This window comes from Perissodus microlepis, chromosome 13, assembly GCF_051167445.1.
Source record: "Perissodus microlepis isolate ML-2025 ecotype Zambia chromosome 13, ASM5116744v1, whole genome shotgun sequence".
NCBI classification, from domain to species: domain Eukaryota; kingdom Metazoa; phylum Chordata; class Actinopteri; order Cichliformes; family Cichlidae; genus Perissodus; species Perissodus microlepis.
The window spans coordinates 2,156,830-2,218,943 of record NC_140473.1 but is presented as its reverse complement, the minus strand read 5'-3'; the positions used below and the strand labels follow the sequence as shown (position 1 = coordinate 2,218,943).

At 40.5% G+C, this 62,114-nt stretch overlaps 1 protein-coding gene across 1 annotated transcript; it reads right to left on the bottom strand.

Moving 5' to 3' along the window:
- Positions 1–3,609: 3,609 nt before the first annotated feature.
- LOC146374479 (cadherin-1) lies at positions 3,610–27,395 on the bottom strand. The gene is made up of 15 exons (XM_084948107.1): positions 27,273–27,395; positions 23,660–23,774; positions 22,921–23,009; positions 22,470–22,571; positions 21,933–22,073; positions 20,515–20,670; positions 19,907–20,048; positions 13,590–13,762; positions 12,770–12,979; positions 8,565–8,720; positions 7,525–7,666; positions 7,135–7,307; positions 6,284–6,367; positions 5,674–5,726; positions 3,610–5,285 (listed from the first exon to the last, which is right to left on the bottom strand). Exons 1-14 carry the CDS (start codon positions 27,318–27,320, stop codon positions 5,709–5,711), a joined length of 1,749 nt encoding a protein of 582 aa, XP_084804233.1. The 5' UTR covers positions 27,321–27,395; the 3' UTR covers positions 3,610–5,285; positions 5,674–5,708.
- Positions 27,396–62,114: the final 34,719 nt, after the last annotated feature.

The window sequence follows — 62,114 nt, the reverse complement described above, 5'->3', positions numbered from 1 at the left end:
AGAAAATATTATTATCAAAGAACACTGTCTGCATCTCCGCCAACTGTATGAAACATTTAGATTAACTGGTTAACTATCTCCAAACAATCTGTACACGCCCTGCTTCATGGAGTCAAAATCCACACGAACTGCTAACAAATACAAAGTCCTGCTAGTGCAAGGGAAGTTATCTTATATAAAATCAAACACAAAGCGAAACAATGGTCTGTTTTGCAAACGTAAATATAATTTTTGGAAAGTGTTCTTGCCAAACAGTAACAATGAAAAATTCCCTTAATGATAAGGGATTCCAGGAAAGGTTAATATACCACCACGCCTGTGTGCTGGCCTTGTTGCTCTGTGCTTGTTGTCCAAAAACTGCTAAAACACAGCCAGTGTGGCTCACTGGAACATTCCTTTATTATCATGAACACGCACACTGGAGTTTAGTTTAACTCAGTCACACACAAACCACAAAGCTTCGAAGACCATGTTAATCTGCCACTAAAAATAGCCTCCAGTAATGACCTACTGTTTGATTAGTCACACTGAGCCCTTTTACAGTCTAACTGTAAATTTGAGCTGTTGTCAAAGATGGAATCTTAAGAAGGAATCGGTGGACACAGGTGCCACAGACAGCAGAAGTGATAGAAGGTCATCACTTTTGTATTAATGTGAGATTGAAAAAGGGGGGTGGCAGCAGCCATTTTGACATGAGGAGGTAAGGTCAGGTACACACAAAATGAGTTATGTTTCGTTCTGTTGAGTGTGTCAAAGCTCTCTCAGTGAGCCACTTCAACTTGTAGAGGCAGTAGGCACTAGTAGAGGCAAGGCCTAGCAAACAACTGTTAGCTGGATCTGGATCTGTCAATCATAGCACCCAGGCCTGATGGAGGGCTGGGTTACAAATAAATAAGTAAAAATCAGCCACTATACACTTGTTATGTAGGTGGAAATGTCTTTTGTAACAGGCTGTAAACATTAATGTTATCACTAATTTTTTTTAGATGGGCATAGACAGGTTAAGAGCCACTCTTCCATAATGTAGCAAGCACAACATCCCAGGTTCAATCTCAGGAACAGACACAAAAGTCCACAGAAAAGTCCACATTATTAAACACGTACATTCAACAAGCTTTAACCTGCATTGGTTCTGTTTATATTTCTCTCTCTGATCGTGTGTCACCAGAGTTCAAATGAGTTGAGCTCTCAGCTAACGGCACTGAACATGTTTGCAGTAAATATACCTCAGGCTGCTCACTTCCTGTGCTGACATGTTTTCTCCTGCTGGGAGTGTCTCTAAACATACTGCGCTGCGCTAACAATTTAGCCTAGTACTATGAAGCCAGGATGCTTTCAGAAAAACAACTCTTGTAACGACTTCACTTTAACAATAACCAAAGAGCAAAAAGAAAAAAAACACATCCATGGAAACTGACTGGCACAAACCAAAAGAATTCCTCTTCATCCCCCCATAACCACATCCTAATCCCTGGCAGACTGGAGCCTGAGGACAAGGCCTGTCTGCTGTTTATCTCTAAGAAATCTTGTGACCACACCTCTAATCTTTACCTCTGCATGTGCTTGTTGTGTGTGTTTAATGGCCTGTCTATTGTCATTCAGGTGAGAGCATAGGTGTGGCTCTTTTTCAGAATTACAGTCATTGACATTAGTAAACACAGGAAGCAAATCCAAGAGTAGGGCAGGAATGGCATTATTCTTTGGTTTTACCTGGCAACAGCCACTGTGAATATGGTGGTAAAACTATGTTAATGTTTGGTACAAAACCTTCCCCAAATGTTTTTTCAGTAACTGACACACCTCTGTGCCTTTCAGTTAAGCTGTTCCACTGCAAACAGAAGCAAAGGCACAGTGAAGCAAGAGCCTGGCTTATCAGCAGCTGTAAAACTGCCTCACTCTCTGCAGACAGCAGAGGCTTGCTGAACAGGAACAACTGGCTCGCAAGACAATAATATCACATGTGCTTTTATTTCAGGTCTCTTTATCATTCACTTTAAAGTGTCAGAAAGCACAAACAATACCAGCAGTCAAGTCATGCATATTAATGTTTTCTTATTCACAAAATCCTTCCAGCTCCTGTATGTTTCACTTCTCCATAACTGCAAACAGCATGCAGTTAGCATTTAGCTAAAGAGCCAAACATTTTCAAGAGCCAGTATATCTAAAGGAAGTCTGGCCCAGAAACTCAACTCAACTCCATTTGTAAATGTTTGCCAACAAGTTTATCCAGGTGACAATCCCAGTTTTGTGTTTCCAGCTGCCTTGAAAGAACAGATAATTATGTAGAACAGGTTTTACGTAGCTTGTTGTTTGTTTCTGTTTGTTATTGTTTCCATTTTCACTGTCTTTCTGCGGGGTTTGCAAATTGAAGTAAATCATTTGTAAACACTGGTGTATTTAAAGCTTTAACTAAGGCAGGAAGAGCGACTACAAAACAAACAGTTTAATCCACAGTTAGTTTATCGCGTATATCTGGCTAATAACCTGCTACCAAACACCCAACAGACAGACAGGAACATGTTTGAGTCTGAATTCCCGGAATACAGACTACAGACGGCCCACTTGTCTGATCTTGTTTGTTGGAGACTTTGCTTTCAGTTTGATTCCTTGTTTTTTATGGAAGCCCTAATCAAAATGGCTTCAGAAGAAAATTACAAAGTAAAATTTGTAAAAAGAGTTGACAGTGATTCTCTAAATCAGGGGTGTCCAAATCCAGGCCTCAAGGGCCGGTATCCTGCAGGTTTTAGATGTGTTCTTGATCCAACACAGCTGATTTAAATGGCTAAACGACCTCCTCAACATGTCTTGAAGTTCTCCAGAGGCCTGCTAATGAACTAATCATTTGATTCAGGTGTGGTGACCCAGGGTGAGATCTAAAACCTGCAGGGCACCGACCCTCGAGGCCTGGAGTTGGACACCCCTGCTCTAATGGTCAGCATTATTAGAGACCCTTTCACATTAGAGGCCTGTTTGATTCAATGTTCAAATCAAACTTTGTTGTTTAAAAGGGCGTGATGACATCACAGTTGGGGTGGCACACAACTTAAATCTTTTCAGCCTCTTTAAGAGGAGATTGTTGTTCCTCTTCTTGTTTAGGTTGATTTCGTTCAGTTTTTTTGTTTTGTTTTTGGTTTCACTATTGCTATTAAAAATATTGTTAAACAAAATATGTAGCTTGCTTAGTGCAGTTGATATTTGCACACAAGAAGTTAATTCTGAAATTAAACTTCTTTGGATATAATAAAACATTAATATGAAAAAGAATATAAAAAAGAAGAAAAAACAACCTAAATGACAATCCTTGTACCTTTGCCTTCTCTAAATCATGGACAAAGCAAAAAATTGCAAATATCTTTTCCAAAACAATAAATTAACGATATTTTTCTCGTATTATTTCACACATGCATGACAGACAGACCAAATTTTGTAAAGTGAGTGAGTCGCTGTGCTGGCCTGACACAGTGCACTGAGAGCTCAGACCTATAAGTGAAAGCAACATAGTCAGCAGGCTGGACTTCACCGTCTTTAAATAACATGGCGTTACTCCACCAACAAGCTGTGACTTGCAGTGACAGGCAGCCGGGAAGCCTGAACCAGTCGCTGCCCACTGTTGAAATAGGAAAGTTATTATAAAGGTCTATATGGTTTCACTTTTCTTTCCTGTCAGACATGTTAAATGAGGTCGTTTTCTGTTAGTGGTTATACTAATGCATGTGAATTTGTCGCCATCTAGTGGGCAGCAGTGTATATGAATAACATTCAATTGGGCAGACTTTCTTCTTCATGCATGATCAAAATGAACCCAAGTTTACAAAGCAAGAGCACCAAATTAGAGTGTTGTGTTCCTATGCTTTCATGATAGTGTATAAAAAACAGTCCCAGTTTCAACCTTGTGATTTTCAATGCTTAATTTTATTGGCTTTGACTGAAAGGATACAAGAGGCAGCATAGCAAGAGCAAGAGATAGACAGTTACTGTAAAAAAAAAAGAAAAAGAGCAACAATCCCATTTTCTTTTCTTATACATGTATAGTACATATACATTATTTAATTTGTGTTTTATGCAGCAGGCCATATTAAAAGAACTGTGACTATACGGTATTGGGCCACAGTGTTAAAAAACTTACTGGTGATTAACACTGGCTGTTTTGTCACAATGCCATTTTCTGGTGGGTAACCTGGGTTCCCAGCACTCATGTGGTTCTTATGTTGAGACATAAGGTAATATGTCTATAGGTAATAAAAACCGATATTTGACAAATGTAAAGGTTGGTGCAATGATAGAGATAGTTCTGTTTTCTGATCTTTAGGCTGAATAAGGATTTCTCTGAAGTCAAAGCGGACATGCGTTGATAGTTTTTGCAGGAATATATTTATCTGTGTTAGTCAGTCTATTTGCTGGGAAAAGCTCACTAAAAATGATATGAATAAAAACTATAATTGCAGTAAAACCCTGTTATTAAGTAAAAATAATATGCAGCACCAAGTATATTTTAAACCAGACAATATTGACTGGATTGTGTTTTCAATTCATGAAGTGGTAACTGGATCTGAAGTATCATTTGGCATGTCTCATAACAGCAAAATGATCCCTGTCATCATACACTTCCTCTACACAACATCCACTTACAAGTTTCTTCTACAAACTTGTAAGTGGATGTAATAGTACTTTATTTTGAGTGTGCATCAAGACAAAGTAACAGTACTTAATTTCTTTGGAATTTAAAGATACTTTTGGACATAACCAACTGTGAACTTTTATGTTTGGATACCAATACTCTTAATTAGTTATATATGTTTCAGTTACTATAAAGAAGTATATTCCTCAGTGACAGCATGATCATGTTCCAACACATCATCAAATCTATTGTTTATGCAGCTGCTGACTGTGGTTTACACCATTTGAATCTTTTCTTTTCTTTGACAAACAGAGTAAGAAAATCACTTGAAGGAGTGCTCGCTAGCATTCTAGTCCCACAATAATCATGGAAAAGAAAAGTAGCAGATACACAGCTCCCCGTGGAAGTTTTCTAAGACACATATGCAGAGCTTCCCACCACCTACAAAATGCTTACATGTGAATTAATAACTATGCTGGGAATTTATTGTCACATGATCACTGACAAACCAGCTTTGATCATTTTAACTGCTCATTCATGCATTCACATCCATTCACATAAGCACTTTTTTCTATGTAAGTGCTTTCTATCTAACATTCACACATGCATATGAAGAGAGCGTCATGTAGAATCAGCCAGTGATAGATGTCTCTGATGTCTTCGTGCTCTGTTTTGGGTAAAACACAACAAAAGTTTCTAGCATATCAATACGGAGCCACCAAACCAGGGTGAACAATGTTTTTCTTCAAGGGGTCAAACTGACTCAGGATCAGTGGAAATGCAGTAAGTGGAACAAATCAGAAATTACCGTTTGTTTATTATTTTAAAAAGCTCCATTTTTGTTTCAATTTTGTTCTATCCAGAAATGTAGATTCTGTAACAGTAAGGTAAGAGTGCCAGCTCCTTGTGGGTTAATTAAGAAGCACTACTTCTTGTCAGAAGTTAGGTGATGTTAATATTAATTCTAGAAATGTTACAATGGGGGAAGTGATGACAATTAGTGTAGTTCACTATTGGACAATTCAGTTTAAAAAATGAGATGTTGTTAAACTTACCAAACAGGAACAGGAGACCTGAAGCTTTTCCAGGACTACTGGCTCTCCACCACCTGTTATTCAAACACAGGCTTTTAAAGTGCCTCTAAAAACAACAACCGACTGCCAACTACCACATTTTGAAAACAAGGGGCAGCATTTTCACAGTGACAATGTTGCTACTGCTATCCTGTTTTTACTTTTGATGTTGGTTTTTAGCCCTCAGTTAATCAAGAAACTTTGCGTTTTTCCAAGGTCAATACTGGACATACAAATATATTTTTAATATGTAGCCTGGTTTTGTACAACATGAAAGCACAGCCCTCCTGATATGGCACAACATCTCATTAACACACCTTGTTTCTCTGCATTATTTTTGATAGCTTTAAGCTAATTTTGGATAATCCTGAACTACTATTAAACCACTATTCATGAAAAGTGTTCTCAGAAAACGTGTCAAGGAAAGAGCATTTCATTCCTTTGTAGTAATGCTGACATCACCACACTGAGAGCAACGGTGCCCAACACTGGGCCAGCCCAGAATCTATTTGACACCTCGGCTAAATTTGCAAACGTGGAGTGATTATTAAGACCCTCTAGTGAAAAAGAGAACATTGATGTTATCTCTGACCTTGATGATTACTTGTGCTTGTCCAGATAACCCTTCTCCCTCCATATCTGCTGCCTGTACTGTCAGAGTGTACTGTGGATATTTCTGTTGGAGGAGAAATATAATAAGTTCAGCTCATCAACAAGAAGGATAAAACATTCTATCATCAGTTTGTATCCAAAGGAGACTCTGATGAGATACTTCTCATTTTAAAGTTCAGTGGAATATGCTAACTAATTTCTGTTTACACAGAACTGACAGTGTCATGTGACAACATCCCAGCAGAACAAAGTTTTCAAGTTGATTATTAGCAACAGGAATATATGGAATCAAGCTTTTTTCTGAAACCAGAAAGAGCTGACAGACACTTTGATATTTGGTACATTTTAATGTTGCAGATTCATCTAATGCTATAATGCTGTCCACCCTATGAAGCTAACCACTAACTGTGTGGTAGCATAGGCAGAATGAGAGCCAGGGAGTTTATTTTCCAGTTGCACTCAGAAGAGACAGTTTTATATCATTTTTGAACATCTATCTTTGAGACAGCACCAGATCATATTTAACTTTGTCTACACTGACACACCTGTGTTAGCCTACTTGAATTAGTGGACATAAGTGGACAGATATCAGCTAAACAAGTAAAATGGAATGAAGTCGTGATATTTTCCTGCTTCTTTGATACAATTTGCTGTTTGTTAAAGCTGTTTTTAATTTGTAAAAAAGTGGTACAGGGGAAAAGAAAAGTTAAAACTGCCAACTTAATAGTTGTTCTTTTTTTTCTAAATCCCTTGTATGCCAGTCATAAGTGGGTCCCCTTATCCCGAGCTGGCCAGTGTGCTTACTGTCACTGAATGCGTTAGAAGGCTAACCTCTCTGTCTAGTCCAGTGCCAGCAACACTGATGGCTCCAGTAACTGAGTTGATTTCAAACATGTTGTCACTAGGCAGCTGCGGGTCCTGCCTCAGAATACGGTAACGGATATCTGAGTTGGCATTATCTGGTTCATCAGAATCTGTAGCCTCGACCTTAATCACTTCAGAACCTGGAGAGAAAGAATTCAGAAGTGGGAATTAAGAACAGTCATTCAGGCTTTGTTTATCTTTTATTTATAGTAGGTTTACAATGTACACATCCCACTTTACTGGAGCTAATTATAAATAAAGCACCTTGTAACTATTAGCAACTGATTCCTTTTTCTCCTGTAAAAGTGAAACAAGCACACATGACAAGCAAGCTTAAATTAAAAACACTATCAGTACCTTGTACTGAGTTTTCAGCAACTTGTCCCTCAAAGGTGTTTTGAGAGAAGACAGGTTTGTTGTCATTCTGGTCGATGACTTTAACTGTAATACTCATGACCTCCTGGTGATCTCCACTTTCTGCCACGACATGCACTTGTAGCTGCCAATATACAATCACATTAAAATTATGTTGTTCAAAAAAGAATAAACAATGTACATTAATGCTTTTATTCAAAATAATAGGAACATTTTGGGGCTTTATTGGATAGAGAAAGTGTAGATAGACAGAGAGAAGGAAAGACATGCAGCAAAGGGCTGCGGGTCATACTCAAACCCACACCTGTTGCTGCTGCTGTGGTAAATAAAAAAAAAAAAATCTGTCAGCACAAGTCTTTGGGCTTAAATTATTAGAAAGACTTCTGACAGCTCATTGCTCAGACTATGTTTTAATTATAAAACAAAAGGTTATAATCTATTTTCTTACAAAGAACTACCATAAATATCTTTGGTAGATAGTGAAAAATCCACACTTTCCTGTTGTCTTTCTGTGACTTAATACTTTGATGCAGTATAAATGGGAGAGAAGCTATAAAACTTGTAAAATGTGTTCATCTGGACGTAACATTTTAAGTGGAAGAAATATTGGCCATGAGTACCATCCAGAGAGAGTTGGGGAATGGCTGCAACCACAGCATTGTAAGATGTTGAAAGATGGTGGACAGGGAGGATGCTGGTTTGAGCAGGAGTCAAGGAGCCTGTTTATGTGAACCACCTCTGAACTGAAGAGGGGGCCTAAGGTTTACATCTCTCACTGCAAATTCATTTGTATTTTAATTTAGATTCAAATAGCATTTACATTCTGAAGAAGTAACATTATTTTATTCTTATGTTAATACATCAATAGATTCAGTTACTTTTGCATAAAAACACTGCTTTCAAGTGGTCCAAGAGTACATTTCAGAGCTTGCACTTTTTCACTTTCACTTAAGTAAAGAGGTTGATTCAGTACTTTTACCTTTACTGGAGTATTTTTTAACACAAGAAAAATGTCACTTTACCTTATAATGGGCTACTTCCTCTCTGTCGACTGGCTGTGTGACATACAGACTGCCAGTGTCTCTATTCATGGTGAAAAGGGCAACAGGAGGCTGATCAGCTCCTGGACCAGTGATGCTGTAATGTAAATTCTGCTTTTGATGTTCATCAGACCGTATCTAAACAAAACACGCCAGGATTAGGTTAAACCACTCTCACTGACTACAGTTATAATATTGCACAACAACTATTGTAAAGCAGTTGTGCAGAGGTCTTTAGCTGTACTTTTTTTTAAACATTTATTATTAGCCCATTATTAGTTTTAACAAATTTTACGTAATACACCATGGACATAAAAAAAAAAAAAAAAATACATAATGATAAAACAGAAAACAAAACAAAACAAACCATAACAGAAGGTAAGGGCAGATATACAAATCAAGTTAGCACTTCAAGCCGTTAAGTCCACAGTGTATACGTTACAGTTCACCAAAAAGCTGTAGAATTTTGACCATATAGACCAAAACTTGTCCAGTTTATTTCTTAATGCATAAGTTATTTTCTCCATAGATAGTATAGATGTCAGTCCATTAAACCACTGAGATAGTCCACATATTTTTTGATTTTTCCAACACATAGCAACACAGCGCTTGGCTTCCAAAAGTCGATCGTTAACAGAGCTCTATTGTTTGCAGCAAGTACAAAATTATTTGTGTATATATTTAAAATACATATGTTGGGATTGAGTGGAATCACATCACCAATGATTGGACTTAACAGATTTATTACCTTTTCCCAAAAAACTTTCACATGTGGACATTCCCATATACAGTGAAATAAAGAACTCCTATCCACTCCACACTTAATACAGGTGTCTGGGATGTTTGGGTTAAAATGATGCATTTTTGATGGAGTAATATATTGTCTTGTTAACCATTTATGTTGAAGTAGTTTAGATTAATTGTCTGACTCTGGGCCAAGAAGCATGATTTATACCAATCGTCATCTGATATATCCATTTGCAAATCATTCCTCCAAGCCTCTAAAATAGACTGTGTTGATTCTTTGGAATTTTCCATAAATAATTTGTACAATGCAGAAACTTGGCCTCTCTCATTTAGATGATTTATAACTGTATTCTCTAGAGAGGAGTAGGTGGGGATTTCAAAGCTGTTACCTTGTGTGGTTAAGATAACATTTCTTAATTGAAGAAATTTAAAAAGAAATGTTTGACAGGAATAGAAAATGTACTTCTAAGCTGTTCAAAAGCCATAAGAGTATTATTCCTAAACATATCAGACACTTTTCTTATACCTTGATCGAACCAAAGTTTAAAGCCTGCATCCGCCCTACCAGGAGGAAAGCTGTTATTTCCAAATATTGGAGTGAACCTAGAAAGTTGTGACGTTTCTCCCAAGTAGTTATGTGTTTCATACCAGATCATTACAGTGTTATTTAAAAAAGGGGTTCTTAGTTTGCTTAAGTAGTGCTTTCCTGTTGGCTGAGTAAAGATATAAGTTAGGGGGGATTTTGATTTCTGTAGACTACATAGAAACTCACGCTGGAGTCTGCTCATTAGCAAAATAAAACATTGCCACTCTGATTTGAGCAGAAGTACCACGTTAAATTAGAAAGTTGTAAACCCCCTCTTTCATAAGGAAGGTATAGTAAGGAGATTCTGAGCCTTGGTCTTTTGCTATTTCAGATAAAGTTTCGGAATCGTTTTTGCAAATCTTAAAAGAAAGATTTGGTCGAGAGAGAGATATTGATTGAAAAAGGTGAAGATATTTGGGCAAAATTTACATTTTTAGTATATTAATACGATCAATTAAAGATATAGGTAATTTCGTCCATCTATTTAGGAGTGTAGTAACTGACGTCGTTAAGGAATTATAATTGGATGCAAGAATATTTTCAATTGAGGGAATTAATTTCACACCTAGATAAGTAAACCCATGTTCAGATTGCAGAAAGGGAGGATTTTGCAGAAACTGGAGGATTTTGTCATTCATTTTTATTCAAAAATAATATTTCAGACTTTTTATTTTGTAACCAGAAAATGTACTAAATGTAATTAATAAGACTTAATATGGATGGTATTGATTTGTGCAGAACAGGATCATATCATCTGCATATAGGGCAATACGGTGGTCAACATTGCCTACTTTAATTCCTGATATGTTTTTATGATTCCAAATTGCCATTGCAAGAGACACAATTGCCAAGGTGAACAAGAGAGGTGACAAAGGGCACCTTGTGTAGTACCACGATAGAGTCTGAATGGTGTGGAAAAAAGACCGTTAGTTAAAATCTCTTCTTGAGGATTGGAGTATATCAATTGAATCCATTTTAAAAATCTGTTTCCAATACCAAACTTTCTCAAAACTTCAAATAAAAATGGCCATTCAATCCTGTCAAAGGCTTTTTCATCATCCATTGAGATTAATGCATTGTCTCTGGTCTATTTTTTCTCATAAATGATCTTCATGACCCTCCGTATATTGTGAAACCTCTGCCTCCCCTGGATAAAGCCATTCTGGTCTGAGTGAATCATATTAGGCAAGAGTGTCTCTAGTCTCGTAGCTAATAATTTGCAAAGTATCTTTTAATCAACAGTGAAATTGGTCTATAAGAACTACAATTAATTGCTGGCTTTCAATAAAAGGTTTCAGTAAAAGTGTAATTGTTGCAATATTACATGGAGGGGGGAGAGACCCAGATTCAAATGATTCCTGATACATATCCAATAAGGGCTGGATCAAACTGTCTTTAAATATTTTGTATATTTTTATTGGTATCAGTATTGGTATAATCAGGTCCAGTTTTACCCCGTTTCATGTTCCTTATAGCATTAGTAATTTCTTCTACTGTTATATTAAGCTCTAGTTCATCCATACCGTTCTAGGAAAATGCAGCTGATCTAAAAAATCATTTTTTTTATTAAAATGAATTTAAATGCTCAGTTTTGTATAGCTGTTTATAAAAAGTGCAAAAAGAGTCATTAATATGTTTAGGATCAGCTGTGATCTGTCCTTCATCTGTAGTTACAGAATTTATTGTTCTTTCCTGAGCCTGTTAAATACGCCAAGCCAGTATTTTACTTGCTTTTTCATCCTGTTCATAATATGACTGTTTCAGTCTTATTAAACTGTTAGTAGCTTTATTTAATGACAAAATATTGAATTTAGCTCTGAGTTTATTTAACTCTAGAATTAGAGCATTAGATTTGGATATAAATATCTCTTCCTCAATGTCTTTTATCTTTTTCTCCAGATGGACCAATTCCATCCTAGATTTTTTTTTTTGTTTAAAACTTGTATAAAGGATCATTTGCCCTCTCAGGAAAGCCTCCCATTTTAGCCGTGGTTTGAGTTGTATTATAAGCAAAGTAATAATCTATTTGCTTTCCAATATGTTCCAAGAATTCTGGATCTTTCAACCAGAAAGATTGCAGTCGCCATCTAGTGGTAAATAATGGTAAGCTGGGTAAATATAGTTGAAATGAAACTGTGGAGTGATCTGATATGACAATACTATCACACCAGGATTTAGTTACCATGGATACCAAGGATGCAGAAAGTAAGAAATAGTCAATTCTGGAAAAGGTCCCATGAGTGCTAGAGTAGCAAGAGAAAGTAATCTTATCTAGGTGCATGTTTCTCCAAACATCAACTAAATTGAATTCAGTCATAAATTGTAGTATTTCCTTTCTAGACTGCTTATGAGCTGAATTGACTCCACTTGATTTATCAACACTTGAATAAAGTGTGCAATTAAAATCTCCCCCAATAATGAGATATCCTGGAAATAACAAAACAGATTTCTAAAAAAAAGATGGGTTGTCATTATTGCATTCATATGTATTAACCAAGTTCAATTTGTGTGAGGCTATTTCACATTGGACAATAAAATATCTGCCATAACAATCACTAATAATGTTAACAAGGTTAAATGGTACTGAGTTATGAATTAGTGTAATTACGCCTCTGGATTGAGAATTATATGAAGCATGAATAATGTGACTCGACAAATTAAAGCTCAAGTAATATTTTTACAAGAGACCCACCTAACTGCTGATAACACTATTAGAGTAAGGAGACAATGGCCGGATTCGATTCATAACTTGTTTCAGTTTAACCAGTTTATTCAACCTTCGAGTAAACCAATACAGAGACATCCTGTGCAGAAACAAAAGTCTGAAGTTAATTTCAGAATCAGATTCTCTTACTTCAATTAACTTAATAGGATAGGGTCCTCTGTTGTTCTCAGTGAAGAAAATAGCTGGAAAAACACGTGCAGTGTTTGGTTCCACGTTGCTGCTGCTGTCAGGAGCATTACTGCTGCCATCTGTCACCGTGAGGATGACTTTTGTTTGTCCAGTTAACCCTTCTCCCGCCATATCTGCTGTTTGTACTGTCAGAGTGTACTGTGGATATTTCTGGTAAGATACAGACATCAGCTCATCAACAGGAAGGAAGAAACACTGACATCGGTTTTACAGACTGTAACACAGCCTTCAGCTGGACTAAAGCTCTTCATCTATGAAGGCCGATTCTGCTGAGAAGCTGAAGTTTAACTTGTTTAATATTTTACTTATGACATACATGATGCTTTGGAGAGGCGTGACCAAACTTAATAAAATAAAGTATTCCTTGACCATTTGGCACAAGGCTGTTTGTTGTTGCTCTGTGAAGTCAGTCGCAAAGAGTTTTACAATGCTGCACCAAAAACAGATTGCTCTGATCTCCCATAGTTTGCATGGAAGACACAGATTTATCTGACAAATTATTTGCCAAGTAGGAATTGTGTGTCCAGAGGCATGACACAAACCAGAAATGTAGACTGATAAACTATAACTATACTTCAGAGGCTGTGTCAAATTTGAGTTTCATTATCAAAAAACAAAACATGTTTTTTTGCAGCACCCTTTTGTGACTGATTTCTAGCAGTGACAGGCAGACTACTGATCCTGATTCATTATAAAATGTTTTTTCAGCCCTTAGGTGTAAAAGGACACTTGTGTTTTAAATGTGTTTAACAGGTCTTACCTCTCTGTCTAATCCGCTACCAGTGACTCTGATGCTTCCAGTAATTGGGTTGATTTCAAACATGTTGTCAGTGGGCAGCGGTGGGTCCTGGTTCAGAATACGATAGCGGAGCTCTGAGTTGTCAGTATTTGGCTCATCGTCGTCTTTGGCCTCAACCCTAACCACCTCAGTCCCTGGAGTGGAGGAAATAAAAAAGAAGTTCCTGAAGGTCTTTACACTGCTTCATTTACAAGATTTTCTGAATAAAATGGACGTAATGCAAAAAGTCTGCTAATTTCCTTCCAACCCAATTCATTCTCTGGTGCTTTCGGTGTCATTTTGATTATCTTTAAGTCTCTGGTATCTTGGGGGTCACGTGACGTCAATGGCGGAGTAGCTGTGTTTCTCGCCCGCTCCCGCAGCTTGGCATTTGTTTAGGCCTTTATATATGTCTTATTTGGTTAAAGTCTCTGTTTATTTCGACTTTTAAACTTCGTACGATGCCAAGCACTCAGAAGAAGCTCAACCTCGGGTCAAAACCGGGCAAATCCGGAGAAAATCACCCTCCGCTCAGCGATCATGCTGCAACGGTAATGGCGGAGGCCCAGTCGTCCCCACTTCTTGGCCAAATGGACGTCGACAAATTGGTGGAGAGGATATCGGCGGAGGTGCTGAAGGCTGTGGAGACCTCCTTTGAGAAGAAGATTGAGCCGGTTCTGAAAAGACTGGAAACATGCGCAGCTAACATCTCTGCATTGGATGTTAAAATGAAGGAGGCAGAGGCGCGTATATCAACGCAGGAAGATGTTACAGCGGGATATGGCGCCAAGATTTCTGAAGTGGAGCTTAAGCTGGAGGCCGCTTTGGATAAGATTGATGACTTGGAGAACAGGAGCCGACGGTGTAACATACGTGTTATTGGGCTACCCGAAGGCAGTGAAGGTACCAACCCTGTGTCTTTTTTCAAAACGTGGTTACCGGAGTTGGTGGCTGTGAGTTTCAAGGGCGGCGCTGTTAAAATTGATGGCTGCCACCGGGTGCTTGCACGCCTCCCTTCCAGTGCCCAGCGGCCCCGCGCGGTCATCATAAAGCTCCACAACTTCCAGGATAAAGCACGGATCATGCAAGCGGCTAGGAGGAAGCAGTCCTTATTTCATAACGGCATTCCTATTATGATATTCGAGGATTTCTCTGCCGCTGCTCTGAAGAAACGCCAGGGATTCTACCACGTCAAACAACGCCTCAGGGAGATGGATGTCCCCTTCGCCATGATGTACCCGGCTGTCCTTAGGATCAAGATCGATGGCCAGGAGAAATCTTTTAGAACTCCAGAAGCAGTCTCAGCTTACCTGGATAACGTGCCTCAAGGGGCGGGACCGCGCTCATCCTCAGTGGCTCCAGCTCCTGTCCCATACGTGAGGCATTCGCCAATCCCTCGTCTCCTCCTTTCTTTTTACTTATTTTTTTTCCTGTTTATTATTATTGTTATTTTTTCTGTTTGTTTTCTTTTTTTCTTTCCGGGTCTGCGCGGAGATAATAACCCTATACATATAGACTATTTTATTTAGCCATTTATAATCCGAATCCTTGTTTTAGCTGCGGGCGGGCAGCTATTTCACGTTACTGATTAAGAAAAGACTCGTACTCTGGTCCAGCATCTTTCTATGTCCAAGTTGGAAAGTTTGCTTGCGCCCCCCGCTGGGCGTTGGAGACCTTTGTCTGACCTCCATACTCTCTGGTTTCTTGACGGTTCTGTTTCTTGTAAATAGTTTTTTGTTAATTGTTAGCAAAGCAGGACGTTTGTTTTTCTATGTGTATTTTACTTCCCACTGGTGTTGTAGAGCAGTGTTTGGGAGCCCTACATATCAGCTATGCTTTGGTCACCTGAGCGTGGTTCCATGCTTATTTCAAATATTGTATGATAAGTGATAATTCAGTGTTAAATGTTTGTTCCTGGAATGTAGGAGGTATACATAACCCTATTAAACGGAAAAAAATATTGAGTTTTCTTAAGAGGGAGAATGTCCATGTTGCCTTGTTGCAAGAAACTCACCTGTCTCCTCAGGAGCATCTAAAACTGAAACGTGATTGGGTCGGTCAAGTTTTTAGTTCCTCCTTTACAAGTAAGAGCCGCGGTGCAGCCATTTTAATACATAAACACCTACCGCTGACAGTTGACCAAACAATTTGTGATAAGTCTGGTAGATATGTTTCCTTAAAGGGCACCCTAGGTGGTCAGGCGGTGTCATTTCTGAATATTTACTTTCCACCAGTACAGTCTAACGACTTTATTGCTCATACTCTCTCTTCCTTTTCTGACTGGGTTTGTGATAATTCTGTGATAGCCGGTGATTTTAACTGTTGTTTTTCTACAACTAAGGACAGATCCCCTCCTAAACAAATTCAAATGTCTACAAGGGCCAAAGCACTTTTAGATACTTGTAACGAACTTGATCTGGTTGATACCTGGCGGACTCTTCATCCTAACGATAAAGAATTTACTTTTTTTTCCGGTGTTCATAGAACAAGTAGTAGAATCGATCTCGTTTTCACCCCCAAACGATCACTGGGAAACATTTTGAGATGCACAATAGGCGATATTATTATATCAGATCATGCGCCGGTTTTTGTTCAGCTAAGTGATCTAAATCCTGTCCCTCGGTCTCATGCCTGGAGATTTAACAATTTTTTGATTCACGACCCAAAATTCGAAATGTTTTTAAATGATCAGCTCGAACATTTTTTTAAAGGTTAATGCAACCCCTGAAGTTTCTCCAGGCCTGCTTTGGGACACCCTGAAGGCTTACACCCGTGGACTGATTATATCATATTCAGCAGGCCTGAAGCGGAAAAATCAGATGGAACAATGGAAATTATTACTGGAATTGCACGAACTGCAAGCTAAACATAATGAATCACCTTCAGAGCAATTAAGGAATGACATTCAGGTGGTTAAAACAGCTTTGGAGGCACTATTGACAAGAAAGGCTGAGAAATCTCTTTTCTTCATGAGGCAGAGGTTATATGAGTTTGCTAATAAACCTAACCGCTATCTGGCCAATCTTCGTCATAATAAGGGTGCTGGTTGTAATATCCCATGTGTTAGAGACTCATCTGGTTTACCTAAATATGACAATTTAATTATTAATGATACTTTTAAAACTTTTTATAAGCAGTTATATACCTCCCAGTTTAAATCGACATTGGAACAAGGTATGCATCACTTCTTCTTGGGACTAAATTTACCTAAAGTTACTGAAATCCAAAGGGATGATTTATGTAAACCTATAACGCAAAGTGAAATTTTGAAAGTTATTCAGATGCTTCCAAATAACAAAGCCCCGGGTCCAGACGGGTTTACGGGGGAATTTTTTAAGAAATTTAGTAAGATTCTGACTTCCCCACTGTATAAGATGCTTCTGTCCTCTTTTGAGGCAGGCACTCTCCCTCCCTCCTTAATGGAGGCTAATATTTCGCTAATTTTGAAGAAGGGGAAACCTCCTGAAGAATGCGCTTCTTATAGGCCTATATCTGTTTTAAATCTTGATTTGAAGATACTTGCTAAGGTCCTAGCTGTACGTCTTGAGCCAATACTACCTTCGGTCGTTAAGAATGATCAAACTGGTTTCATACGGGGGCGGTATTCCACACATAGCGTGAGGCGCCTACTTAACATTATTCAGCACTCGTCTTTGTTTAACCCTGAAGCTCTAGTCATCTCACTTGATGCTGAAAAGGCCTTTGACCGTCTGGAATGGCCGTTTCTTCTTTTCACACTTCAAGAATTTGGTTTAGGTGACAACTTTGTTAAATGGATCCAGATCCTTTATACTTCCCCTCTTTCGGCAGTGATTACCAATGGTTATAGGTCGGACAATTTCAGTATCGAACGTGGCAGTCGGCAGGGCTGTCCGCTGAGCCCTTTGTTATTCGCCCTGGCTATGGAACCCCTTGCCACAGCCATTAGGAAGGATGCTGCTATTGAAGGACTCTGTTTGAACAATTCTCAACATAAGATTTCACTTTATGCAGATGACGTCTTAATTTTTCTAAATTCTCCTGCTCATTCAATTCCTAGATTAGTTGCGTTAATTTCCCAATACGGCTCCTTCTCAGGCTACAAGATCAATTTTTCTAAAAGTGAGGCTATGCCCCTCTCTGTTCTAAATGAGGTTGATCCAAACATTTCTCAGCCTTTTCGTTGGTCTCCCTCCGGTTTCACTTATTTAGGAGTAAAGATTTCACCAAATCTAAAAGAAATGTATAGTCTGAACTACACCCCTTTAATTCAGACCATCAATCGCGATTTGGATAGGTGGTACAGCCTCCCTCTGTCTCTCTTAGGTCGTATTCATCTGGTCAAGATGAATATCCTCCCTCGCCTCTTGTATTTATTCCAGATGTTACCGCTTGCTCTATCCAAAAAGGTTTTGTCAAAATTAAATGGTTCAATGATTTCTTTTATATGGCGTAAGAAAAGATCTAGGCTGAGATACAGTTTTCTGTGTTTGCCTGTTCAGAAAGGTGGTCTTGCCGCTCCCTCCTTCCCACAATACCTCTTGGCTGCACAGTTAAAATTTCTTACAGAATGGTTTATGGACGATCCGGATTCTATTTACCTCAGCGCTGAGTCCGCTTCTTTAAAGGGCATTCCGTTGCGGAACCTGCTTTACATTTCCTCAGGCAAAGCCACAGTTCTAACACAAGATAATATGGTGCTAAAGAATATGCTCATTATTTGGCGCAAAGTCAGGCGCCTGGAAGGATATTATAATTGTTTCTCCCTTCTTACTCCTATTCATGAAAACCCTGACTTCTTACCTGGTCTTCGGGCTGGTTTTGCGGACTGGTCTCAAAAAGGGATTAATACAGTGGGTGATCTTGTTCATGAGAACTCTCTTCTTACTTTTAATCAACTGAAAAGCAAGTTTGGTCTGACCAATAAGGATTTTTTGAAGTACTTTCAGGTAAAGCACTATATTACTTCTAAATTGAAGGATTTTAATGGAGGGTTTGGTCTTTCTCCTATAGAATCACTCATGGCAAAAACTACCCAACTAAAATGTATCACTAAAAAGATTTATAACATTCTGTCTGATCTTAGAATGGATAACTCTGACAAAATCAAGGGCCAATGGGAATCAGACGTAGGCGCTATAGATGCTGAAGCTTGGGATGAGTTGTGTTGTCGTCCTTTTAAAGCCTTGGCATCTAATTCTATTTGGGAAAGGCAGTTTAAACTTATAAATAGGCTTTATATTACACCTGAGAAGAGGCACATGATGTTTCCAGCTTTGCCTAATCTCTGTAACAAATGTCAGTCTGCTGTTGGTTCCTTTTTTCATTGTCTGTGGAGCTGCCCTGTTATTCTACAGTTTTGGAGATCACTCATAGATAAGCTATGTACTATATTTCATTGCCGACTGCATCTGGGTCCAAGGACTTGCTTGTTAGGACTAAATGATGAGCTACCTGCCGGCTTTCGCAGCAAAGATCTCCTTCACATACTGCTACACTACGCTCGAAAGTGCATTATGGTACTGTGGATTTCTGATAAGGCTCCATCTGTCAACCAGTGGCTACAGTCTGTGATATGTATTGTGCCAATGGAAGCCTTCTCTACAGCACTTAAGGACAAACCTTTCCTTTTCTATCGCATATGGGACCCTTTTTTGGCCCATCTGGACACTCCCTCTGCTCAGAGGTTGAAATCGGGCTTACGGGATTTAGCCTGGCAACAAAGGGACGATTGTTAACCTTTTTCATTGTTTATTACTATTGCTGTTGGCTTTTTCTTTCTGCCTCCCATGTCCTGCTATACATGTAGATGCCTCTTTGTCCTGTGTATGTATGTGCTGGTGACTGCTGTTTTCCTGCTTTGCAATTAAAAGTTCAATTAAAAAAAAAAAAAAAAAAAAAGTCTCTGGTATCTTGAGATTCTTTAAATATAGTGGACGTGGAGAAAACTCCATCACGGATAACAATTATAAATAATAATGGATTGTATTTATATAGCGCTTTTCGGGGCACTGAAAGCGCTTTACAATTCCATTATTCATTCACTCTCACATTCACACACAGTTGTAGCCACAGCTGCCCTGGGGCAGACTGACAGAAGCGAGGCTGCCATATCGCACCATCAGCCCCTCTGGCTATCACCAGTAGACGGTAGGTGAAGTGTCTTGCCCAAAGACACAACGACCGAGACTGTCCGAGCCGGGGCTCGAACCGGCAACCTTTCAGTTACAAGACAAACTGCCAACTCTTTGAGCCACGATCGTCCAAAAACAAAGAAAACTACCTAAGAAGTCCAGAGGCAATAAGGTTTCTATACATACCGATGGCCGTGGCCTCAGCAACATTTGCGTTGTACTCCACCGTAAAATAAGGTTTGTTGTCGTTCTGGTCGATCACATTTACTATAATCTCCATGGGATCCTCAGCTTGTCCCCCTCCTTCTACCACAGAATGTGCTAGAAACTACAGAGAAGATTTTAACATGTGTCATTTAGAAAGTTTCAGATTCATCTTTAAACGGATTCAATTATCTCTACACGTTCAAACTACACACAATACAAACAAGGCAGAGTTGATTGAGTGAAGAGATGTCTTTACAGTGCATTTAGATGATGTGAGGTGACACGTCTTGTTACTTGACCACTTTATTTCTGCCTCTCAGAATAGTCACTTTATGGTCCATTTCAAAAAAACCAAAATTATCTGAGATTTCCAGCTGGAAAAGTTTAACAAACCAACGGAAGATTCTCAATACTTCTCTAAACGGAATATTTCACATCAAAAACCTGTTTTTGCTCAACTGTGCAGTATTATCTGTTTAACATAACACTGGAACAAAGTAAGATGTTTTTTTTTTAAAGAAAGACAAAACACCCTTTTCCAATGGGGATCAAAATGCAATAATCAGGTACGAAGTGAGGATGATTACCAGGTAACGAGCTGTTTCCTCTCTGTCGAGTGGCTGTGTTACATACAGATTGCCCGTCTCTCTGTCCAATGTGAAACGACCAACAGGAGGCAGATTAGCTCCTGGACCAGTGATGCTGTAAAAGATCTTCCTTGTTTTATCTTCATTAGAGCGGATCTGAACAAAAATACAACAGAACTGAGTCAAACCACTGACTCCAACAAAAGTTAGCGTTGAACAACAGCTACAGCAAAGAGATACCTGAGGTAGAAGACAGGTTCCAATTTTCTACATGCTGTTATTGGGATTGTAAGAAAAACAAGACAGCCCCCATAATCTTATAATTACAATACTGTATTTGGTTAAAATTTCCGATTGTTCAAATATGTTATTTTCTTTAGTTGTAAGAAAATGTGTGCCCCAGTCTCAAATGAGGAGAATTATTCCTCTGTTACACCACAAGAGGGACCATCTCCTGAAATGAGCAGCTCTGGCTGCCAGGCCACTCACCATGAGGCAGTGTGCCTAACAAACGCTGTGTGAGACTGTGTACAAACCTGTAACTATGCGCATATAGTTGCAGAATATACAGTAAAGGCAGACGCACAAAGCTAAACTGGTTTCTATTTCTTTTAATCTAAGTGTGCAACAGGATCATTCAATAAGGCATCTTGTGATCTCTGAATAAGGAATTATTTTGATATCCAATCTTATTACTGAGTTTCGTTGTGGCACACGTGGGACAGTTTTCTCTCTCGCTGATCATCTAACTAATAATCAATGAAATCTGAATGCTGCTTATTTTAACAACCAAACCTGACTGATGTATTACTGGAGACATGAGTAACTGCAGGTTAGTGGTTCTTTTTTTTTTTGTCAAAATCTGTTCTCTGTTGTTGTTGTTTTTTTTTTAAATATAATTTTGTTTTACATTTATATGGATGAATCTGAGACTGAATGGTTGTCTGTGTCTCTATGTGTTAGCCCTGCGACAGACTGGCGACCTGTTCAGGGTGCACCCCGCCTCTCGCCCTATGACAGCTGGGAAAGGCTCCAGCGCCCCCCGCAACCCTGGAACGGATAAGCGGAAGCGAATGGATGGATGGATTTATATGGATGCTTCCTGTTTGTTTTTGTTTCCCGAGTCTTTAATTCAATAGTTTTTGGAACAAATAATCTGCCCATTGTGCACAGCCACGTTTTAACTGGTACAATCACACACGGACATTTTACAGTTGTTCTTTTCAAAACAGTATTTTAATGATTGCCAAACTGAGTTGCTTTCAAGTGGCATTTGAAAATGACAGCTACAGCAAATGTCAAAACGAGTATACCCACTGTAAAGAAAGCCAAATGGAAAAGATCCTGTGGCGAAAACAAAAAATTTAAATACACTTTAGAATAAATGTTTTGCCACAAGATAATTGAGGTCCCCTTACCTGAGCTACTTTCAAGGGATAGTGTCCTCTCTGATTCTCAGGAACATTTAATGGAGGAATAACCCAGTCTCTCTTCCTCCTCCTCAGCCCTTCACCTGGCTTGGGAAACTGCAGAACAGGCACCTGAGCATCAGCTGCATTCTGGGAAAACAAGCAGACATTTTATAGAAGAACACTTCCAGAAATGGATCAAGTGCAATGAGGAGGATGAGATACATTCGATGTACTAGGATTATGTTGACTGTCAAAGGTGGCTGTAACAACAAGAGTAGCTCTGTAACCCACTAACTAAATGTAACCGACCCTTACATGTGCAGCCACACAGTGTTAAAGAGAAACAGCTCTTTGTGTCCAGAGCCTTAGTTTTGTATTCAAAGTCATTAAAAAGGTACTTGAGGTTTCATGCTCTAAGTAAATAACAGTACGATGTAAGCGGGATATTTTTTAAAAAAAAAATTATTTTGAGAAGAAGAAAAAATTGGTTTTCTTTTGTCTCTTATCTGACTGCTGAGCCCACTTTAATATAGTGATGCTCACCATGCTCACACTGACAGGAATGGTCAGTTTTAGGCCTTGTGAGTCCCAGGAGTGGATGAAGAAGTCATGGTGTCCTTCATGAAGATAAACTGCTCTCTTTACCTGAAAGAAAACATTTTTTATAGATTTTTAAAGAAGCTAACATGTAAAAAACATTCAGAATTTGTCAAAGTAAAATTCAGTGATGTTCGTTAGCAGTCTATGATACAGTGCTCAGTCGTCGAAGAAACTTTTGCTCCTTTTTAAATATGTTGCAACATTTCAGGTTTCATGTCAGCAAAAGCTAAAATATCCTCAGAGCTAGAAACGCTCAGTTCTTTTCAGCAAAAAATCCCACAAACACTATTCATCTAAGATTGTCAGAGATATTTGTTGCAGTACATTCAAATGTTTACTACGTTCTGTTTACCCACAAAAACAGTACCAAGCAAGTCTTTGAATCTGCACTCACCATCAGTACACCGTCTGTCTTTACTACAAAACGTTTGTCAGAGGTGTCAAACAGAAATCTTGTGCGATCTGTGCAGTCAGTGAAGCCCACTGAGAACAGAGAGAGAATAGTTATTGTTTAATTACTGGAGTTCATGAAGAGAAAGAAAAATAAGTGGCACGTCTTAAATGCATAAGAACAAAGTAATAAAAACTGTTGTTAAATCAAATAGAAGTTAAGAAATATCCTATGCTTTGAAGCTCTATGAAGACTCATGTATCAAAGCTGCAGAAAAATTGGTATTAGTTGATATCATGCCTGGTATTACTTCGGCTACTCTATAAGTATGTTAACTGGTCTAGTCTTATTACACCTCCTACATATCTGCAAGCTGCTTTGAAACCAACTTCAGCTTCAGGTGTGGTGAAATGTGCACATGTGATGTGAGATGTTTTGTCATCATTGTAGCTGTGCATGACAAACAAATATTTTGATTAATATATTTTTGGTATGGTGACGTAGTGGTTAATACTTTGGCTCACAGCAAGATGGTCTTGTGGTACAAACCCAGGAGCTCCAGGTGCAATAGTTTTCTCACTTGTGAAAAATGTGTTTGATTAAGAAATTTCATCCCTGAAATTCTCAGCTATTTGAAATGTGCTATTTGCTTTTAACCTGTTGATGGCCTCTCAGAAACAAATCCCTACTAACTGCAACTTTAAACCACTACTAACCAATATACAACCATTTCTGTTATTACCTTTGCCCAGTACTGTGCCTCTTGTCAGGTAGTTTCTCGTCACACTGAAAGTGAGCTGATCTGACTGAAACCCAGGTACACATACTGGCTCCTCAGCAGTCACTAAATTTGGAGGCTAGGACAGAAGAAACAGCATTTTAATGGTTGCCACGAATGATTCAGATTCCTTTAAACAATTACTTGTGCATGCAGTTGTAGGTAGATCATCAGAGACATTACAGAGTTTTCAAAAGTATCACCAAGCAAGAAAAAAAAAACAAAAAAAAAACTTATCAGTGCGGTTACTTTCTGGTTCCCAGCAAAATAAGAAAAAAGTGTTTATAAGTAGGACTTCCCTGGTGTAGGCACAGGGCGCAGGATGTTTAGTAGCAACATGTTTCAGTCAGCCGTGTGGTGTTGTGAGAATGAGGACCCAAAATGCAGGCATTGGCTGTGATGCAAGTGAGCTCTTTATTACACGAGGTGAAAAACAACAAAAGCGAGGATGACAAGGACAGAACTAAAACATAGCCTAAACTGGGGAAAAACTAGACAACACAAACACACAAACCTAAAACCATACAACCTCTGGACGAAGATCGGAAATGTCACAGAGAATGTTGGGCAGAGAGATGCAGAAATTTCACCAGGTTACACAGACCACGTGACAAGGAACACAGGCAGGCACACACTATAAACAGGGGTGCACATAAGTGGTCCGCAGGTGCGCGTGCGCTGTCAAAATAAAAGAGGTGCACCAGATAAGAAGTTGAAACGCGTGTTTGCGTACATAAGATTTTCTGGAGGAGGATAGACATTTGTTTAGAACTCTTAAAGATGTCGAAGAAGCTCCTTTAAGCAATTACTGTGATGTTCCTCCACCTCCAAAGAAATGTCAGGAGTCCGAACCGCAAAAGAAGCGCGTATTCTCGGAAAAGTGGTTGCAGAAGGTGAGCTGGCTTCAAACAAATGATGAGCGCACAGAATGTGCCGCATACTCCCATACAACTTATGTGCACCCCTGACTATAAATACAGACAAGGTAACGAGGGAATGACATAGCAGAGGGGAACACAGCTGCACCTAATTAGACAAGACAAGGAAGTAAAACAGAATAAACTAACATGAGACAGGACCTTTCAAAGTAAAACAGAAACTTCACAAACACAAGCTCAGGGACATGAACAGAGCAGAGGGGGAGGACTCAGGCAACCAAAATCAGAAACAACTAGAACATAAGATAATAATAATAATACCAAACACAAAACGACCCAGGACCATGACAAAATCAGTCTTATTTGTTATCTATCCCTTATATTTGTTATCGTCCACCTGGGTCTTACAGAGTTTCTGTCTGTTTGCTCAGACTTTTTATCTGATTTAGTGCTCAGCTCAGATAAAATAATTATTGTGGGTGATTTTAACATCCATGTAGATGCTAAAAATGACAGCCTCAACGTGGCATTTAATCTGTTTTTAGACTCAATTGGCTTCTCTCAAAATGTAAAAGAACCCACCCACCACTTTAATCACACTCTAGATCTTGTTTTAACATATGGCATAGAAACTGAACATTTAACAGTGTTTCCTGAAAACCCTCTCCTGTCTGATCATTTCCTGATAACATTTATATTCACAATAATTGATTACACAGCAGTGGGGAACATCCATTGTTATCTTCCTCTATACCTTTTTACCAACACAGAGCAGAACAGCTTCCTGAACACTACTCCAACAGAGGTTGATTACCTTGTTAATAATTTTAACTCTTCTAAATATGACTCTGGATACTGTAGCTCCTGTGAAAAATAAGGCCTCAAATCAGAAGTACTTGAATCCCTGGTATAACTCTCAAACACGTACAACTGATACTTTGATACTTATTTAGTCTTTTTGTCCAATTGATCGTTCAGTCAGGTTTCAGAGCTCATCACAGCACAGAAACAGCTTTAGTGAAGGTTACAAATGATCTTCTCTTGGCCTCTGACAGTGGACTCATCTCTGTGCTTGTCCTGCTAGACCTTAGTGCAGCGTTCCATACTATCGACCATAATATCCTATCAGAGCGATTAGAACATGCTGTAGGTATTACAGGTACTGCGCTGCAGTGGTTTGTGTCACGGCAAGTGAGATGAGCCGTGTGGAAAATAAAGGAGGATCCAAAAGCAGGCACTTGTACAGGTGTGAGGGTGGTTTATTAAACACAAAATGGAAATGGACAAACGGCGAACGGAGCAAAGACTAAACTAAACTGGGAACAAACTAACTACAGAACACGAACCTGAAGATGAATGAGAGCGGGCGGAAACAGATGATGGTTGACTGCAGAGAAACACACAGACGGACCAGCAACTACAATGACCGAGGACATGACTTAAATACACAGGGAAACACAGGGGAATTACACACAGGTGGTGGACACAGCTGGGAATAATCAACAAGACGAGACAGAGGTAAAACTGAACACACTCACATGAGACGCAGACCTTCACAATAAAACAGGAAACGAGAACACTACACCAAGACGCAGACCTGACACTGAGAGACAGACGGAATGACACACGGAGCCTGAACTAAACCAAAAGTGAGATACAACCGAGAACAAATCCTTAAACATGAATAAACAGAAACATAGAATTCTAATAATAACAATCATTATAATAATACTCATAGCGCCCAAAACCACAACAAACATTCAAAAATAAACTAAACAATCAACACTCAAAATACTGGGTCGAAACTGACCCAGAACCGTGACAGGTTTGTATCATATCTATCTAATAGACTCCAATTTGTGCATGTAAATGGAGAGTCCTCTTCACACACTGAGGTTAATTATGGAGTTTCACAGGGTTCAGCGCTAGGACCAATTCTGTTTACACTACACGTTTCCCTTAGGCAGTATCATCGAAGACATCGAAGCATACATTTTCACTACTATGCAGATGACACCCAGCTCTATCTATATCGGATCTATATCTGATATTCTGTCCTGTTACCTAACCAACCAAAATTTCAAATTCAATTTGGAAATCGTGGATTCTTTGGGTTAAAAATGTGACAGAGTGCACTGCTTGTCGTGCAGTTGAACCCCATCTTACACTTGAACTCAACTGTAACACACCTCCACAGTGATTTTTCAGAGAATGCTTTACGTATTTCAGCAAGACTATGCCAAATCTTTTTCTGCATGCAATCCAACAGCATGGTTTCATAAGAGCAAGAAGTGTCTGCAGGCTAGACCTTTCAGTCACTTGAATTCAAGAAAAATTCAATTCAGCAGAACTGGAAATGAAATGAGAAACATAGCAAAGGACATTACAAACTATTAAGAATCTAAAATCTTTATCAGTACCGTATAGAAAAAATAAAGGCTTCTGAAACTGTAGCAACTGGTCCCATTAAACATAGAAAAGAGTGTTGTTAGAAGAGGTGATGCAGCAGAGTCGTGCTGTCACTGTCATCTATAAACAAAAACTCAATTTTATCCTCAATTTTTAAAAATAGTAAAAGAAATAGTAAAAAAAATGTCTTGTAGAACATTTGAACTAATATTCAGTATTAAAATGATTTTGAAAATGCAAAATATGTAATATGATTTAATATATAAATATGTAAGATATATAATTCTTACCTGAAAAACTGTTAAAATGCACCAAATTACAAACCAAATGCTCCCCATGTCTTTCTCTCAGTGAAGGCAGAGTACAATAACCAATGATCTTGTTTCCTGAGGGTAGTTACAGCAACTGAACATTCACGTAGACGAGTCTACTTTCAGCGCATGACGTCAGCTTGTAGAAGCTCTGGCTCTGTTTTCCTGATATGGTCATGCACACTAAACACACCTGAGCAGACAGATTCCAGTAGTTTCTGTATTTATGAACACGTAACAGACATACAACATACACTCTGCAGCATAGAGAAAGTTCAGCTTCAAAAAATAAACTATTAAAGAGTAAGTCATGTAACTTCTGTTTGGTCTGTTTGGAATACCATCTGAATAGAATCAGAATTGCAACAGTTTTGTTCTTCAGCATGACAGTGACCCCAAACACACTGCCAGTGCAGTAAACTCATACCTGGATATCAAATACACAATGGAATACTATCAGTCATGAACTGGCCTGCCCACAGGCTGGAGTTCGACATTATTGAAACATTTTGGAGTCATCTTGACAGAGAATGTAACAAAAAGCAGACAACATCCAGATAAGAGCTCTGGAATGTCCTGAAGACCTATCCTGAAAAATATTTAGAGAAATTACAAGAAAGCCATCCTAAGTGAGTTTAGGATGTGGTGAAGAATAAAAGTGGTCGTTCCAAATACCGACTTTTATGCTCATTTGAACTGTACATAGTGTTTTCATCTAATATACTGTATTTTCATGTGTTTGTTTATTATGATAGGATTCCCTATCATAATAAAACAATTAGAAATTACCCAAGATTTCTGCACAGCACTGTAAAACAGGAACTTTCTTTTAGTGTACGCTAGTTCTTCACATTACACAAGTCATATAAATGAACTCTAATGAGCTTCTGTGGAAATCCAAGCACTATAATAGGAAATCTGACTTAAATTGCTTAAATGTGACAAGCTGGTTTGTGTTTTCCAAACTGCTGATATGTTGTAAATTTTCATGTACAAATATATCTAGGGTTTACAGAGAATGGTCTGGAAATGAAAAATATAAGTGAAATCAATGTGACTGCTTTGTTCAAAAATGTTTTTTTGAGAACAGAGATCAGTAAAGAATTGCTGGACTGGTTTTATCTGATAGAAAGTCAACAGTAGAAAAGTATATGAAATGTGGCAGAAGATTTTTGCTATGTGACATAGAAGGTCATTATTGCTTTGCAAAGGCAAAGCATGTAAACTGAAAGATGGACTTTTTTTCAATTTTTGAATTCAATTGCAAGTCTGTTAGAGACTGTTAGCTGTTAGCTGTCCAAATACTAAATCCCAGGTAAAAATCTACACACACACACAGACAAATATGTATATCTATATATATATATATATATATATATATATATATATATATATGTATTTTAGGGGTGCAACAATACACAAAATTCGGTTCGGTTCGATACTTTGGTGTCACGGTTCAATATTTTTTCGATACAAAAAAATGTTCATGCCTTTTTAATTTGTCATTTATAAAAATTATAAATATATATTATAACTCAAAAGTAGTTTTTAAATTTAATGTTACTGAAACAACAAAATAATAATAAAAAAAATCTATCTGATGGAGAAATCACTCATCTTTGGAAAAGAGAGTTTATTACAGAGAAATGTCTCTTTCCAAAATAAAAGCTATACTATACGCTTCTTCTGGAGTATATTCTCAGCAGCATATTAAACATATCAGGTCCCCATAAGAAGAATCATGTGCTAACGGCTGTCTAAATGACTCGGGTAAAGTTTGTAGCATGCGTGCTTGTTGTTTTTGTCTGCTTCCACTTGTCTTTGCACTAGGATGATGTCGGAGTAAATGTGCAGTCATATTTGTTGTGTTCCCACTAGTGCTGTCAGCGTTAATCTCGTTAAAATGACGTTAACGCCATAACGTGGCAAATCTCCGTTAACGAGCTACTGCGGATCGCTCCGTGCGTGGGGCTGGACGGCGTCAACACGTTAACGAGCTAACTGTGCTAACGCACTAGTTCCCACTGATATAATTGAGCATTGCGTGGCACATCCGACATACTGTTTTACCTTTGTCCATCAGGGTCATACTTCACATGAAAACCAAAAGAGTTCCAGATGGAAGCCCCTGTCAGGCATCATAGCAGCTAAGATGAACAGGCACATGGCTCAATACATGAGTGGGGCACAGAAAGAGATGGGCAAGAATACCAGAAGAGTAAAACACCAACTACTGGTCGACAGAGCAGTCGCCCGAGACTGCAAGACTAGGCTGACCAACCTGTGCACTGCCTGGATTGATTACAAGAAGCCTACGATGCTATGCCCCACACCTGGATCCTGGAATGCCTAGGCCTATACAAGATCAACAGGACCCTAAGAGCCTTCATCAGGAACTCAATGGGGATGTGGCGTATAGAGGCCAACTTCAAGCCCATAGCACAAGTCACCATCAAGTGCGGGATCTACCAAGGAGATGCTCTGTCCTCACTGCTGTTCTGCATAGGCCTGAACCCCCTCAGTGAGATAATTGACAAGACTGGCTACGGATACCGACTACGGCATGGAGCAGTTGTCAGCCACCTCCTGTACATGGATGACATCAAGCTGTATGCCAAGAGTGAACGAGACATCGATTCACTGATCCACACCACCAGGATATACAGCAATGACATCGGATTGTCGTTCAGACTGGAGAAATGTAGTCGGATGATAACAAAGAGAGGGAAGGTAGTCAAAACTGAGAGGATTGAACTACCAGAGGGCAACATTGCAGACATAGAGGACAGGTACAAGTACCTGAGGATCCCACAGGCAAATGGGAACCATGAAGAGGCTGCCAGGAAAGCTGCAACCACCAAGTACCTGCAGAGCCGCTTAAAGAAATACCAGAGATCAGGTGAGTCCTGAGGAGTCAGCTGAACGGTAAAAACAAGATCCAGGCCATCAAAACCTACACCTTGCCTGTGATCAGGTACCCTGCTTGGATAATAAGCTGACCAAAGGAGGAGTTAGAAGCCACTGACATCAAGACCAGGAAACTCCTCAACATGCATGGAGGGTTTCACCCTAAGTCCAGCACCCTAAGGCTGTATACCAAGTCGAAGGAAGGAGGCCGGGGACTGGTGAGCGTCAGCACCACAGTCCAGGATGAGGCAGCGAACATTCATGAATGCATGAGGAAGATGCTGATGGGAAGGGACGTGAGTACTCAGACTGTGCTTACTAAACGCCATTGGATAAGATCTTGGAGAAGCTCACGGCTCTCCAACAGGAATTTGATAGACCTGGTGACCAGTTACGGACACCTGTGGAATTGGAATGCAGTTTGTTCGCACTAACCCAAGCAACCATGACCTTCACTCATGCAGTTACTCTGTCGCCAGCTGGCCCCAAGGCCGAGGCTGGCTGGAACAACAAAATTCTCCCTGATAACGGGACTGACTTTTGAAATAAAATATGTATATATATTAGGGGTGGGAATTTAACGTGTTAATTGTGATGAATTAATTTGAAAAAAAAAATAACGCATGAAAAAAATAAAGCCTTTAATTGCACTTTGCATTCCTAGATTTCCTTGTATACCGATTACACCGATGCACAAATCAGAGTGTGGTGGGGCGTGGTTGGAGGTGCTGCGGCAGGGAAGGCAGACGCACCTGCGCAGCATCGCAATCATGCGTCACCAGCTTAAGAGCGGTGTAGGGTCCGGTTATTTGTGAGCGTGTCCAGCTGGCACCTGGAAAGCTGAGCCGTAAGTGTGAACAGCAACTGAAAATAAAGTGGAAATGTCAGCACATGGTGAACCGTGGCTTCATTTTGCCTCATTCCTGCCACACAGAGCTACAATGTAGTGATGTGTCAGTCGCGAACGAAACGGCTCTTTACCTCGATTAATCGAGGTTAATTAAAAGCCTCTAATTGATAATTTTTTTAGTCGAGTCCCAGCACTAATGTATATATATATATATATATATATATATATATATATATATATATATATATATATATGTATATATATGTATATATATATGTACAGATAGATAGATAAGTAATCTTTATTATGTTTTTTTCTAAGATTATTTGAATTGAATTTGGTAAAACTTTAATGGGTTCTTCAACCCAGCATCGCCTTTTCACACAAGCGCAGTCAACATGAACTCATAATCATAAACATTTGCAGCTTTCCACTGAAAGCCTACAAGTTGGGGCATCTCAACAAATCAGAGATAAGGTGATATTAAGTTTTGAGTTGGACAGGCCCAGTCAAGACTTATTTGTATTGGAATGTGTGTTATTCTGTGGGTTTACCTGACACGGGGTGAAAGCTGCTGATAAAGCAAAGCTCATTTTGGATCGAAAAGCGTAGTAAGCAGTGTGTGAGGCAGTAAGCATTGTAACAGCTCCTCCATTACAGGAATAGCTATTAAAATGATTTTACATCCTAGAATAAAGATAAAAATCTGCTTGTTAGCCTTAAATTAACATTCAATTAAGTACAGTATTTTCAAAGTACTGCTTTGTCTGGGCTTTTTGTGTTTGCTTTGCTTTTGCTCTTCTTTACAGTCCATCCCAAAACAGCTGGATGGGATTTAGATCTGGAGACTGTGCTGCCCACTCCATGTTTTCAAGCCTACTCACTGACAGCTTGACTTTTTTTCAATTTCTCTGTAGGAAAGACCAACATTTTTAAGTGTTATGATGGTCTGTCTCTCTTCCATTGCCTTTTTCTTGACATTTTTGTGGCATTACACTACTTTCTACAGTACAATATTGTTCAACTGATGCTCACAATAGTATGATACAATAGTGGTTTCATTTCATACAGAGGAGGTTGTAAGTAATCCAGAAAACTTGGAACACCTGTAGGAATTAGTAGCACCAGCTTCCAACCTCCGTTGCTGCAGAACAGCTTTAAATTGTTAACCCATTTCATGTTTCCTGAAAAAGGCCTTTTTGTATAATTCTGAAATGTATATTATTTTTCAGTTTTGGGAATTCTTACCTTTTTTTTTAACCTCCGTGAAGTATTTCACCACTTCTCTTTGTACAATTTCAGTCTTGAATGACTTGAATTGCAATAAATAAATGGAAAAATTGGGGTGTTCTAAAACTTTTGTCCAGTAGTGTAGCTGAAGGAGCACAAAAAAATATGCAGCATATACATTTGGACATGAAAAGCAACAGAATACTAAAGATAATATTTGAAGAAATAGTGAAATTGGGGTAAACATGGCGTCAACATGTTAGCGCCGTGCAGCCCCTCACACGGGGCACTAATATATATATATATATATATATATATATATATATATATATATATATATATATATATATATATATATATATTAGATCTCAGCATGATTTGATGAGTGAATATTAACTATTAAAAAAAATTCCATTGCAGGTTCTATACTTCCAATAATTTGTTTATATCTTATTTGCTAAGTGAAATGAACCTTAAAATTAATGTTTAACTCAGTGTGTAATGAGTTAAAGATTCCTCTAAGATCTGCACATCTAGTGTGGGTGTACAAATGGCACATAATAGATCTTTTTTTTAAAAAAACGTACTAGTTGCTCAACTTTTCCCACCAGCCACTTGTTTACTTCATCTTCACTTTCCTTGCAGGGAATGCCACAGAGAGTTAACTTGTCTTATCGTGTTTTTTTTGGAGACTGTACTTTCAGTTTTATGATCTTTATGGAAGCCTGATCATACAGTCTATAACAGATAAATGAATGATAAAAAAAACCCACTGCATTCTTCTCTTTTAATCAAATCTTTTCATCTGCACTTTTATGACGTTGGATTTCCTTCTGATCAAATGTTCAGCAAGCATACAAATTGCTATCTAAGTGTGTTTTTCATGAAAGTTATGTCTACGTTATATTAAAATGTTTTGAATCTGTTTATTGATCAAAAATAGTCCCATTAGAATTGTTTGTTCCTTTCCTTATAAGGTCTTGTTGTTACTCCACTACTCTGCTGTGTCGAAGTATTCTGAAATGAAAAGCAATTACACTATAAAAACTGTGGCTATAGCTATATTATGAAGTGCAGCCAGAGTTTAGTCAATCTCAAATATACGAATAAACAAATAGCTGCAAATGGGCTTCACCCTACTTCTTTTTAAAGAAGAACAAAACAAAGACAGTAACGACTCCTGGTTTCAGAATATTGCAAACAATCTTCTTTGCATATATTTTATGTGGAAATCAATGTTTTTATTACATGAATTTGTTAGACTCCAGTGTGTTTCGGTGAGCGAACAAAAACTTTCCCTTTTACCATTTTTTTCCACAGCAACTTTTCCCACCAGCAGTTTGTTTACATTATTTTTACTTTTCCTTGCAGGGAATGCTGCAGAGAGTTAACTTGTCTGATCTTGTTTGTTTGCAACTGAGCTTTCAGTTTTATGACCTTTGTCGATACTTGTTCAAATAGTTTGATAAAAGAAGCTGTATTCTTTTCGTTTTGTCACAGCTTATCTTTTATGCAGGTTATAGCTTATGTTAATATGCATATCTTCAGACTGCAATTGAATATCTTTTTTAAAGCAAACTGTGTACTTTAAGATTTGATGGATTTATTTATAGCTCAATTAACTTGAGCAAGGAAAAATACACATAATGTATAGGAGCTAAAAGCTTTTTTCCCACGTGTCATCTCTGGGTGGCGGTCGTTTTGCAAAACAGAGATTGTAAACGCATGTGAGCCAAATCTTTATAATTTTTTTTCTTTATAAATCTCTTTTAATTTAAAAAACTCTTTGATAATTAAAAAAAATCATTCCATGCTGTAGTCTATTCTAGTAAAAACAAATAGATTTAATTGATAGAAAAAGCAGAATAGTCCACCTTTAGTCTCGGTGTACTTTGCTGTGTGTCACTGTAATGAGACGTTAAAATAAATTTTCATCATCTGGACAGCCACAGCCTGGTAAACCTGTATGGCAGAGTTTTTTCATTACAATAGACAGTGTGTATTTATATTTGTGATCATTGTGAACAATAAAAATCATGTAATAAATTATTTTTCCTTATTGTGTTGGATTTACAGTTACGTTAATTAAGTGCAATTTACTTTACTAACTCTGTGAATTATGAAGCACAGCATACAAAAACAATGGAGAAGCCTACCTATGGTAAGGTCCAGCCTGTTAAGACTGCCTTCACAAATCTAAAATATGATCTGAAAGGTTTGCAGAAATCAAATCCAAGCCATCAATCCATCCATCTTCTTCCGCTTTATCCGGGGCCGGGTCACGGGGGCAGCAGCCTAAGCAGAGAAGCCCAGACCTCCCTATCCCCAGCCACCTACTCCGGGGGAACACCAAGGCGTTCCCAGGCAAGGCGAGAGATATAATCTCTCCAGCGTGTCCTGGGTCTGCCACGGGGCCTCCTCCCGGAGGGACATGCCCGGCGTGTAAAACCTGAAGCGTGTAAAACCTGAAGATAGTCAGATTAACAGAAACGGTATTTTGTCTCTATCTGCCATTCTGCAATTCATCTCATGTAAACAGTAACGTGGCGCACAAGCATGACGTGAAAAAAGGTACATACCTTAACGAAACGCCGTTTACATGTGGACGAAACAGCTGCGTTTCAAAAATACCTGTGTAGGTGTGGACGTAGCGTAAAAGAGTTAGTGGTTTATTTCCTTACTACCTGTAATTTATTGCAGATTACTTGTAATTGCTTAATTGTTTACTAAATGTTTGAGGTGTGAAATAAACCGCAGTGGAGCAAAATATGGGTGTGTGTGGTTGGAGGATGTGTGTGTGTGTGTGTGTGTGGGGGGGGCGTGAACATTTTTCTTGTAAAACAAAGGGGGGCCTAGCAAAAAAAGTTTGGGAACCACTGGATTAGCAGGTGCACTGTCCTTTCCAGCACCCTGGCATAGACTTTCCCAGGGAGGCTGAGGAGTGTGATCCCCCTGTAGTTGGAACTCACCCTGGCTCCAGGGCGGGGCCCCGGTATCCATCGAGGGAACAGGGTAAACTGTTCCCTCGATGTTTTTCTCATAAGGGTCTTCTGAACTGCTCTTTGTCTGGTCCCTCACCCAGGACCAATTTGCCATGGGAGACCCTACCAGGGGGCAAAAGCCCCCAGACAACATAGTTCCTGGGATCCCTGGGACACACAGACCCCTCCACCACGATAAGGTAGCAATTCACGGAGAGGCAAATCCAAGCCATCATGTCCTAATGTCCATCCATTCATTTTCTTATCCAGGGTCGGGTCGCGGGGGCAGCAGCCCAGACCTCCCTCTTCCCAGCTACCTCCTCCAGCTTGTCTGGGGGAACATCCAGGTGTTCCCAGGCTGGCTCCAAAGCCAACCATTACAACCTCTACAGACTCCTTTGCTAAAAACCCATCTTTAAGATACTGAAATATTTTAAAGATGTCATTATTGTTTTTATCAGTCTCAAATATTTGACTATACCCATTCAAAAGCCAATCGGTTTAATCAACTTCTTTTTAAAGACACCAATATTGTTTCAGAGTATGCCAGACAATCTGCCTTGCATATGTTTTATGAGGAAATCAAATGATTCCTTACATAAATTAGTGCTGTCAGCATTAATCTCGGTAAAATTACGTTAACGCCATAACCACATTAATGCGGCAAATCTCCGTTAGCGAGCTAACGCTGATAACCCCGTGTGGGCTGCATGGCGTTGTTGCGAAATCAGTTTTACCCCTGTTCTTTTATTCGTCGAGGCATCCAGAGACGGCACCGGAACTCAGTAGTTATTTCACAAAACCTTTATTCATCTTTATTTAAGCATGCACTTCTAGAAGGGAAGACGAGGCCGGTGTGTCCCTCTGCAAAATCTTCACCCCTTTGTTAGTTACAGCCAGCTTTATAGAGGCGTCCCCATCATAAAACCCCCCCACAGTGTGCTGCAAACTCTGTGTCTGTGTCTATGTGAGTGCTCGTGAGTGACTGTGTACGCATACCTGTGTGTATGTGTGTGCACGTGAGTGAGTGTGCGTGACAGTTAAAACACTGTGGGTGCAGGTGACTCCCTAGAGGTCATAAAAACCCATCTCCCTTCCAGACCACAGTTATCCAGTTACAAATGTTGAGACCTTTCACAGTTCAACTGGGGGAGGGGTCTCCTACAAGTTCATGACACAGTCAGGCCTTTATTACATCGAGGGCAGTGTCAGTGTCTCTACAATAATTCTACATTCTATGTTAACACATTTCTAAACTCTAAATCAGCTAAACATTCCTACAGCGTCAACATGTTAGCGCCGTGCAGCCCCTCACACGGGGCACTAATATATATATATATATATTAGATCTCAGCATGATTTGATGAGTGAATATTAACTATTAAAAAAAATTCCATTGCAGGTTCTATACTTCCAATAATTTGTTTATATCTTATTTGCTAAGTGAAATGAACCTTAAAATTAATGTTTAACTCAGTGTGTAATGAGGTAAAGATTCCTCTAAGATCTGCACATCTAGTGTGGGTGTACAAATGGCACATAATAGATCTTTTTTTTAAAAAAACGTACTAGTTGCTCAACTTTTCCCACCAGCCACTTGTTTACTTCATCTTCACTTTCCTTGCAGGGAATGCCACAGAGAGTTAACTTGTCTTATCATGTTTTTTTGGAGACTGTACTTTCAGTTTTATGACCTTTATGGAAGCCTGATCATACAGTCTATAACAGATAAATGAATGATAAAAAAAACCACTGCATTCTTCTCTTTTAATCAAATCTTTTCATCTGCACTTTTATGATGTTGGATTTCCTTCTGATCAAATGTTCAGCAAGCATACAAATTGCTATCTAAGTGTGTTTTTCATGAAAGTTATGTCTACGTTATATTAAAATGTTTTGAATCTGTTTATTGATCAAAAATAGTCCCATTAGAATTGTTTGTTCCTTTCCTTATAAGGTCTTGTTACTCCACTACTCTGCTGTGTCGAAGTATTCTGAAATGAAAAGCAATTACACTATAAAAACTGTGGCTATAGCTATATTATGAAGTGCAGCCAGAGTTTAGTCAATCTCAAATATATGAATAAACAAATAGCTGCAAATGGGCTTCACCCTACTTCTTTTTAAAGAAGAACAAAACAAAGACAGTAACGACTCCTGGTTTCAGAATATTGCAAACAATCTTCTTTGCATATATTTTATGTGGAAATCAATGTTTTTATTACATGAATTTGTTAGACTCCAGTGTGTTTCGGTGAGCGAACAAAAACTTTCCCTTTTACCATTTTTTTCCACAGCAACTTTTCCCACCAGCAGTTTGTTTACATTATTTTTACTTTTCCTTGCAGGGAATGCTGCAGAGAGTTAACTTGTCTGATCTTGTTTGTTTGCAACTGAGCTTTCAGTTTTATGACCTTTGTCGATACTTGTTCAAATAGTTTGATAAAAGAAGCTGTATTCTTTTTGTTTTGTCGCAGCTTATCTTTTATGCAGGTTATAGCTTATGGATTTATTTATAGCTCAATTAACTTGAGCAAGGAAAAATACACATAATGTATAGGAGCTAAAAGCTTTTTTCTCACGTGTCATCTCTGGGTGGTGGTCGTTTTGCAAAACAGACATTGTAAACGCATCTCCAACGGTTGATTCTGCTCATCTGGACGTAGCGTTTTCAGCATTTTCTGGCCTGACGAGGTAGCTCTTCTGTGTTGTGCCATCTGCTTCACCAGAGGTTGTTTGGTTTCCCCGATGTATAAATCCTGGCAATCCTCCTGGCACTTAACAGCATACACTATGTTTCTAAAAAGTTGATTCTGTTCATCTGGACGTAGCGTTTTGTGGGAGAAACGTTTCGTCACTTAAGGAGGCCATTTACATGAAAAGGGAAAGACCATCTCTGACCATCGAGGAGGGGGCCTAAGGATACATCTTTCGCCATCTTACAATTGTGTGATTGCAGCCATTCCCCAACTCTCTGTGAATGATACTCATGGCCATTGATCAGTGGTCTTTGATCAGTGGGTTTTGGTCAGTGGTTGTTGATCAATGGTAATGGTATCAAGTAACGAGTAAAGTAAGGGATTATTATTGTAAAAACGGTAATTAGATTACCGTTAGTCAAAGGAGCTTGCAAAGAAAAGCGTCTGGACTTCTTTAAGTTTACTTGAAGACGTTTCACCTCTCATCCGAGAAGCTTCTTCAGTTCTAAGGTCAAATGGTGGAGAGTCCCAGATATAAACCTAGTGGGAGTATCCCCCCACAGAGGGACAAAAGGACCCCCTGATGATCTTCTAATCTCCTGAGCCAAGGTGTGAAACTGGGTGTGGGTCCCAATCAGCCAGAGTTTCGGGTGTGTTCATTGTGAAACCTGGCCCCACCTTATCATGCGAATTCCTGAGGTCAGATGGCCCAGGATGTGAGTGGGCGTTAAGGCGTCTGGGAAGGGATCTCAAAACTGGATTATAGATGGCAGAGAGTTGGTGTCGTAAACCCCCGCCTCTGTTCAAAGATGGTCGCTCACAGTGGACATAGATGGCTTCTTTCACTCCTCTTTCAAACCATCTGTCCTCTCTGTCCAAAATGTGAACATTGGCATCCTCGAAAGAGTGTCCTTTATCCTTAAGATGCAGATGGACTGCTGAGTCTTGTCCTGTGGAGGTGGCTCTTCTGTGTTGTGCCATGCGCTTGTGAAGTGGCTGTTTGGTCTCTCCAATGTAGAGGTCTGGGCATTCCTCGCTGCACTGTACAGCATACACCACATTGTTAAGTCTGTGTTTTGGCGTTTTGTCTTTCGGGTGAACCAGTTTTTGTCTGAGCGTGTTGCTGGGTCTGAAATGCACCGGGATGTCATGCTTGGAGAAAACTCTCCTAAGTTTTTCTGATACACCGGCTACATAGGGGATGACAATGTTGTTGCGTCTGTCCTTCTTATCCTCCCTCGCTGGTGTCTGGTCTTCTTTTCTGTGCCTCTTTGCTGACTTTAAGAACGCCCATTTAGGATAGCCGCACGTTTTGAGTGCTTCCTTTACATGTGTGTGTTCCTTCTTTTTTCCTTCCGGCTTAGAGGGAACATGTTCTGCCCGGTGGTGTAGGGTCCTAATTACTCCAAGTTTGTGTTCCAAAGGGTGATGGGAGTCAAAGAGGAGGTACTGGTCCGTGTGTGTGGGCTTCCGGTAAACTTCGATGTTGAGTTTGCCGTTCTCTTCAATGTGCACAGCGCAGTCCAGGAAAGGCAAACAGTTGTCCTTTGTGTCTTCCCTGGTGAACTTGATGTTTTTATCCACAGCGTTAATGTGCGCAGTGAAGGATTCCACTTCTTGTGTCTTGATTTTGACCCAGGTGTCGTCCACATATCTGTACCAGTGGCTGGGTACTAGAAATCAAGACACAAGAAGTGGAATCCTTCACTGCGCACATTAACGCTGTGGATAAAAACATCAAGTTCACCAGGGAAGACACAAAGGACAACTGTTTGCCTTTCCTGGACTGCGCTGTGCACATTGAAGAGAACGGCAAACTCAACATCGAAGTTTACCGGAAGCCCACACACACGGACCAGTACCTCCTCTTTGACTCCCATCACCCTTTGGAACACAAACTTGGAGTAATTAGGACCCTACACCACCGGGCAGAACATGTTCCCTCTAAGCCTGAAGGAAAAAAGAAGGAACACACACATGTAAAGGAAGCACTCAAAACGTGCGGCTATCCTAAATGGGCGTTCTTAAAGTCAGCAAAGAGGCACAGAAAAGAAGACCAGACACCAACGAGGGAGGATAAGAAGGACAGACGCAACAACATTGTCATCCCCTATGTAGCCGGTGTATCAGAAAAACTTAGGAGAGTTTTCTCCAAGCATGACATCCCGGTGCATTTCAGACCCAGCAACACGCTCAGACAAAAACTGGTTCACCCGAAAGACAAAACGCCAAAACACAGACTTAACAATGTGGTGTATGCTGTACAGTGCAGCGAGGAATGCCCAGACCTTTACATTGGAGAGACCAAACAGCCACTTCACAAGCGCATGGCACAACACAGAAGAGCCACCTCCACAGGACAAGACTCAGCAGTCCATCTGCATCTTAAGGATAAAGGACACTCTTTCGAGGATGCCAATGTTCACATTTTGGACAGAGAGGACAGATGGTTTGAAAGAGGAGTGAAAGAAGCCATCTATGTCCACTGTGAGCGACCATCTTTGAACAGAGGCGGGGGTTTACGACACCAACTCTCTGCCATCTATAATCCAGTTTTGAGATCCCTTCCCAGACGCCTTAACGCCCACTCACATCCTGGGCCATCTGACCTCAGGAATTCGCATGATAAGGTGGGGCCAGGTTTCACAATGAACACACCCGAAACTCTGGCTGATTGGGACCCACACCCAGTTTCACACCTTGGCTCAGGCGATTAGAGGATCATCAGGGGGTCCTTTTGTCCCTCTGTGGGGGGATACTCCCACTAGGTTTATATCTGGGACTCTCCACCATTTGACCTTAGAACTGAAGAAGCTTCTCGGATGAGAGGTGAAACGTCTTCAAGTAACTTAAAGAAGTCCAGACGCTTTTCTTTGCAAGCTCCTTTGACTACGATGACCTGGATGACTGAGAACCTTCACAGACATAGATTACCGTTACTTTCCCGTAAGCACGCTGCGTTACTGCGTTACTAAAACCGTGATTTTTTTTGCGAGAATGCCTCATGACAGTGACGTAAGCGAGTGCGAGTTTGTGACAACAGCTGTGTGCAGATCAACAATGGATAATATATCGTGTGCGGAAGAGAGTGTGAGCATGTAGTGTTTAAAGGGTGGAAGTACTGACCTTATTTTGAGTTTGATTCCATAAAAAGTGAAAAAAACATTAGTGTCCGTTGTGCGTGGGAAGAAAACTTATTTTTACAGCGAAAAAAAAAACCCTTAACTTCCAAGCAAGCACCGAGTGCGCTACCACGTAATGGGAAATTCACAGAGAAACTCACGGATTCTTCCACTGACCGCTGCGGCTCACCTGCACCAGGGCAAACCTCCGCCTACCCTACTCCTGCTTTACAGGTGAAAATAGAGCAACAGGACCACTAGTCTTGTTTTGTTATTGTGGATTTCGTTTTGTGAATGAAGAGCACTTTTTGGCAGAAAGCAAAGTGAATGTTACATTTTGTTTGTTTAAAGACACCATTGTTGCTATTTATTTGAAATGTTTTGTTAACTGTTCCTTAATTTTATATATGTTTGCACATTTCATTTCTTGTTAAATGCTATCTCTATTGTATTGATTGTACGGCCTCTACAACTTGAGATTTTAGCATGTCGATGGTAAAATTTGTTTGCCTCACCTGTTCATTAAGCAACTGATGCTGTGCCTTCTGGAGGATTTTTGTTGCCCGGAAGCCTTTAACGGAAGAGCTCATTTGCAGACTTTTAGGAGTAATCCTGTTTTGTTGGCATCTAAGGCTGAATCTCAGGTGGTTCCTGTAGTCCGCCATCATACATGCTGTTTGCACATACTGACGTACAAGCTTTAGGCCGTCCTTGCCAAAGTGGGTTAAAACATCTTGATGCATTCTCAATCATCCAGGAAAGCAAATCTCCAAAAGTTGAATCTGTTCATCTGGACGTAGCGTTTTGTGGGAGAAACGTTTCGTCACTCATCCAAGTGACTTCTTCAGTCTCAGCTGACTGCAGGTTTCCCCAATCTTATAAACAGTACATTTGCATAATGATTGAAACCAGCCCGCTGAGGGAACAATGGGCTGGGAGGTCAGTTTCTTAATCGTAATTATGCAAATTCTCATGACCATTGATCAACAACAATTGACCAAAACACACAGATTAAATCCCACTGATCAATGGCCATCAGTACCATTCACAGAGAGTTGGGGAATGGCTGCAATCACAGCATTGCCATCTTACAATGCTGTTATTGCAGCCATTGGTCAGTGGTTGTCGATATTTTTATCACAACTGGGGCAGCAGTCGTGTGAAGGTGAGAAAGGAGGATCCAATGGCGGACAGTGGTGGAGGTGCAAGTGGGATTTATTTACAGTGACCAAACCAAGATGTGGGCAGAACAGAACATAAACCTAAACTGGGAAAACTAACACAAAAGGAGGACACGGGGCGAGGCACAGTGAGACACGGTGAACACGGAATAATGCAGGGTACACAGAAGGTTCACAGAGAAACACGGAGGATGAACACAGACAATCCGACGACAAGCAGAAGCCAACCCACACTATAAATACACACCAGGTAATGAGGAGATGACACACAGGGGTGGACACAGCTGACACTAATGGACATAACGAGAATCAGACCTACAAAGTAAAACCGGAAACACACAGACTGTTTTACAACACCAAACGCAGGGACCCGAATGGAGCACAGAGGGAAGACACAGGTAGGGATAATAAACACGACAACCAAACCCAAAGAACTAATACAAATTCAGAATAAACACCAAACACAAGATGAAACCAAAATGAAACACAAAACGCTGGGTCAACGACCCAGGACCATGAGAATTTTAGTAATTCAGGGTAAATTTGTAGTTTATTATTAACAGGAACACAGTGAAAAGAAACTATATCATTCGGATTGTCTACATTGGAAGGTACTTCCTCTTCCGCCTTTCATAGTAATGTGCGAAATAAATGTGTTGCAGCCCCTTGGTGTGTGCACTCACAACAATGGCTGAGCGTACTACACCACTAATCTCAAACACCTCACAGTAAATCATATCACAGAATATGACGAGTGTATGTTGAGGCGAACTGAAGAGGAGGAGAGGGACAGGTGCTGCTAGGGTGAGACAGACATCTCTCACCTTTAGTGCTGCAGGCAAGGTGTTCAAATAGCGCACAACTTCAGTTTTTTTATTTCTATATGATGAACTCTGCATTATTAAGCGATAAGAACAAGTAATCTGATGTCCTGTAATCATTACGAAGCTATAATTTGAACATACAATAAATAAAATGTTTTCGTACAAAGTATCGCTATCGGATCAGAATCGTCAACACCGCCCTGAATTTTACTTGGTATTGTTATATTGTATTTAACTTAATGTATATAATTCACTCACTTATTGCACATAATGTCCTTTTTGTATTTATCTACATACTTACTGTATATAAAGTTTTTTCTCTCTCGTATCAGGTCACATTTCACTGCGTGTTATACTTGTATAACTATGTACGTGACAAATAAAAAGATCTTGAATCTTGAATCACATGCTCATGAATGCGTCCATTGATCTTTATACGCAGTCATGTGGTTATGGAGATGTCCACTGATCTTTACCGGCAGACAGGTGCTCCTGGAGGTGTGCACTGATCTTCTCACGCAGTTACCTGCTTATTAGGGCTGCCACGATTAGTCGACTAGTGACGATTACATTGACTATTAAAATCGTCTATGACTAATTTAATAGTTGACGCGTCGTGTGAAGCTTTGTAAGCTCCCGAAAGATGCAGGAATAAGTAGGATTTAAGAGTGTAATAATGGACTGAAACAGAAGATGGCAGCACTGCATGTCCAGGGATGCCAGCTGCTGTTAAACCTCGAAGAAGAAGAAGCTGTGTCCGGTTTCATAGCTGTGTCCAAATTTTGCGGCTGCATCCTTCGGAGGCCGCATTTGTAGGCCAATTACGTTCCAGCAACACAGCAAAGTCTGTCCAAATTCGAAGACTCCCCCAAACGTGGTCAAAAAGTGCGTCCTTTATTTCCCCGGATTTGAAGAATGGCACGGGTGTATACTTCGTGGCCCAACCTATCCCAGAGTTCATAGCACGGCCCAGCCAATTCCAGTTTTTAATAATGGCGGCAGCGTCTTAGTTTTAATATTACACTTATTATTCTTTCTGGGTCACAAAATAAACTTTTAACGTATTTTCAAGTGAGAATGTAGCTGAGTAAACTTCAAATATCTGCTTGGTTTATCAAGACATCGCATATTTGCAAAAGCGCTCCGACATTTTCTTAGACGTCTGTTACCCACCAGCTCGATAGCTAGCCGGGGTTCAAGGCTCACTAGAGCCGGCAAGGACACCAGACTCCCGCCACATCATTTTCAAACCCCCGTGGTCTTTCGCTACTCAGGTTAAACATGATATATAAGTCACTCAGATCATTTAAAAATGTTATTGTTTGGCTTTTTACAGTGTTTTATTTGTACCTCAGTAAATTGGTTTGGCTGAGATTAAAATTATAGAAAAATTATACAAAACAGATTCCAAAAAAGTTGGGACACTAAACAAATTGTGAATAAAAACTGAATGCAACGATGTGGAGATGGCAAATGTCAATATTTTATTCAGAATAGAACATAAATCACGGAACAAAAGTTGAAACTGAGAAAATTTATCATTTTAAGGGAAAAATATGGTGATCCAAAATGTCATGGTGTCAACCAAGGTTATTATTGTTAACGAAAACTAACGAAATACTGAAAACTAGAAGTGAAAAAACATTTTCGTTAACGGAAATAAAAATAAAAACAAAAAAAGGAAAACTAACTAAAACTGTAATGTGTGCTCACAAAACTAACTAAAATTAACTGAATTTATAGCAAAAATGTGTTTAGTTTTCATTGATGTGTGCGTGTCCTACAATAGTCAAGGGTGAAAATGAAGTTTAGTTTCCAGATTTTTTTCTTGCTGTCTAACTATGCCAGCAGGTGGCAGTACGTTAGTCGAGTTGTCTGTGTTGCTGCTCCGTCCACGCGCAGAATCATGTCAGGAAAAGTCGGGAGAAAGCGCCAGAGTCCAATTTGGGATTACTTTGAATATGACTGTGTTTTGGATAAAGCAAGTGGCTTGTAGTGGAAAGAGACAAATTATGAGGGACCTTTCTAAAGGGGAAAAAATCCCACAAACCTTAAAGTGCACTTGAAAAGCTCACACAAGAAGGCTAACCTAGCTTACCTTGAGAAGGTAAGGGAGCACACTCAACCCTCATCCCCAGAAACAGACGCTAACCCCAGGCAAGGCAGCGTGATGCATCCCGAGACAACAGGACGGGGACATCTACATAACTGTGTGAGTCAATTGCCTTCAAAAAGTTTATCAATTCACTTGAACCAAAATTACGAACACCCGGTGCTGCAAGAGTTAATAGTCTCAATGGGGCCAAGATATACATTTTATAGTTGCCTGGTATCAATGGTTGTTCATCTGCCTTTATTTATTTATTTATTTATTTAAAGAACCCATAGGTGGGAATGTGAGTTGTCTGTCTCTGCGTGTTAGCCCTGCGACAGACAGGCGACCTGTCCAGGGTGCAGGGTATGGTAGCTGGAATAGCAACATACCCAAGGATAAGCAGAAGAGAATGACTGATATGATGAAACTGGGATTTTGTTACACTTAATTATTGCAAACACAACTAAAACTATAACTGAAACTAATCAAAACTAAAGTGAAACTAACGATTTTCAAAAAAATAAAAACTAAACTAAACTAGCAAACAATTGGTAAAAACTAATTAAAACTGATATAAAATTGAAAATCTGAAGTCAAAACTAAATAAAAATAAAAACTAATGAAAATTGCAAAACTATTAAAACCCTGGTGTCAACAAATCCCCAAAAAGTTGGGACAAGGCCATTTTCTCTCCCCTTCTTCTTACAACATTCAACAGACGTCTGGGGGGTCAGGGGAGGGGGGTGGGGGGTACGCCCCCCACACCTCCATTCCCGAGCTTAAAAACTGGCATCTTTTTGTACGTACGAGCACGCACGCATGCACTCTCATGCACGCGCGTTCACTCATCCGAAAAGGGGCACTTCAGGGCCATGTGGCCCCACTGCGCATTTTAAACAGATCCCAGACATTTTGTGGTCAAAATGAAAGACTGATGTAGGGCTAATGATAACAGCAAACCCAGTAGTAATAAAGCCTAAAACCTCATATAGACCCAGAGTGAAAAAGTATCCCCTCAAACCAGATGCAGAAGTAGGGATCAAGCCTGTAATAGAAGGCATTATTAAAGCAGGAATACTGGTAGCATGTAATACGCCCCTTTTTCCAGTGAAAAAAGCAGATTCTCAGTCGTGGTGCATGGTTCAAGACTTGAGGGCTGTAAATCAAGCCGTAGAGAGTATTGCACCATGTGTCCCAGACCCCCATACCTTGTTAAATCAGATAAAACCAGGCATGAGATATTTCACACTGGTAGGTCTGAGTAATGCTTTCTTTTCCATACCAGTACATAAGAGCTCGCAAGGTTGGTTTGGATTTACATACCAAGGTAAAAAATACACCTACACTAGGTTACCACAAGGTTTTTGTGACAGTCCTACTTTTTTTATACAGGCAATTACTAATTGTCTGTCTGATTTCACAATACCATCCCACACACAGATACTAGTTTACGTGGATGATATTTTGATAGCGTCTGACTCAGGACAAAATTGCAAAAGTATGTCTATAGCGCTGCTGACACATTTAGCAAAAACGGGGAATAAAGCGTCACTTTCAAAGTTACAGTGGGTACAGAAGGAGGTGAAATTCTTAGGTCACCAGCTCAGTTCAGCAGGGACAAGCATACACCCAGAGAGGAAAGCAGCTATTTTAGCAGCTCCTAGGCCAGTGACAAAGAAACACATGATGCAATTTTTAGGACTGTCCAATTATTGTCGTTCTTGGGTGCCGAACTTTGCTGAAGTGAGTCAACCACTGTTAGACATGATGTATAGCGAGTCTTTAGCAATGTCAGATAGTCTAAGCTGGACTCCGGAAGGAGAACAGGAATTCTGCACATTGAAACAACTGTTGACAAGCGTGACTGTGTTAGGATTGCCTGATTATAATAAGCCGTTTGTCCAGACAGTTGACTGCAAAGGACATTTTATGACCTCAATGTTAGCACAAGACAGCGGGGGAAGAATGAAGCCAGTAGCTTACTATTCTAAAAGATTAGATCCAGTTGCTTGTGCTTTGCCTCTGTGTGTGAGATCAGTGTGTGCAGCGGCTCAAGCTGTACAATGTTCTGGGGAAATAGTTTTATTTCACCCTTTGGCACTGCTACTTTCACACGAGGTGGATGTTTTACTACTGCAGACTAAAATGACATTTCTGTCACCTGCAAGACACTTGTCTTTAATGTCACTATTACTCTCACAACCACACATAACCATAAAGCGGTGCACAACACTGAATCCGTCAACCCTGTTGCCAATGGAGGAAGAGGGCACTCCTCATGTGTGTAGAGAGCACGTGGAGAAGGAGTGTAAGCCGAGGGATGACTTAACGGATGTGCCACTTGGTGAGGGAAAGGTTTGGTTTGTTGATGGTTCGAGTTTTAAAACAGCAGAGGGACAGGCTAAAAAAGGTTTTGCTGTAGTAGATAGTGAGAAAGTTATTTGTGCAGGACAACTAGCATGTTCCATGTCTGCTCAAGCAGCAGAGATAGTAGCTTCAATGGAAGCGTGTAAAGCTGCAGAGAAACAAAATGTGACAATATACACTGATAGTCAATATGCATTTGCTACATTACATTTCTTTGCAGTGCAGTGGGCAAGACGAGGTATGACAACCTCGACAGGGAAACCTGTAGAACACGCCAAACTCCTGCAAAATCTGCTGGAGGCCATATTATTGCCCAGTAGAATTGCCGTTTGTAAATGTGCTGCACATACCAGAGGGAAAGAGCCAGTTGCATTATGGTAAATGGCCTGTATTTGTATAGTGCTTTACTAGTCCCTAAGGACCCCAAAGCGCTTTACACATCCAGTCATCCACCCATTCACACACACACATTCACACACTGGTGATGGGTAGCCACAGCCACCCTGGGGCGCACTGACAGAGGCGAGGCTGCCAGACACTGGCGCCACCAGGCCCTCTGACCACCACCAGTAGGCAACGGGTGAAGGGTCTTGCCCAAGGACACAATGACCGAGACTGTCCAAGCCAGGGCTCGAACCGGCAACCTTCCGATTACAAGGCGAACTCCCATCACGGGGCGATCTCTTGAGCCACGATCGCCCCGTGGCTCAAGAGTTAGGGAATGCTTTTGCAGATAAGATCGCAAAAGAGGCAGCTTTAGGAGCACATGGTGTTCACATTTTAGCAGTGCAACAGCAGCAGACATTGCCTATTACATGAGCTGTATTGGCAGACATGCAGGCCCACTCACCTAGTGCAGAAAAACAGTTGTGGCTCACAAAAGGAGCGAGCTTGCAAGATGATGTTTATTATCTGTGTGTGTGGAGGAGGTGTGGTCCGGGGCATGGCTGCAGGGGAGGAGTGGTGCAGTGAGCTCAATGGGGCGGTGCTGGAGAGTCGAGGCAGGTGAGAACAGCTGATGGCGTTTGGGCTGATGACAGTTTCCTTCCCCTTTTTAGTGAGACAGGAGAGGAGCAGAGGGGAGGCTGGGATCAGCTGAGACCGGAGCTGTCCAGACTACGGACTGTCACAGCAAATGAAAACTCAAAATAAACGTGGCATCTGGCAATAAAGAACTGTGTGTGTGTGTACGTGTGTGAAGTGCATCTCACAAGTGGTGCTGAAACCCTGTCTGCGTGGGGATGTCTGACCCACATGCTGTGCCGCCGAGATGGCGAAGATGAGCCAAGACCAGGCAGCTGCCCAGCGCGATCACCTGGCAAAGCTGCAGGAGCAGGCGGACCAGCAGACCCAGGTTCTGGAGCGGTTGGTTGGAGCTGCTGCTCTCAGCCTTTGGCCGCCTGGAAAATCATTTCCCGGCGGCCCTCATTATAACCCCATGGCAGGGCATATGGGATATGAAAAAACTCTGGAGTGAATAACGGCCCGATTTTATTGGCCGGGCATCCGGGCGGATGTGCGCCACTGGTGCGCGTCCTGCCCGGACTGCCAACTTGTTAAACAGCCGGCCATACCAAAAGCGCCTTTGCGCCCGCTCCCACTCATGGAGGTCCCGTTTGAGCGCATTGGCATGGACCTCATCGGGCCGTTTCACTCGAGTGCACGCGGCTATCACTTTGTATAAGTCCTGGTGGATTATGCAACCCGATACCCGGAAGCAGTCCCTCTGTGCAACATCTCTGCAAAGAATGTGGCGCAGGCACTGTTTCAGGTCATCTCCCGAGTCGGAATCCCGAAAGAGATACCGACTGACCAGGGCACTTCGTTCATGGCTCGCACGCTGCGGGAACTGTACGAATTACTGGGCATTAAATCTATTCGGACCAGCAACTACCACCCTCAGACGGACGGGCTGGTGGAGCAGCTAAATAAGACTTTAAAGTCCATGATTTGTAAGTTCATTAGCGAGGATGAATGCAATTGTGTTCGCTGGCTAGACCCTCTGTTATTTGCAGTCCGGGAGGTGCCCCAGGCCTCCACGGGATTTTCTCCCTTTGAAGGAAACACACTTCCTGTCCGACTCTGGGTAGTGGTGAAAAGTCCAGGGTAAAAAGGGGGGAGAATATCTCTAGGACCTCTCATCTCAATCCTGGTGAAGAAACCAATGGATCCAAAACCCAATTTAAAATGGCTAGGAATGCGCTGTGCACCTTCTTGAGCCTGTTGATCCTGAGTGGATTGGCAGATTGGCAGATTTCTTTGAACGTGGAAGAAACCACGTTCAAAGAAATCCAAATATGGAAATGTTTGCACACAGCTGTGATGATGCGCAGAGGTCCACCCTACAAGCCAACCTCAGGAATCCACGCATGCACACATTAATGCACATACATCTGCAAACATTCAGGGAAAAAGTCCCCCAAAGAAACCAAATTCCAAGAAATCCTAAGATGGAAATGTTTGCACACATTTGTGATTATGCACAGAGGTCCACCCTACCAGCCAACCTCAGGACTCCACGCATGCACAAATGAATGGGCATACATCCAGAGATAAACTCCCCCAAAGAAACCAAATTCCAAGAAATCCGATCACGGAAATATTTGCACACATTTGTGATTATGCACAGACGTCCACCATGCCAGCCAACCTCAGGACTCCATGCATGCTCACATTAACGCACATACATCTGCACACATCCAGAGATAAGGTCCCCCAAAGACACCACGTTCCAAGACACACAAATATGGAAACGTTTGCACACATTTGTGATTATGCGCAGACGTCCAGCCTACCAGCCAACCTCAGGACTCCATGCATACACTAATGAATGCATATACATCTGCACACATCCAGAGATAAAGTCCACCAAAGAAACCACATTCAAAGAAATCCAAATATGGAAATGTTTGCACACAGCTGTGATGATGCGCAGAGGTCCACTCTACAAGCCAACCTCAGGAATCCACGCATGCACACATTAATGCACATACATCTCCACACATTCAGGGAAAAAGTCCCCCAAAGAAACCAAATTTCAAGAAATCCTAAGATGGAAATGTTTGCACACATTTGTGATTATGCGCAGAGGTCCACCCTACCAGCCAACCTCAGGACTCCACGCATGCACAAATGAATGGGCATACATCGGCATACATCCAGAGATAAACTCCCCCAAAGAAACCAAATTCCAAGAAATCCGATCATGGAAATATTTGCACACATTTGTGATTATGCACAGACGTCCACCATGCCAGCCAACCTCAGGACTCCATGCATGCTCACATTAACGCACATACATCTGCACACATCCAGAGATAAGGTCCCCCAAAGACACCACGTTCCAAGACACACAAATATGGAAACGTTTGCACACATTTGTGATTATGCGCAGACGTCCAGCCTACCAGCCAACCTCAGGACTCCATGCATGCACTAATGAATGCATATACATCTGCACACATCCAGAGATAAAGTCCACCAAAGAAACCACGTTCAAAGAAATCCAAATATGGAAATGTTTGTACACAGCTGTGATGATGCGCAGAGGTCCACCCTACAAGCCAACCTCAGGAATCCACGCATGCACAAATGAATGGGCATACATCGGCATACATCCAGAGATAAACTCCCCCAAAGAAACCAAATTCCAAGAAATCCAAACGTGGAAATGTTTGTATACACTTGTGATTATGCACAGAGGTCCACCCTACCAGCCAACCTGAAGACTCCACACATGCTCACAATAATGCACATACATCAGGACCAGTGTTGGTCAAGTTACTTGAAAAAAGTAATCAGTAACTAATTACTGATTACTTCCCCAAAAAAGTAATCCTGTTACTTTACTGATTACTTATTTTCAAAAGTAATTAATTACTTAGTTACAGGTTTCAATCAGAGGCATCTTATTAACACATAAATCAACGATTCCCTGAACTATTCAAAATAAAGAATTCCCAAAATAGGAGCACTAAGTAAAGAGGAAAACCACAAGTTTTTCCATTTGAGGGGTCTCTACTTGAGATGTTCTGTAAGTGAACCGTGTTATCTAAAGTTTGCTTCAAAGTGTCTAATTGCTGTAAACTCACATGTAAGGTCACTTTGAGTGGGTGCACTTAGGAAAACAACCACCGTCAGTGTTTCCATTCAAAGTTATGTCGATGTGAAACATAGAACTCAATTTGATGGACCTAACATGGAGGGTCAGGTAGAATTTGTAGCAGTTGTTGTGTACAACTGATCCAAGCACTTACTGAATTCAAGAGACAAGTTCTTGCATGAGTTGGACCAATAATACAGACTTGTAATGAATGCTCTTCCTTACCAGTGAGTCCCGAAGCTCTTTTGGAATATCCTGTGTTGTCTGTGTTTCCAAATCCATGAGAGATGCTTGAACATGAGTCTCCTTTTATATGAACTCAAGACTCCACTTGCAGTCCCACCCACATTTAAGTCAATGACATTCAGTCATGAAACCAATGGTTGGCTAATGACTGTAGTAGCGGCCCATTGTATTTTGGTTTCCTCTTTTGTCTCCAGTAGCTGTTGAAGAATTTGTGCGGTTTCAATCAGAGGCATCTTATTAACACATAAATTAATGATTCCCTGAACTATTCAAAATAAAGACTTTCCCAAATAGGAGCACTAAGGCAAAAGGAAAACCACAAGTGTTTCCATTTGAGGGGTCTCTATTTGAGATGTTCTGTAAGTGAACCATGTTAACTAAAGTTTGCTTCAAAGTGTCTAATTGCTGTAAACTCATATGCAAGTTCACTTTGAGTGGGTGCACTTAGGAATACAACCACCATCAGTGTCTCCATTCAAAGTGATCTCGATATGAAACATAGAACTCAATTTGATGGACCTTAAATGGAGGGTCAGGTAGAATTTGTAGCAGTTGTTGAGTGTCTCTATTTGAGAAGTTCTTTAATGCACATACATCTGCACACATCCAGAGAAACACTCCCCCAAAGAAATCCACACATGGAAAATTTTGCGCACACTGCACAGAGAATGTTCTGGTGAGTCTCCACCTGTTGCAGGTGAGTGCAGCCTGGACTGTCTCGAGACAGAACAGATCAGCTGCACCACAGACATTTCATACCTCATCTCAGGAGAAAAACTGAAAGAACAACATAAAAAAGGAGAAAACCGACCTCAGAAACATGGCCAAATTCTGTTTGATTAGACTAACAAATAATGGTTGGCCATTTTCAGGTGCTCGCCTAACCTTAAGTAGTTGTTTGAGCTCATCGAGACGCTTAAGTTTTATATATCGAGTTTCCTTGGATTGATAATCTGTCTCGTATTGAAATTGTTCTTTGGTCAGTTTTGCCTGTTGCAGAATTTCAGCGTCGCTCTTGTTGACTTTAATAGCCACAATCTGTCTTTTTGCTCTGTGAATTGGTTAGAAACAAAATTGAACTTGTTTTGGTTTCTTTTGTAAAATGCTCTGAAAACATCTCGAAAGGGTTTGGGTTGGTGTCAGGTCAACGTCCGTTATGCCATAAAGTATAATGGGTGAGCGCTCGTATTTATGGGTTTTGGGATCAAAGCAAAGCTACCACGTCATGAAGGATCGAAGCAAAATTAGCACGTCACAAGGGAGGGGCACACACACATGTTTGTTTGTGTAATATTGTTCACACTGAATTTGACCGTAGGCAATTTAATATGAGTCAATCAAAGAAAATGTTAGTTTTGGAGAATTTTGAAATTACGAAACTGACAATTACGAGAATTTTTGTTCGTGTATTTTTTTTCTTTTGCATAACATGTCGAGCTTTTCTGTATATAGCCATGTCGTAGATTTCGAAGCAAACAAGTAATTGATGAAAATGTTCTATTTTATTTTAACAATCATCAACTGCATATGCAGGTTTCGTACGGGTGCTTGAAATCCTTGAAAAATCTTGGATATATTGTAGTGCTTCTATTTCGGATTTGGTGATTAAAACGTCTTGAAACTGTATTTCATTCACCACAAATAACTATTTGATTGAATAGTTTTCTTATCAGATAGAGAAATAAAATGAGTGGCAAAGTCTAAAAGCAACATTTCTCTGCCTGGGCTGCCTTGTACCTCTGCACGTCAGTCTGTTTCAATGTGTGACCCCCCACCCCCTCCCTGGACAGTCAGGGGTGAACGCACTAACGTGCCCGGAGGCCGTTTTAATGAGTGTTTGCTGGAAAACGAAAAATACAAGAATGAGTCTGCAAGAAGGATTTGTACGTTTTCACTGTGGAGGAGTTTGCGTAAGTCCTAGTAAATGATTTTCTCGAGTGTGTATGTTACACATGCTAATTTTTAAAATCGTTTTTATTATTTTGCTAGCTAGCAAACTCCCGGGATAAATGATTGAAATGCACTCAGTGTGATGCAATACGGTGCCGCTATTCTAACAGTTAGTTATTGCAGGGTAATTTATGGAATATGCTGTGAATTTAACCAAGATAGCAGTAATGCCAGTTACTTCCCCAAAGTGAAAGCTTTAAACGTTAGCCCGATGCTTAACTAGCCAACTCAAGCTTTCTGATTGAAGGCTAAAAGCAGCGTTGTCACCAAGTAAACAGAATATTGATTATATTTTGGTGTATTGCTGCAGTTTTTTCAAGTATTAACTTGGTGCTTTTGGCAACCTTAGGGGGAAATAATAGCAATATGACTGATCCATATGGACACAAAGAATATAGACTTTTTTGTGCTACCGAAGTTCCGTGGCTTTCATTCAAAATCTGTTTATCGTTAAACAACTTAAACATTATAATGGCTTCAAACTCACATTGAGGCCTGTGGGGCACTATCAGCCACTGAAACAGTAGACAAATGAATATTTCATACCTTAAGGCTGCCTGTTTATTTAAGGGAGATGAACAATACATTATAATTGTATATAATAATATCACAGATGATAGATTAAATAGGTTTTTGATAGATGCTTGTGCATTGTTAAAGTCTTATATGTTGAATTGATCTGAGTATGTCATCTGTTCAAAGCCTCTCCCAGTCAGTGCTGTTCTCTATGCCTGTCTTACTCTACATGATATTTTTTAACATCAGCATGCTAAAGGACTTGTTTGGAAGAGACTGCTATTTTATACGCTAAAATATGTTTTTCTTCTGGGCCAAGCTGGTGAAAACACTTTATTATCCTCTAATAGATTTTTTAAATGCTTGGTGATGGTAGTACCCAAAACTAGCTGCATCAGGTACTTCCCTGTGTATTTGGAGAGGATCAGAAGTCCCAGGAATAAAAAAAGCAACTAATTATTTATCTGCACAGCCGTACAAGTGGCTGACTGCTAGTTTGGTCCTCTGAGGCTGTATCCTAGTCAGTGTGTCTCACTAGATTTCTCTCTCTTCTGTTAATTGAGAGTTTTTGTTTGTTTTGTGCAGTTCTGGTTAATAAGTGAAATTAATAAAAGCCACAGAAATATTTTCATTGCATTTCTGTTTGTTCTGTACTTGCTAACTGTCAGTTCAGAAGAAAATGTAGCTGCTGTCTTCCTGTTGCTGTTTGCCAACAAACCCGATAATTTACTTCAAAAAAATGCCTACATATATATTTATAAGCTGAGTTATTATATAACTGAATAATTATATCTTTCAATTCATAACTAATAATGTTTTATTCTAAATTTGTGTCTTTTAGCTTCTTCTGCTTATTATTGTTATCCATCCACTTTCTTCTGCTTATCAAGGACTGGTTTACCCGGGCAGCAGCCTAAGCAGAGAAGCCCACATCTCCCTCTCCCCAGCCACCTCCTCCACTTCTTCTGGGATAACACCAAGACATCCTCAGGCCAGCTGAGAGATATAGCCTCTCCAGAGTGTCCTAGGTCTGCCCTGGGCCTCTTTCTCCTTTTCTCACCAGCCTCTCTTCAACGTGTAGGAATAGCAGCTCTACTCTGAGCCTCTTTTGAGTAACTGAACTCCTCAGCCTGTCTTTAAGGGAGAGGCAAAACCCTTAGAGAAAGCTCGTGTTTTTCAGTCCTCTGCTCACCTGTCCCCAAACTCGTAAACAAGAGAAGATTAAACTCCTCCGCTTGATGCTGCAAGTCATTGTTTTTTATTGTCTTTTTCTTAATATATTCAGATAATTCTAAAGAAATATATGTCCAACAGTTTGTTTATGCAGTCAGCATTTGTATATATACAGCAGTATTCTCAAACAAGCAACAGTGAACGCACCTGTGTGAGGCAAATTCCACAATCACAGTTCAATCAGTCCCCCCACCCTGACACTTTTTTCCACTTTAAGTGAGGAAATGGAATTAAATCTGGACACATCTTTATCTTTTTTGGACATATCAACATATCTTTTTAAGGTTAAGAGAATATGGTCATCAGATTGGAGAAGCTGACCAATCAGAGCTGTGATAATGATATTTAAGGATATTTAAGGTGTGTTGACTGGTTCATAACGTCAGCTCATGTGAGAAAACATCCCATGCTAAAAGTTGCCGCTAGCTGCTGGTTGATGGTGAATTTATTGTGTGTTTCTACAGTCTGTACAGATGAAGAGTAGCAGAGCTGGAGATGAGGCAGGAGGAAAAGTTGACTCAATTCAATTTCAGTTTATTTATATAGCGTTAATCACAACAACAGTCACCTCAAGACACTTTATACTGCAAGGTGGAGGCCCTATTGTAATACAGAGAAAACTAAATGATCAAAACAACCCCTTTTGAGCGAGCACTTGGTGACTGTGGGAAGGAAAAACACCATTTTAACTGGAAGAAACTTCCAGTAGAACCAGGTATAGGGAGGGGCAGCCTCTGAGGACTGGTTGGGGTTGAGGGGAGGGAGAAAGGACAAAGGACACGCTGTGGAAGAGAGCCACTCTATGAGCTGTTCATTCAGTTTGTGGTTTAGCTTGACTCCATGACGTTTCTGAACTAATGCTTTGCTCAATTAATGTTGCAATGAATTATGGGTGGATTTTACTGATATTCTATCTTTATGTTGTCACCAAACAGATCTACAGATTTAGGATTAGCTACAGGCTCCTCTACCCCTGCTAGCCCTTCTGTCCTGCCCAGGATGGCGCCCCTGGTGCCCCCTCATAAGGTCTAGCAGTCCTACTGTCCATCCAACAGCTCCTTCTCCCCTCTTACAGCCCCTATGAGAGCTCCATCTGTGGTGGCTACAGGCCTTACAGCTACAGCTACGGTGGCGGCTACAGCCTGGGAGGATACAGACACACACCTCACCTTGAGGACGTACCCCCAGCAGGTTTGTGCAGCAGGCTGAAGAGATGGAACAGCAAGCACTCACATATTCATATGAGTACATTTTGTTGTTTTGAGAGGTGTACTCAACACAGGACAGTGGCTGCAGGTGCTAATTGTTTTGAGTTAAAAGTAATTAAGGCTGCTGTTGTAAAGTTTGATAATAGAATCCGAACCTGGTAATGTTCAGGGCTGCAGTACACGTGTAAAGATGAGTCTGCTTGTATGACATCATATGTGCCTTTGTGTAACTCAGTGGCAAATAAATTGGGTACCATAGCTCCATATGTCATTAGTTACTTTACAAGTGTGAGGAAAAGCAGAAGGACTTGTTTTTGGTTAAGACCAGTTAAAATTATGAATGTCTTTCATTCAGTTTCCTTGCTTGGTTTAGACACTAACTGGGCGAGCGAGGAGGACAACCACGTGGTGGCCAGAGGAGAATATGACTTTACAGCTGCTTCTCAGGAGGAGCTTTGTATGCGAGCTGGAGAGATGCTCAACCTCGCTCCTAAAGGTGATGAGCTTTTTACTGGCTGCGGGACATTTGATTCTGAGTGCTTGGACCCAAAACCTTCTATTTTTGTTTTCCTTATCTTAGAAATAACAGATGAGGGCTCTTCTTTTGTGTGTGCGTGCCCCATGTTTACAACTATCTCCCTCGTGTTTAGAGCTACAGCCCCGTGTGCGTGGCTGGCTCCTGCGTGGACGATGAGACCACCGGCTCGTCCCAGCAAACTACGTTAAGATCCTCAGCAAGAGAAGAGACCGCCGGGCCAGATATGGAGAGGCTCGCTCAGGCTCGCTCAGACCCAGCAGGCGAACACGCAGGCACCCCAAACAACCTCGTCTGCACAAATACCCTAATCTGTGTCTCTCCTGCAGCCCATAAACGTACAGCATCTACCCGCATCATGTACAGTACATGAATGGTCCATCTCGTCTTTCAGCTCAGTCTCGTCAGATTCATTAGGCTCAGCTGTGTCCCCCTCCTGTGTGCAGTTTCCTCGTTTCCCTCTGTGTGTATTTATAGTAGTGATGGCCAAACAAAGCTTTCTGAAGCTTGTGTTGAAAAACGATTCATTACTGGAAGCTTTTTAACACAGTCCTCTGTGGTGACATCTGGTGGTCAAAAATATGAAGAGCAGCTTGAATCTACAAAAAAACTGAACTGCTTCATTATGATTGCCCACTCTGCAGAGTGGAATTCACAATTGGACGTCACTGATCACGTGACTGTGGCCAAACGAATCAAGCATCGACAGAGTGCTTCTGAAGCGGTGTGTTGGTGTTTTTGACACACGCGCCGGAGCGTCAGCTTCAAGCGGGCCATCACTAATTCATAGCATTCGTCCTCTTGTGTGCGTTACTGGTCCGTCTGTGTTCCTCCATGCTGTTTTTCCTGCTTGTCATCCTTCGTGTTTTAACTCCATTCCCTCGTGTCCAGGTTTGTTATTTGGTTCTCAGCTTTCCCAGTTTAGGTTTTCCTAGTTTTGTTTTTCGCCTCCCTCGCCTTTGTTTGTATGTCACTCTCCATAAATAAAGCTCACTCACATCAGCAGTGCCTGCATCTTGGGTCCTCCATTCATATCTCGACACGCAAACCCTGACATTTATTGTGTAGTTACATACTACTAGGAAGTGCTGACAAAATATGAAATTATGACGCTATTTATATAGAGGCACAGTACTAACACAAAACAGCGGGGACACAGAAACAAAAAATAAGAACTAACAAAGACACATCAAGAAATCAAAGATTAATAAAACAAAATAGAAAACACTGAGCCAGCGACCCAGGACAGTGACATTCAGTTTCTCAAAGCAAACATTTTTTTCCTTTTATGAATAAGAGATTTCCTTTATGTGTTACATGATGGTGTAAGTTCCAGCACAGCTCATTTAGTTTGCAGAAGTGCTCCGAGGCCCCTATGAAACACATGATTGAAAGAATCTAATAAATTCGAGGGGTGCAGTAGCTGTAGTATGACTTTTTGTTCTCATGCTGCATGACGACTTTACTTTTTTCTTTTTTTTGGTGGGAGGAAGTTGACATCTCAGTCCATTGTGACGTGCAGATCTTTGACTGGCTTATGAACTCCGTCAGGAGGAACTCAGCAGGAGAGGGAAACAAGGACAAACAAACCCGGCTTGCTAAAAAGGAACAAGAACAGAAAAAATCAACATTATTACACATCCCTGAGCTGTCATTTACACCACCTGTGGGGCTTGATTTATTAGTCACTAAACGTGGTGTGTGTTTGGCTGCGTGTTCTGTGTTATTTGTCGGTCGTGGGGTTTGGGCATTGATATTTGACATCACAGCAGAGAGACTGGATGTGATGTCAGAACCCTCTAAATCATGTAATTTACAGATATTTAATTCCAATGATTTGACTGCATCATTGTGTCTTTGAGTTATGACCCAAACTCTCTTTCAACTTTGTGAATAAATTCACGTCCCCCTGTGACCTCATAATTACACCACAGTTCAGATGGCATGAATGAGTCATGAGGTCACACCAACAGTGACAACATCAGCAGTGACATCACTAAAGTTGCCAGGTGAGTCCATAAATAGAACCCGTGACGTGGAGCAGGTACCGCCGTTTTGGACGATGCCACGACGCAGGTATAGACGCAAACATGCGATGTCTTCTCGCCCCATTCGCAGACACAGGAGACCCCACAAGGCCTCGGGTGTCCGCAGACGTGGGAGAAGATACCGTCGCAGACATTAGACAATCTCAATAAACATGTAGGATGAACATCAAAACTGTGGTCCAATCAAGTTTTTTTTAGATAATATATGTTGTTGTTGTTTTGTGTGTGTTAGTTATCAATGTTGTGAATGTGTATGTGTCATGTATCACTCCAAATCTCAGTACCTTTAACTGATAATAACTGTTTGCTGAGTGTTATGTCTAAAAGGTATTGCACAATCGCCTCTAGTAGAGGATCAGGTTTGTTTTCCACTGATAATGGATTTTAACATGACTGACCAATGATTGTGGAGCACGTCCATGTAGAATCTTATAAATACAACGAGCAAACTTAAATGTTTTGAAATGTTCAAAACTTAATATATTATATTTCTGAAGTATGACGGAAGGGAAAAGTTTCATTATTTCATATTTTAAAAAAATCCAATTTCATATGATCAAATTTATGTCAAAAAGTTCATATTTATTCCCTCCTATGTCATGTGTGAGTACTGTACTGTAAATGTCATATATATCAGATGATACTGATAACCTAATGCTAATAACTATGCAGAGGTCTCTAGGCCTCGACTTTTATGGAGCATGTGAAGTTTGGGGCACAGTGGACAAAGAAAAGTTTCTCAGCAGGTTCAACAGGTTGCTACAACACAGGCCGATGAAGTATTGCACTCACTCATCCAAACTGGCAAACATGTAACATACACCCTAAGACTGATCCTGCTTTTTACTCCTTTGCTATGATTTAATTTGATATTATGTAGCCTTGGAGACAGTTTGCATAGATTAGAATGTTAGATTCCTGTGATGTCATCAATGCCCGATGTTTTGTTTTAATGTCTTGTGATAGTTCTAAGTGCAAACAAAGTCAGAGTTCAAGTGAGTTTAGTCCAATTTTGAACCAGTTTCTGACATGTGGTCAAAATCTTGGCCGACCTTTACCACACCACGTGATGTGTGGAGTTCAGAGGTCTAATTGGTTTTGGTTTTTGCAGCTGCTTTCAGAAAGAAGAGCAGCAAAGGAAAGTCAAGCAGCGATGGAACAAAACAACCACGCAGTAAAAAGAGCAAGACATCAAGCTCACAGGAGGAGGCCAGCTGCTCCGTCTATGAGTCAGATACACACAGCACATACAAAAGTCACAGTAAAGGTAAGAAGTACATAGGTAAGTTCACACCACACCTGCAGTGATAGAGCCTCTTTCCCAAGCTCTCAGAGTTTAGCTGGTATCCATCTGCTAATCACTAGGAAGCTTCTAACAAAGACTGTATGAATGTGTACATTGAGGCAAAGTCAGCTTTCCTACATACAACTAGTCACAACCCCTGTGTTTGTTTTGTCTCTCTGTAGAGGACTTTGAAGAAAAATACGAAGAGCAGGATAAGCTGGGTGAAGGAGGCTTTGGGACTGTCTTCTTTGGAAAACGCAGAGAAGACAATTTCCCAGTATGGCTTCTTATGTGTGCACTTTACAATTCTTCTAGTTCCTCCTGTTCTCTTTTGCTACAACACATTTTCTCTGTAATGCAGGTGGTGATTAAGCATGTTGCTCAGTTTTTAGTCAGCTACCTACCAGTGGTAAGAAATGTTTGTCTTTTTCTGTTGTTTTCCCCCAACGTGTACCTCAAACAGCCTAATGTTTGAACACTGACCTTGATGTTCTGTTTCTCAAGCTTCTTAATGGTAAAATGACCGAGATTCCCAAGGAGGTGGCATTGCTAATAAAAGTGGGGGCAGGACCAGAGGCTACGAGCAGCAATGTGACGCCCGCTTAAAACGACTGGTATGACTTGGAAGACGAACTCATTATGGTCTTTGAAAGGCCAAAAAAACATAGACTTGGAAGTCTACCTGGCAATCAGAAGAACCTTTGTGCACGAGAGGGAGGTTAAGGTCAGCGAGTGGCAAGATAACATATATGGCAAACTTTAATGGATAATGTAAATCTGATTATTTGAACGTATTTTTCATTTGTCTGTCTGGTCATAATGAGACAGCTGGTACGTGCAGCCGCTGAAATGCAATCCAAGGGTGTCTTCCATCGAGACATTAAGCCAGACAATATTGTGTTTGACACATCGCCTGGTCATCCAGCATTTCTATGTGTCAAATTCATCGATTTTGGTATTGGAGTCCCTTTTAGATCAGAAGCAGTCACACGAAGAAATGGTAGGTCGTCAGCCTCACTGTTTAAATGTCCTTGCCTGCCCACAGGCTTAGTGTCCACGTGCTCAGTGTCCACATGAATTCCTTACCATGAATAATTACTCTCTGGATTTTAGGGACCAAATCAGCCGCTGTAAACTGGCAGGACTTTAATGCCACCACAGCAGATTGCGTCACAGTTTTGCAGCTATAGTAACCTGGCAAGTAATCACTTGCCTTAAAAGTCTCGCCAGTCCCCTAGGGACACTTGTTGGTGGTATTTATTTGTTCATGTTACAGGCCTTGCTGTAGTGGGCGTGACCACAGATTACAATCCTGTAAAACAGGAGAGATAATGAACAGAGGAAATCTGTTCTTGTTCAGTTTCCCTTTCAGGTGAGGTGACTCTGGGTTGCTCTGACATATAATATGTGTATTTGTTTTCTGGGCTCTCTCTGGATTCCTC

Excerpts from the sequence above, each read along its gene's own strand:
- LOC146374479 (XM_084948107.1), bottom strand. The coding sequence starts at position 27,320 with ATGGGGAGCATTTGGTTTGTAATTTGGTGCATTTTAACAGTTTTTCAG. Across the intron at positions 20,049-20,514 it reads AGGAAACAGCTCGTTACCTG|TTTCTAGCACATTCTGTGGT; the intron begins GTAATCATCCTC and ends TCTTCTCTGTAG. Across the intron at positions 6,368-7,134 it reads GCACTGGACTAGACAGAGAG|AAATATCCACAGTACACTCT; the intron begins GTTAGCCTTCTA and ends CTCCTCCAACAG.